This window comes from Macaca nemestrina, chromosome 5 (genome assembly GCF_043159975.1).
Source record: "Macaca nemestrina isolate mMacNem1 chromosome 5, mMacNem.hap1, whole genome shotgun sequence".
NCBI classification, from domain to species: domain Eukaryota; kingdom Metazoa; phylum Chordata; class Mammalia; order Primates; family Cercopithecidae; genus Macaca; species Macaca nemestrina.
The window spans coordinates 37122982-37195070 of record NC_092129.1 but is presented as its reverse complement, the minus strand read 5'-3'; the positions used below and the strand labels follow the sequence as shown (position 1 = coordinate 37195070).

Sequence of the window (72089 nt, the reverse complement as noted above, 5' to 3'; positions counted from 1 at the left end):
TGGTACCTATGAAGAGAGTATAAATTTGAAACATTGTTTTGGAGACATCACATTAATATTGACTTAGGCAAGATTCATCACTAGATGCTAAATTGAGGAGGGGTGGAGTTTTATGAGAATCAGGTAGTATTTATATGGTTTAAAATGTTTCCAAGAAATTGCTTATTACCTGCAAAAGAAAAAATAGTAGCTATATAGTGGAGACATCAAACAAGACCCTGACAAGATGATCAAAATTAATATCCCCAATGAAGGGCAGATGGCGGGGTATGCCTCTGGATAAGATACTGTGAGAAGCACAAAATATGCTGTACACGGTATTCTAGTCTGGAGTGCATAACCTGGATTTCATCACGAAGAAATTTCAGAAAAACCCAAGTTGAGAAACATACTATTTTTAAAAGGGTGGAGGGCGGTGGGGATTGAGGTTATATTCTTCAAAAATGTTAACGTTGTAAAAGCCTAAAGAACTTCTCCAGAATAAAGGAGACTAAAGGGCAAGACAGTTGGGAGGCTGAGGCGGGTGGACCATGGGGTCAGGAAATTGAGACCATCCTGGCTAACACGGTGAAACCCCATCTCTTCTAAAAATACAAAAAAAAAAAAAAAAAAAAAAAGCCAGGCATGGTGGCGGGTGCCTGTAGTCCCAGCTACTCAGGAGACTGAGGCAGGAGAATGGCGTGAACCCAGGAGGTGGAGCTTGCAGTGAGCCAAGATTGCACCACTGCACTCCAGCCTCGGCAACAGAGCAAGACTCTGTCTCAAATAAATAAATAAATAAATAAATAAATAAATAAATAAATAAAAATAAGTACAATGCAAGTACTCCAAAATCCAAAAAACAACAACAAAAAAACCAAAAACAAAAAACCCAAATCTGAAACACTAGTACTTACGTATTAAGCATCCCAAATCTGAAAATTCAAAACCTGAAATACTCCAATGAGCATTTCCTTTAAGTGCCACGCTGATGCTCAGAAAGTTTCAGATTTGAAATTCTGTATTTCAAATTTTTGGATTTTAGATGCTCAACGTGTAGTGGTATGTAACTGTATAATTTAGTCAATAAGTTATTAATTATCGAGAGAGGATTTTAAGAGGACTAGAGTAGGAACATATGCCACCCAGAAGTCATGAACTTGAAGCTGAAGCAGTAACTGGGATGACTGAGTTGCCACTTGGGTAAGAGATGAATATGTTTGGGGTTATACAAGGAATTATTACATAAACAGAAAGAGAAAACCATTTAGATGTAAGTAGAGGGAGCTAAAGTGTGTGAATTGTAGGGGATACGTATTAATTTGATTGCCTAATATTCAAATACTCTTCCTATTGGTGAGGAATATCAAGAGAGGCGAAATCAGGGCCCAAGTTATGCTATTGGCCCTCTCCATGCACAATGACTCCCCAGTGTCTACAAGATGCATGCATGCACATGGGTCCATGAAAGGGCCATATATGCCAAAGTGACTCCCAGATGCCAAAGGAGCCAAGAAATCAAAGAAGGAGGCAGACAAATTCAGTTTGTCAATATTTTATTGGGGGAACTTATAGACAGAAGCAACGTCTTAGGCAGCTGCAAGACAAATAGATTTCCATACTGCAACCTCCCAGATCCAGGGCTTCTATCTTGGGGGAAAAGTATATGTGTTCTGGAAGAAACCTACAGGTGATTGTGAGCATCATGTCTATGATTTCTTCAGCAGCATCTCGGATTTCTTTAGAGGAAACCTACCATGAATAGGCATTTCTAGACATCAACTAGACATTTTGGTGGCATTCCCAGACTGGGGGTTAGTCAGCAGATTAGCATTTAAAGTCAAGTCATTCTTGTCCCCACAGCCACTCAGAAACTGAAGATGTGACACAAACAGAGTGGGAGTAAGAGATTCTTCCCAGCAGCTGCAGTGATGCTGTTCCATGGGGATGGTGACAGGGTTCAGCTAAGATTGCAAATTTCTGCGGTGGCTTTCTAAGCAGATCATTCAGTGGTGGAATGTTCGCCTGATTCCTCTCTGAGCCTGGTTCTTATGTCTTCCTGTAAATTATGGGGTCTTCCTGAAACCTTTATAATAAATTAAGTTTCTGCCTAAAACAATCTGAAAATGGATTTGATGTTGTGGATGAGAAAAAATGAAAATTCCAGGATGATTTCTTACATTCTGGCCTATATAAGCTGGTAGAGGAAAAAGCATGGGTAGAGGGTGGAAGGGGAGGAGATTTCCAGTTGGCATGTCTTGATGTTGAGATGCCTTTGAACAATCCTATTGGGAATTGTCCAATAAACAGATGGATAGATCTGTGTAGAGCTCAAAAGACTAGAGAGATTTATTTGGGGGCCATCATCTTATATGTCACAATTAATCACCCAGGGAACTAAGAGTTAAAGAAATGGTTATTTATTATAAATCTACTGTGTGTCAGGTATCTATCAAATATCACTGTGAAGTAATGAAATTGCTTTTCTCATGTCACATGCAAGTCAAATAATTACTATCCTGCACTATGGCCTGAACAAAATTGTTCAAAATGCTGTGTTTTACTTTATGACTATGGAACTAGCTAGATATAATGCATTAGTCTGTTCTCGTGCTGCTAATAAAGACATATCCAAGACTGGTTAATTTATAAAGGAAAGAAGTTTAATGGACTCACAGTTCTACATGGCTGAGGAAGCCTCACAATCATGGTAGAAGCTGAAGGAAGAGCAAAGGGATGTGTTACATGGTAGCAGGCAAGATAGACCGTGTGCAGGGGAACTTCTCTTTATAAAACCATCAGATCTCATGAGACTTATTCACTGTCATGAGAACAGCACAGCAAAGTCCTGTCCCCGATGATTCAATTACTTCCCATCGGGTCCCTCCCATGACACATGGAGATTATGGAAGCTGCAATTCAAGATGAGATTTGGGTGGAGACACAGGCAAACCATATCATATAGTAATGGTCTGAAATTTCTATTATTAGATTCTTTCTAGACCAAAATCTAATTAATATTCTTAACAGAGTTCAAATGATATAATTTTTTTTCAACAACTTAAAAAAATGTCCACTTCTTGATCAGTATCGGAAGAAATATTAAGTCATGATAGTTTTCTTAATTTCTTTAAAAAAGTATTTTCAAATACTAATTTTTGAGGAAAGTTTATTCATAATTTAGAAATAATTTACTTAACCATATTATAAATTATGGTGATTGAAAATAAAATTTTTAAAGTTGTAGGTAAAAATATAAAGGGGATTGTGACATATTACTCATTATTTCTTGGCATTTCTTTATTGCTGAACTATTTTTAAGATAACGTCATTCTTGTTCATGGCCCTCTTATTTTCCCATACTCTGCTGCCCCTTAGCGGTCAATCTGAACAGTACTGGGTTGATCAAACGAGGGGACGCCAAGGCTAAACAGGTAAATGCCCAAAACGGAAATGTCTATTTTAAAATTATCCCCACACCAAATACTTTAACGCATGGCTACTCTCTACTCTCTCCCTTCCCTGCAGAACCCAGGAGGTGGAGGTTGCAGTGAGCTGAGATCATGCCACTGCATTCCAGTCTGAACAACAGAGCAAGACTCCGTCTCGAAAAAATAAATAATAAATAAATAAATAAAACCTGTATTCAAAGGTGCTTTTGGTCCTTTCCATCATTTCATGATCCTCCTAAAAGACACCGTATTCTAGGATTTTTTCCATGCTTGTGAAATTTCCAGATACTGCATCAGCATTAAGCAATTAACTGTGGAAATAAGTGAATAGTCATAGTTAAAGACACAATTGACAAAGAAATTTGGTTATTTATGTGGCCTGAAATAACTTAACTATAACTATGTTTGATAGCATATACTTGGATGTATTAGAATTTTAGACATTCCATTCAGCTTGGAACATGTATTAATAACATTCACTAAAATGTAACCTAAAGAGGATTAAACATTATTTTTTATTTTGACAATGCTTCTCATGTAACTTAACATGTCAAATAATCCTGTTTACCTCCCTTTGGGGATGCTTCAGGGGCCCTCTGTTGCATCCCAAAGTTAGAGGTCAGGAAAGATCATTTTGAAACTGAAATTTGATTTTATGAAGCATGTCAAACATGTTAAAACTTTAAAACACTTGCTATTATAAAATAGAATTCCAGGCCACCACAGGTCTTTCATTTAGTCAAAATGGTTACCTGAAATTTTTAAAAAGGCAAAAACATTTACTCATTGATAGAGGGAAGACTTAACTTTCCAAACAATCTGTCTCTTTTTTTTTCCTTCTTTTTCCTGTGGTTTATTCAAAAGGCAAACAAAAATCTTTCATCATTCTTTAATATTCTACGAAAATCTTGTTCAAGAGAGAAAGCCAAATTTCACCTTTGCATTAGTGTACTATTAGTGTCAACCCCAATTTTTAATAGCATCTTATAGACAAATCTATCCTATTTTAATCAGTTTGACCGTAAGGTGAGATTCTCATAAACCTTTAATAATCCTTTATAAATTTTTATTAAAGAGATCAGTGCTCTAAGAGAACCCTGTTGTGCTTTTATTGCAATGTTCAATTTATGGGAAAACTGAATAATACCCCTTTAAATTTAGCCAATATGTTCACACACAGAATTTCTTTTACAAGATTAATTTTTCACAAACTTTCCACAACTTGCTCAAACCTTCAGCTTTATCCTTTGTAACTTAAAACAATCCCTTAGCCCTTTAATCTAGGCAAACAATAAAACAAACAACAAAAAGAAAACACACACATTCCCATACTTTCTTATTATCTTTCGTCAAAAGCACATTTCACCTGCTTGTAAAATTTTTTTTTACAATTTTTGCATGTAAAACTGTTTTTTCAGTGTCTTAATTACATGTTGCAATGTTAACTCTTAGTGATTTTTATTTCTGGTGAAAAACCTGCTAAGTAAGTGGATTTTAATGATGTACTAGGTGTGAAGCCTAGGGCCCAAGACAGATAAGTCTGACTGTTTTTTAGCATAGCCAGGGGCTTGGCTAACTCCACATGTCTCCAGACCTTACCTGGAATCTAATGGCTCCAAAGCAGGTAAGTTGAACAACTTTCAAAAGTTAAAGAAGCAGTTTATTACCTTAAAGAATTTAGCAAACCTAATATCTGACCTGCCTAATTTAGACCAACTATCTTTATTTTACCAATAGTCTTTAAAACTCTTTATTTCCCAAAGCTTACTACAGTCACATAAAGTAAAAGACATTACAGTTTTTATTTTTCTGAAAAAAAATTTGATTTAAGTGCTTATTATTATTAAGCCAATTAACCCGAGCTGTTTTATTTATGAATGTCACACACACAACACATATAAATACACAGAAAAACAGAAGATGCAGTATTGGTAAGATTTTTCATTTGCCAGTTTTCAAGTTTCTTAATTGGATTACTGGCTTCAGAGTGGAGTCCTCGGAAAAGCAGGGCTAGGAAGACAGAGTTTCTAGGGTCTCATAAGCAGGCACATCCTGAAGGCAAAAGAGATCCCCCAAAATTAAGGGTCTTGTTTTTATACCAGATCCTGGATCCTTCCCCACACCCAAAAAAGAGGGAATCAACCCACGTCCCATGGGAGTCATCTCTCAGTGGGGGTGAGGTGAATGGGGACATAGCCATATCTTCTAGGTGGCCAAGAGCATGCTTCTCTGATCCAAATGTGCAAAGAGCCATGTATTGCCCCATAAGTGCCATTAACTATCCCCAAAAGTACATTTAGCATTTAGCTTTAATTCCTGGGGTTTCATGAGGAAAACAGAGATTTTTCCCAAAACAGTTGTGTGGCACTTCCTGTTTTCCCCAAGGAGTCCCAGGCTTTCTGAAGTTATCTTAGGTCCTTTCGTGTGTGCATCAAGCATGGCAAGGAGACAAATAAAGTAAAACAATTCAAATGACTGAAAAGAAATTAAAAAAAAAAAAGTTTTTCTAAAAAAACCAAGATCCAAGAATAGAAAAAAAACCATGAAGGCCTTTCAAATATACCTATAGCTTGAATATCTGCTTTTAATGAAACTGACTTGTAACCAAATATCTTATTTCCGGACTCTAGCCAGAACAAACAAAAAATATTTCTGACTTTTGAACTTACCAAAGGTAACCCCCCATGTGCTCAGAGAAAGGAAAATTCAAGATGGGAAGTCAGAAGTTGTTCATAAAGAGGAAGAGAATCAATAAATGGCAAAAGTCACAGAGATAATGAACCAGAAAGGACTCATTCCCTAAACCAGGAATTGAGCCCTGGCCACCACTGTGAAAAGATAAAGCCTGAGGCACCAAGCTACAGCATTGGGCAGTTTCCATTGCTTTTCCCAGAAGGAGCTGAAAGCAGTCACTTCTGAGCTTGCAAAAGTGATTAAGATAATTTTAACTGATTAAGATAATTTTTAGAACTAACTATGATATGAACCCCAAAATTCCTGTTTCCTGAATGGCAGAGACCAAGAGAAAGTACCACCATGTAGTTACAGGGTGAAGCTCCCAAGGACGTAAAACAACATGGGAGGGAAATCTCAATGAGTTTTTTTGTTTGTTTGTTTCAGTCACCTGCAGCAAAGTGCGTACCTGACCAGTTTGCTGGGCTGGCTTGAACAGTGAGCCTATGGGGGTCCTAGGCCCGCAGTCTATCCTAAGGACCTCTTTTTATGACAGAACAACACAGAAAGACAAATTCTTAGCACAAAGTACACCAGATTCACTACAGCTTAAGACTACCCTCATGAATCCTTTTTCTTATTAATTAAAACTTTGCAGAGGAGACAGTGATTTTTTTACCATTCCTACAACTGGTTTGCAAAGAAACAGAGAGGCCAGAAGTCTGACTGCTAAGAAATCCTTACCATTTTTGTTTGCTTGCCACGTTTCTGGGTTCCCTTTCCTTGAGCGGCCCTAGTGACCCTGCTGGCTTCACCACAGTCCTGGGGGTCAAACCGCAATACAAAGGAAAATCATCTTTTTTGGTTTCATGGACCCACAGGCAGAAGCCTCTCAATTTTGTATGACGCCACATGAGGGATTGCATGGGGGAACCGAATTAATGTTTTCCATTCTGGCCAGAGTAAAATACATGTGGCAAAACATGGACATTAGCCACTCTGCCTAGTACCAAATATCAAACTGGCAAGGTTCAAACTTGCCCCCAGTTGGGCCCTGTCTGTCATCTTTGATCCACTCAGAGTCAGGTGTAATGATTTTCTGACCATCAAACAAAACTTAATAAATTTAAAAGAATAGAAATCATACAAAGTTGTTTTCTGACCATAAAAATACACTAAATATTAATAACATAAAATTATCTTAAACACTTCAAATATTTGGAAAATTAAATAATACGTTTCTAAAAATCACCATGGGTCAAAGAGGGTGTCTTAAGGGTTATCTAAAAAATATTTTGAATTAAATGAAAGTAAAAAATACAAGATATCAAAATGTGTGTGATGCAGCTAAAGCAGTACTTAAGTGAAAATATATAGCAGTAAATGCTTATATAAGAAAAGAAGAAAAATCTCAAGTCAGTAACTTAAGCTTCCAGCTTAAGAAACAAGAGAAAAAAAGGAACAAATTAAACTTAAAGCAAGTAGAAGGAAGGAAATAAATATTAGGACAAAAATAAATAAAATTGAAAACCAAAAAATAATGGGAAAAAATCAATGGAACCAAAAGCTTAAAAAAATCAATAGTATTAATAAACCTGTTTCCAGGCCAAGAGAAAAAAAGAGAGAAGATGCAAATTTTAGTATCAGAAACAGAAGAAAGAATATTATTACTAATACTGAGACATCAAAGAGAGAATGGGGAATGCTACAAACAGCCCTATATATATAAATTCAACAACTTAGATGAAATAGGCAAACCTCTTAAAAGAAACAAACTACCAAAACTCACTCAAGAAGAGATAGATCAATTGAATGGTCCTACACCTAATGAATGTGCTGTATAGTTAAAAATCTTTAAAAACATACAAACTAAGGCCCTTGTGGTTTCACTGGTGAATCCTACTGATATTTAAGGACAAAATAATACCAATCCTACAAAATCTTTTTCAGAAAATAGAAGAGGAGGGGACACATTCCACTTACATGAGATCAGCATTGCCATGATGCTGAAACCAGGCAAAAACATTACAAGTGAAAAACAAGCAAAAACTATAGACAATAGCCCTCAAAAATACAAATACAAGCATTTTCAACAATATGTTAGCAAATAAAATCCAGCAATGTATAATAAGAATAATATATCACCACCAAGTGGGATTAATCCTAGGAATGCAAGGCTGGCTCAATATTTGAAAATCAATTACTATCTCTTTACTATATTAACAGACTAAAAAGTAAAAGTATGTAATCAATAGGTGGAGAAAAAGCATTTGACAAAACTTAGCATTAATTAATGATTAAAATTCTCAGCAAACTAGAAGTAGAAGAAAACATCCTTAATCTAGGAAAAGAAATCTTAAAAAATCTACAGCAAACATCATGCTGTTCATCCTGCTTAGTAGTGAGAAACTGAATGCTTTCCTCCTAAGATCAGAAACCCAGCACGGATGACCTCTCTTATTAGTACTATTCAGTGTCATAATGGAAGTTCTAATTAGTTTGACAGAGCAAGAAAAAGAAATAAAATGCATACAGAATAAGAAAAAAATAAAACTATATTCACAGATTATATTTGTTTTTGTGGGGAAAAGAGTGACTTTATTTTAAATGCTAATCTGCCATGCGACTTCTGACTAACCCCAAGTCCAGGAATGCTGCCAAAATGTCTTGCTGATATATTACTTTTTATTTAGAAATGCCTATTTATTGTAAGTTTTTCTCCAAAACCTCCCTTGATGCTGTTACAGAAATCTTAGGCCCTGATGCTCATAGCCACCTACATATTCCTTCCAGAGCACATATACTTTTCCCTCAAGATATACGCCCTGGATCTCGAGGGTTGCAGTGCAGAGATCTATTTGTCTTGTGGCCACCCAAGACCATGCTGCTGTCTGTAAGTTCCCTCTAATAAGTCACTCAATATCAATGAACTAGGTTTGTCTGCCTCCCTTTTTGGTTTCTTGCCTTCTTTGGCATTTGGGGGTCACTTTTTATATATACCCTTTCACAGAACAACTGTCTATGTAGAAATTCTAAAGAATACACAAAAAGCTCATAAAACTAATACATTCATTTAGTAAGGTCACAGAATACAAGGATGTTATACAAAAACCAATAATATTTCCATATTTCAGCAAAGAAGAAGTAAAAATTAAAATTTAAAAATACATTCACAATAGTACCCAAATGAATAAATTACATATGACTCACAAGATATGTGCAGAATCTGTATATTGTAAATTACAAAACACTGATGAAAAACAATATAAGAAAATCTAAATAGATATGGAGATATACTATGTTTATGAATTGAAAGTCTCAATATTAAGATGTTAGTTCTTCCCAATGTGTTCTGTAGAGTCAGAACAATCCCAATCAAATTCCAGCATGATTTGGTAGATATTGACTAACTGCTTCTAAAATCTCTATAGAAAAGCCAAGAAACTGAAATGATCAAAAATTCTGGAAAACAAAAAAGTCAGAGGACTCATATTATACAATTTCAAAACTTACTCTAGAGAGCTTCAGTAATCAAGACAGCATGATGTTGGAGAAAATATAAACATAGATTAATAGAACAGCATATGAAAAATAGAGACAGGTTCACAAAAATATAGTCAACTGAGTTTTTGGCAAAAATGCAAAGGCAATTCAATGGAGAAAAGATAGACTTTTCAACAAAGGTACTGAAATAATTGGACATTCACATGCAAAAAAACAAACGAAATAAACCTTAACAGATACCTGATACATTCCACAAAAATTAACTGAAAATGAATTGTAAACTTATATGTAAAATGTAAAACCATAAAACTTTGAGAATAAACTACAGGAAAAATCCGTATAACTTTGGGTTTGGTGATGAGCTTTTAAATTAATCACTAAAGGCATAATTTATAAAACAAAAATATGGCCACCTGAAATTTATCAAAATTAAAGATTTATTTCTCCATGAAAGACACCATTAAGAGAATGAGCAGGGTGTGGTGGCATGTGCCTATAGTCCTAGCTACTCGGGAGGCTGAGAAGAAAGGATTGCTTGAGCCCAGAAGTTTAAAAAGTTGTATGTCCAATGATCTGGCCTATGTATAGCCACTGCATTCTAGCCTGGGCAACATAGCCAGATCCCAGATCTTTTCTGAAAGAAAATTTTAGAAATTTTAAAAGAAGAGAATGAAAAGATAAGCTACAGAGCTACAGACTAGGAGAAAATGCATGCAAATGATAAATTTGATAAAGTACCAGAATACAAAAATAATTCCTAAAACTCAACAGTGGGAAGACAACCTAATAAAAAATAGGCAAAAGATTTGAATTAACATTTCACTAAAGAAGACATATGGATTTCAAATAAGCATGCATAAAATCACAATGAGATGTCACTACACACCCATGAGAATATGAGAATGAAAAATATTTTTTCAATTCAACAATATTAAAAGGTGACAAAGAAGTAGAGTAACAGAGATCTTCAATCATTGCTGATGGGAATGCAAAATGATATAGCCACCTTGGAAAACAATTTGGAAGAATTTTGTAAAATTAAATGTAGAACCAGAATTGACATCTTCTAGTAATTTGCCAAAATGATGAACACAAATGGAAAGAGGAGAGGCACCTGATACATGTTCTCTAGGCCTTTTAGAAAACATGGAGTTGTTCTTTTGGCCACATACATGCGAATCTACAAGAAAGGTGATATTGTAGTCATCAAGAGGATGAGTGCTGTTCAAAAATGAATGTCCCACAAGTGTCACCATGGAAAAACTGGAAGAGTCTACAGTGTTACCCAGCATACTGTTGGCATTGTTGTAAACAAACAAGTTAAGGGCACGATTCTTGCCAAGATAATTAATGTGCATATTGAGCATATTAAGTACGCTAAGTGCTGAGACAGCTTCTTGAAACAAGTGAAGGAAAATGATCAGAAAAAGAAGGATCTCAAGGAGAAAGTCACCTGAGTGCAATTAAAGCAGCAGCCTGCTCCATCCAGAGAAACACACTTTGTGAGAACCAATAGGAAGGAGCCTGTCTGCTAGAACTTATTTCCTATGAATTCATGCCATAATAGGTGTAAAAAAATTACCTCTAGATTGTAAAAACATTTCTCTTCATTGAGTAGAAGTGTGGTGGCCCCTCCCCCAGAGTAATATTTAAAGCAAAAATAAATGAATAAATATACACTTATACAGCCCAACAAACCTACTTCTAGATATTCACTCAAGTGATTGAAAATTTCTATTGTTACCAAAATCTGTATTTAAGTATTTATAGAAGTTTTATTCATAATTGCCAAAAAATTGGAAACAATGAAGAGGTGAATGGATAAATAAGCCATGTTATAGCCAAACAATGGAATATTATTCAGCCACAAAAAAACAAACTATAGATTTATACAACAATGTGTATGTATCTTAAATGCATTCTGCTAAGTGAAAGAAATCAGACCCAAAAGGTTATACATCGTATGATCGAATTTATAGGACATTCTAGAAAAGGCAAAACTCTGGTGATAGAAAACATAAGTGGTTGCCATGGAAGGGAGGAGGGGGATGGGTTGAATAAAGGTTGTCGTGAAAGGGAATTTTCAGTATGATAGAACTGTTCTCTATGGTATTGGCGTTATGGATATATTACTCTATGCATCTGTCAAAAATCTACAGAACTGTATACCACAAACAATGAGCTTTATACAATTTTTGAGAAAATCAATCAGTATATTTGTGGATCATAGAATAGAATGCAGATCTATGACAAATGAATTTAACTGCAAAGCAAACACAACCTAATTTCACTGAAGGGGATAGGTAAAGAGCCGACCATGGTGATTTTTAAGAAAACATTGTTTTGACTCAATACTTGTCTTAAGACTAAAGACGAGAAGAACTACACATAAACACCGCACTAAAGATTTTTTTCCCTCACAGAGTAGGAGTTAGCAATTTTGAAGCTATTAGGTTGGTGCAAAGGTAATTGCGGTATAATGGCAAAAAGCACAATTACCTTTGTAACAACCTAATTTTTTACATTGTACAAATAAGAACATAAATTGTAGATAATGGGAGCTAGGTTTCTCACTTCTAGAGAAAGAAGCTAAAAATTAGGATGAGGGAAGGTTAGAATGACCCCTATAATGTTGGATTACAGTTGGGAATGCCTAGATGAATTCATGTTTTTATGCATATAGATAAAATCTGATACAGTTATGGATATGTAAAACAATTGGAAAACAATTTGGCAGTTTTATATAAAATTAAATATATAGACATATTTTTTATAAGGCTTATACTGCATATAATTTATACTACATACATTTCTCTATGGACCAGTTCCCTGATTCCCTGCCCCAACTCACACAAACCCTACCTCTGCCCAGTCCAAGCACTTTTATTTTTACGAAATATATTTTGGGGCATGCAGCAAACATGAGGATGGCATGAAGCCTGGAGTAAATATCCTACATACATGAATTAGTATATATACATTTATTTCCTAGCTCTGTCCATTGAGGGGAGCATAGAAGCATTAACACCCTAGTAACAATGAGAAGGCTAGTGCCTTGATCTTGATTTCTCTTCTTTTCTTTTTTTGGTAGGGTGGGGGACAGGGTCTCACTCTGTTGCCCAGGCTGCAGTGCAGTGGCATGATCTTGACACACTGCAGCCTTGACCTCTTGGGCTCAGGCAATCCTCCCACCTCAGCCTCCTGAGTAGTTGGGACTACAGCTACTGTGCACATCACCACACCCAGCTAATTTTTGTAGAAATGGGTGTATTAGCCAAGGTTCTCTAGAGGAACAGAATTATACATATATATGAGTTATACACATATATACATACATATATATACAATTATATATATATGAGTTTATTAAATATTAACTCACATGATCACAAGGTCCCACAATAGGCTGTCTGCAGGCTAAGGAGCAAGGAAAGCCAGTCTGAGTTCCAAAGCTGAAGAACTTGGATGTTCGGGGGCAGGAAGCATCCAGCATGGGAGAAAGATGTAGGCTGGGAGGCTAGGCTAGTCTAGCCTTTTCACGTTTTTCTGCCTGCTTTATATTTGCTGGCAGCTGATTAGATGGTGCCCACCAGATTAAGGGTGGGTCTGTGTTTTCCAGCCCACTGACTCAAATGTTAATCTCTGTTGGTGACACCCTCACAGACATACCCAAGATCAATACTTTGCATCCTTCAATCGAATCAAGTTGATACTCAGTATTAACCATCACAAGGGGGTTTTGCCCCATTGCCTAGGTTGGTCTCGAACTCCTGGGCTCAAAAGATGTGCCTGCCTTCGCCTTCCAAAGTGCTGGGTTTACAGGTGTGAGCCATGCTACTGTGCCTGGTGGTCCTGGCCCTTGATTTCTAAACAACATTTTCCAATAAAAGGAAGAAGAGCTCAATAGCAAAATAACTGCTTCTAGAGCTGGAGCAGGGAAAATACAAGCTAGTTTAGTTGGTACTGCTATACCAATGCTAATTTCTTAGTTTTGACAAGTGGACCATGGTTATGTAAGATGTTAACGTTAGGGGAACATTAGGGGAACATTAGGGGAAGCTGGGTGAAGTATATATAGGAGTGCTCTACTATTTTTGCAGGTCTTCTATAAATCTAAAGTTATTTCAAAATAAAGAATTATTTAAAACATGGGGGAGAAGAGAAAATGTATTCTAGCTAATGGGAACTACGTGAGCGAAGCAAAGAAATAAGAAAACCCCTGGTTTGTGATTGGGGAGCTAGCTGCTGGGAGGGAGGGGTGAGCAGACAGATATAGAGAAGTTATTTAAGCCAACATATTTCAAGCATAAATTTTGATGTTTGGAAAGGCAGGATTGAGACCACGTGGTCCTTATATGTGTAGGGACCATATGATGCATCATCTGAACTGAAGTACGTTTCAGAATGAAAGGGCATGCTCAGAAGACAGGTGGCCAGGACAACAAGCATTAACTAGGACTGTCCTAGCAAACTAAATGTGTGGTCACCCTGTGCATATGCGAGGGGCTTGAACTTGATTTTGAGAGCAGTGTTTTCCCTTATGCATATTTAAAAGTTTTACAGACAAGTTCCACCGTCAAATACACTCATAAAATACCAGGTAAAAGAAATTTATACATGTTTCTTTTCTGAACCACTTCTCAGTGCCTTTAATTTACATATATGTTCTGTGAATCTTCAAGAATGTAATATAATATGTTTCCCAAACATTTCTTTGTAGACCAAGTCCCTGATTCCTTACTTCAACCCACATAATTCCCCGGCTCTCCCCAATTTAATCATTTTGGGTTTTTTTCTTAAGATTTACAGTTCAGGGAATGCTGCAATCATGGAAATGGCATGAAGTCTGGAGCAAAATTCTCAGATTGGAGCTTCAAATATTCAGTGGTGGCTTTGACAATAATAAAGTTGAGTAGACCAGGGGATAGAAGATCCAACAAGGAGGCTATTGCAGTGGATCAGGATGTCAACTGTGAGGGACAGAGAGAAGAGGGCACATACGAATAACACTTAGGAGGTAAAATTAGAAACGAAAATACCAGTCACCAGGAGGTAAAATTAGAAACAAATATACCAGTCACCATGCTATAATGCTCCATGTAAGATTTCCATGGGATACCTGTTTATTACCTCCATGTTCAAAAGCTAGGGCAAAATCGATCCTGTACTTGGCATATGACTAGGCACTTGTGTGATCTTAAACAGAAAACAAGTTAGACTGTAGAGAGACATGGAAGGTGCTTAAAAATAAGGTACAACTGAACTAACTCTTGTTTATTAAGTATTAATTTAAGCTTCCTTTTAATCTAGCACAGATTTTTTAAACTAGTTGTGGTTTTCCCATTGTATTATAAATAAAAAACAAACTTTCATAAGTCAGTTTGTACTTCTCACTTACCAATAAGTCCCTGTCTTGCTCTATTCACCTTTTTGCGTCTTTTACTTCTTTGGCTTTCCCAGAGAATCATACAGTGGTCATGTAAAAAATATTTTTAGTTTAGTAACTATTAAATGAACCAGCAATTATCTCCTTCTATTCCCTGGAATTGCTATCCCAAGACACTGGAGATACAGCAGTGGACAGTTCTCCATCCTAGGAGGTATTTATATTAATAAGGACACAACAAGAATGCAGATAACATTCTCCACTCAAGAACTTCTGGTTTCCTTCAAAATCTCTCCAAGAAGGCTCAAATCTCCAAATTACTATTTCTGAAAATCCAAATTACAAGCCTTCAGTTGCAGGTAACTTCTGCACATGGAAAGGATTTATTTGGGGAGATGTGACATTATCACTCATCAAATTAGGAGACTTTTAAAGCCCTACCAGGTTCAAGACACCTGGCTGAATTTAACTTGGTAGCAGCCAGATTCACAGATGAAATATTATAAGTGTCAGGAACTCTTTGTAATTCATTTATCCTAATACTTCTAAATTTTGCAAGGTTGTCTAGACATATTTATTTTTTTCCATTTAAATACCAAAGGATGAAATATTATTCTTAAGTTTTCAAAAGACCTGGAAGGAATCCATTCATAACATATTTTAAAGCAAGAAATTGCAATAAGCCCAGAATGAGGGCTCAGACAGCTAAGTTTTGGTCCCAGCATAGTCAGTAACTATCAGGGCAACTTGAAGAGGCCAGTTAATCTCAGGTTCTTCTGTAGTGCATTGTACCTTCCCCTCCCAGAGCCCAGAGGTCTATCAAAGATAATATGAATGGTATTTGGAAAGTGCACTAAACCTCACACAGATGTAAGATCCTTTCATGAGTTCCTTCAACGATTGAAATGTCTCTTCCTACGTTCACCAGCCACTTCCTAATTCTCAAGTACAATGCACTACTTTCAGTTCTTTATTTACTTGAACTTTCTGTGACAGATGACATGATGGACCATTCCCTCTTTTTTCCCTTCATTCTCTAGTTTGCCTTTTCCTGGTTTATTTCCTATCTTGTGGGTTACTCCTTTTCTGGGTTATTCTTTCTCTGTCCATCTCTCTTAAACAGATAACATTCCACACTTAGTGTTGGTGAGTTTCAACCAGAATTCTATACTAGGTTTTGCTTTTTTCCACCTAAGTGCATCTGGACTTTTGATATCACATATCCGGGTAATCATTTTAGAAAATAGTGTTTCCTTAATATAGGCGAAGGCTAAGCCAATCTATCTTCTAATTAATTTGGTGAGGGCTTTCTTTCATTTGTAGCAATTGATGCTTTTCATCTAACAATTATATTATATTTGCATATTTATCATTGGAACAGTCTCTGCTTGTTTTAAACCCTGTGAAAACTACGCCCTGCTTTTCAGGAATGCTTCGAATGACTTGTACGTACTAGGAAAACTTGTTTACTAAGTGAGGACCCAGAGATGACTCTTCACTTATTCCTTCATTGTTCCCGCTAGGATTGTGTATTCGCCTTTGCATTTTTCGATAGAGCTGTGAACGCGATCTACTGCAGTTAAAGGTTAGCAAACAAGATAGGCAGGAGCTAAAGGGGCGGGGTGAAGACCTGCGTGCAAGAAGGCTTCACCAGATAAAGAAGACAACTGTCCTCCATTCTGTCCTCTGCTTTTTTGCACGCAGGCTAAGAGGCGTTCACCATCTCTACGTCAGGCTTCAAAGAACAGCTCCCTTGCAATTTTGCTGATACTCCCATTCCTTAGCTTGGAACCGGAGGGGCGGTGAGGGCCGCTGTCACTCAGCCCCGCGGGCCAATAGAAAAGGGGTGAACCCCGCCTTCTTCCTTGAATTGTGCTGCGGGCATGCGCATTGGGCGTCCCCACGCCACCGCCCATCAGCTGAGAATTGCAGCTGAAGGCTCGGGGGTCGGTGGGTGACGGTGGTCGGAGGTGTAGGAGGGAGCCACCGAGGTCCAGGTAAGAGGACCCTGGGGAGGGGGGTTTCCTGGCCGTGCGACAGGGAGGCGCGGTGCCCCTGCGGCGCCGCTCCTCCTTGTTTGTGCGCGTGGTCAGGTGGCCGCCGCCCTGCGCTCTGCAGCAGGCACTCGGTAGGTGAGGAAGGGCCGGACTGCCCCGGCTCCCGGAGCGCCTGCGGCTCCCCATACCCCCAGGCCGGGTGCAGGGGCGCGGCGCGTTCCGCATTCCTGGAGTGCGCGGCTGTGGTTAGGTGGGCCTGGCCAGCCACGCACCCGCCGCGGTCCCATGGGCAGCGCTCCCGAGGCGCACGGCGTGGCCGGCGCCAGACCCGGCTGGGGCCCAGCTCAGGAATCCAGACACGACCAAATGACCTCTTCCTCTTTTCAACTCATGGATTGAAAAACACACTTTAAACTTCCCGAATATAGAGGAACTGAAAAATGTATGGCTGTAGCAGACAAACCGTGTATGTTTGTTTATTCAGTGGCTCGTAGTATTTGTTTTATTTGGCTTGATGACTTAACATACTTTCTTTGACATTCTTAGTATACACGTTTAATTAATTTACATAAAAACCTTTAAACATACATAAAATATTTCTAGTATTTCCTCCACCTTGTTTTTTAGTTACTTACTTTCTTTAAATTCAGACAAAGAAAAAAAAAGTTGCATTTCTGATCAAATGCTGTGTGTTTTTTTCCCACAAATTTCTCACATTTGCTTGACTCTTATCTATATACGTTAATTTTTGTTTACCTCAGATCGTTGTATTCTGACTATAATTATATATAGTATATAAAACTTGCCCAGAATCTGGAAGAAAAGAAAGTAATTATGAAATGCTGTGCTATTTAATAATGTTGGAAGTGAGCGTTTCTTCTGCAGGTTCTCTGAGCACACCTGGGCAGAGGCTGATAATGGTGTTAAACTGTGTTTGTGATGTGGCCAGGCCTTATAGGCCACTTTGAGAAGTTGGCCTCAGACTTGTGACTAGTTAAGAATTATGCTCTTAACTTCACAGTGTCTGCAGAGGTTAATATGATACCATATTAAGTCATTAACATCATCATTTTTCCTCGGATATGTTACTTATGTTGCTCTTGATAACAAAATCAATTCTCATTTTGATTATGACCCCAAACTTTAAGTGCTGATGATTGAAAAGTAAATTATAGAAAATATCCACAGTAAGTCTGAGTAAAGTTTGATGTGATTCCATTTAATTTGCAAGTTTCATGTGTGAAAGTGTGAAAAAAATAATCCTTGATATTGTGAACTAAAACCAAGTAGTACAAAAGTTCAGTGATGGAAGATCTAAGGCCAAAGAATGCAGTTAATGTAGTTTGTGCAGAGGATACTTATGTAGACAGTTCCTTGAGCATTTAGTATGCACCAGGCACTGTAGATTACACAGAATGACAAGGTCATCTATCCCCTGTTTATATTCCAGAAGTAGCTCCTGTTTGTATTCCAGAGGTATAGGGATCAATAATAAAGGTTTGTATTCCAGAGGTGTAGGGATCAATAATAAACAGTAACTAATTAGACTATTGAGTATTGTGAAGCAGTAAGTTAGATTGACAAAGAGTGGCCTGTGGTGAGTTCTCACTTTCAGATCAGAGTGGTCACAAAGGTTTCTCTAGCATGTGATGAGGCCTTGCTGGGGAGAAGGAGCCAGTCACATGGAGATCATGAGAAGAGCCTTCTAGAAATAGGAAATGGCACCCAGCAAAGGCCTAAGGCAGCAAGGAGCCTGTGACCTTCGGGATCTGAAAAAAGGCACTGGAATTTTATGTTTTAGAAATGGTAATATTTACCCTCACGCTGGGTGTGTGTTCTTAGGAAGTGGGTACATTCATTCATTCTACAAATATTTGTTAAGCACTTACGATGTAGCCAGGCACTGAGAATAGTGCAATCCACAAAACAGGCAAAAAAATGCTCACCCCCCACCCGTCAGAACTTATTTGGGGTAGAGGGTAGAGAGAAGTCCAGTTGTTTATGCTGATGTTAATGATTAAGAAAGTGAAATTGACCCCTTCTTTGCCCAGAGTAGATTTATAGAGCATGAGATATATGCTAAATGGAAATCTGAAGGATTCTACAGTGTATCTGATTTTAACTGGGAGTAGTGTTTGACACTTTAAGATTACATTTTAACGTTCCCTTTGTTCATTCTTTTGTGTTCTTTAGAAGCAGTCTTGAGAAGACGCTCATCTGAGTGTTGCACTTTGATTCTCCCTTCCTGTTTTTCTCTTTATGGTGTTTGTGTATCTTCATAGAAAGATGATTATTGCGATGTGGAGACTGGCACTGTGCAATAGCTCTTTCTGTGATGATGGACGTGGTCTGTGAATGAGCTGTCCAAGCTGCTGGCCACTAGGAACACAGAATTTTTGAACGTTTGAAAGGTGTCTAGTATGACCGAGGAACTGAATTTTTCATTTAACTTAATTTTAATTAATTTTAATTTTTTAAAAACAAGAGCTACAATGTAATTTAAGTGATATACAATATAAAACGGTGTAAATTGTCACATCAAAAAATGAAATGTGGAGTAAAAGTGTAGTTTCTTACTGCAGTTACCTTGTTAACAGCTTATAATAAGATATATTTTGCTTTTATTTTAATTGACAGATAATGATTATACACATTTGTGGGGTACATGTGATACCTCAGTAGATGTATACAATGTGTAATGATCAAATCAGGATAATTAGCATATCCATTACCTCAAGCATTTAACATTTCTTTGTGTTAAGAGGATTCACAATTCATTCTTCTAGCTATTTGAAAATATGCAATAAATTGTAATTAATTATAGTCACGTTTTAGGGGTATAGAACACTAGACTTCATTCCTCCTACCTAGCTGTATTTTAGTGTTAGTTAACCAACCTTTGGCTATCCCCCCTCCCGCCATCCTTCCCTGCTTCTAGTAACCACTATAATTTAAGTTTTAACAGCCCGTTTAGTTAGTGGCTACTCTATTAGTGCAGGTCTAGGTAATGAATTCTATAATTATTATTCTGAGCAATGAAATAGGAATTCTGAGTGGGTTTTCAAAAGTATTCAACAAGAGTACTTTAGTGCATAGCTGCTCTGGGCTAGGTAATGGAGACTGATGTGGAAAAGCAGACATCTGAATCAGCACCCATTTAGCCTATACGCAGAGATCATAAGCTTTTAATTAATTTGTAGTTACCTATCGTATCTGTCTCTGCATGTATTTGTATATGTATATTTTAAAGACAACCATTTGGTTCCTTTCCTTTGTGTGTCTCATTATCAAAAGAGCCACCTGTTGTTGCCTTTTGGATACCACGTATTAGAATAATAATAGAGAAAAGGAGTAAGCTATTCCTCTCTGTTACCTTGATCAACTCCTGTAGTTATCCCAGGCATGTTCCTTCATCTTAGGAGTGGAGGAATAGCAAAACTTCATACGGGGCTTGCAGAAAAGTGGTAAATCTGGTTTTTCTTTTTTCTTTCTTTTTTTGAGATGAGTCTCACTCTGTTGCCAGGCTGGAGTGCAGTGGTGTGATCTCGGCTCACTGCAACCTCCGCCTCCTGGATTCAAGCGATTCTCCTGCCTCAGCCTCCTGAGTAGCTGGCACTACAGGTGCATGCCACCACACCCAGTTAATTTTTGTATTTTTAGTAGAGACGAGATTTCACCATGTTGGCCAGGATGGTTTCGATCTCTTGACCTTGTGATCTGCCTGCCTCGGCCTTCCAAAGTTCTGGGATTACAGGCGTGAGCCACTGCACCCAGCCCAAATTTGGTTTTTCTAACTGAGTGAGTTCATCTGCCCTTAATTTTGTTGTACGAGGAAGCAGTATGGTTTAGTGTTTAAAAAATGTCAGCTCTATGGTTATTTTCAAATTTTAGCTCCTTTGCTTAAGCAGATTATTTATTCTCATTATGCCTCAATTTCTTCATGTAAAAAAATTACATTAGTAATTATACCCACATCATAGGCTTGTAAGAATTAACTGAGAAAATAAATTTAAAAGTCGTAAGCACAATGTTTAGGAAATATGAGTACTAGATGAGTGTTGGCCATTGTTAACTTTGTTTTATTTTACATATCTTTCTATCTTTCGCAAATTGCTTTTCATTCTTCACTCATGATACCTGGCTAGATACAGTGGCTCAAACCTGTAATCACAGCACTTTGGGAGGCTGAGACCAGAGGATCGCATGAGCCCAGGAGTTCAAGACCAGCCTGGGCATCAAAGTGAGACCCCCATCTCTATAAAAAAAATCAAAAAATTAGTGGGATGTGGTGGCAGGTGCCTGTGGTCCCAGCTACTCGGGATGCTGAGATGGGAGGATTGCCTGTGCCCGGAAGTCAGGGCTTTAGTGAGTCGTGATCACACCACTGCACTCCAGCCTGGGTGCTCTTGTCTCAAACAACAATGACAACAACAACAGCCAAACAAAGAAAAAGTAAAACAAAACTTATGATTCCAGTCAATCTAAGTGGCACCACTTTGGGTGAATGAAGCCAGTTGCCAATTGTCTCACCAGCAGGAACTTTCTTGCGTTTAGTAGCTTGAGGAAAGTGATGAAGAAAATTGATTGTGTTTGTGACTAAGTGGTTGATTTTCCAGAGAGGAAAAAAGGTGGCCTTGAAAGAAAACAGTGAGAAGACTTGGAGTTCACTGGTGTGAGTTTCAGGGGTAAGGAAGATGCTGTAGAATACTATCCTTGACTTGATAGAGCTGTTTATGGGAGAGAGAGTAGGCCTCAGGTGTGATTGCATGGTTTTGAGACAGGTGAGTTTCTGATGGTCTTATGCTGATGTTGGTCCTGTAGCTGCAAGAACAGATCATAACTTTCCTCTGTGTAGGGTGGAAAAGCAATTGTCTCTGGATGTGCATTATCTCATTTTGATCCTGGCAATGGGCCCAAATGCAAAGTGTCTTGCCCAAAGTAGAGGTTTCTTGTTGCTACTTCCATTGTGTGCTGCACAGGAAATGGCTGAGTTCTTGTAGCTTCACAGACATGTAGACACGAGAGAAAGCCAAGGGTATGAACTGGATACATGGATGTGTGACTCATTCAGGTATCATTAAAATGGAACCATGTGTATGGAGGAGCGTCCCCAGAGAGTACAGGAATAACAAACTGAACAATTTTTCACTCAATGTGTTTGTTTTGGCTTGTAAGCCAGTTTTTCCAGAGATCTACCTGATAGAGGGAAAGGAGAAAGGAAGATGTCATTGAACCAAGAGAAAATTGTCTTTATCCATACCTTGGAATATTGTTTGGCAATAACAAGGAATGAAGTACTGATATATGATACAGCACAGATGGACCTTGGAAGCATGTTAAGAGAAAGAAGCTAGTCTCGAAGAACACATTGTATGATTCCATTCCTATGAAATGTCCAGAATAGGCAAACCTATAAAGATACAAAGTAGATTAGGAGTTGCCTTTGGCCAGTGAGGTTGGGGAGAAGTGGAGAGTGATTGCTAATGATGACAAACTTTCCTTTTAGAGTAATAGAAATGTTCTAAAAGTAATGATTGTACAATGTTGCGAGTATATTAAAAACCATTGGATTGTGTTCTTCAAGTAGGTGTATTGTATTGCCATATCTCAATAAAATCACTTTATATGAATTTAAGGGGTGCACATGCGGTTTTGTTACGTGGATATATTGCATAGCGGTGAAGTCTGGGCTTTTAGTGTAACCATCACCTGAATAATGCACATTGTACCCATTAAGTAATTTCTCATCCCTCATGCTCCCATTCTTTTGAGTCTCCAGTGTCTTATTATTCCACACTCTGTCCATGTGTACACATTATTTAGCTTCCGCTTACAAGTGAGAACATGCAGCGTTTGACTTTTTTCTGAGTCATTTCATTTAAGATAATGGCCTCCAGTTCCATCTGTGTTGCTGCAAAAGACATCAGTCTTTTTTAAGGCTGAATAGTATTCCGTTGCATTTATATACACTACATTTTCTTTATCCTTTCAGGAATGTTAATAGACACCTGATGGGCACTTAGGTTGATTCCAAATCTTTACTATTGTGAATAATGCTACAATAGGCATACAAGTGCAGATACCTTTTTGGTATAATTTTTTTTTTTTCTTTTTGGGTAGTAATGAGGTTACTGGATCAACTATTAGTTCTATTTTTAGTTCTTTGATGACTTGCCATGCTGTTTTCTATAGAGGCTGTACTACTTTACACTCTCACCAACAGTGTGTTCCTTTTTCTCTGCATCCTTACCAACATCTCTACTTGTTTGACTTTTTTTTTCTTTTTTCTTTTTTTTCTGCTCAAGATGTGTTTGTGGATGACTTTTTAATAGCCATTCTGACTGTTGTGAGATGATGTCTCATTGTGGTTTTAATTTGCATTTATCTGATGCTTATTGATGTTAAGCATTTTTCATATGCTTCTTGGCCATTTGTATGTCTTCTTTTGAAAAATGTCTATTCATGGCTTTGGCCCCTTTTTAATGGGGTTATTTGTGGGTTTTTTTTTTTTTTAGTTGTTTGAGTTTCTTGTAAATTCTGGATATTAATCTCATTGGATGTATAGTTTGCAGATATTTTTCTCCCATTCTGCAGGTTGTCTGTTCATTCTGTTTATTATTTATTTTGCTGTGCGGAAGCTTTTTAGTTTAATTAAATCTCATTTGTCTATTTTTTGTTTTGTTGCCTGTGCTTTTGAGGTCTTAGTCATAAATTCTTTGCCTAAACCAATGTCCAGAAGAGTTTTCTCTAGATTTTCTTTTAGTATTTTAATCGTTTTAGGTATTACTTTTAAGTCTTTAATCCATCTTGAGTTGATTTTTTTTTTTTTATATGATGACAGATAAGGGTCCAGTTTCACTCTTCCGCATGTGGCGATCCAATTTTCCCAGCACCATGTATTGAAAAGGGTGTCCTTTCCTCAGTGTATGTTTATGTCAACTTTGCCAAAAAGATCAATTGACTGTAGATGTGTGACTTGACTTCTGACTTCTCTATTCCATTCCATTGTTCTATCTGTCTGTTTTTATATGAATATCGTGCTGTTTTAGTTACTATATCCTTTTAGTATAATTTGAGGTCAGGTAATGTGATGCCTCCAGCTTTGTTCTTTTTGCTAAAAATTGTTTTGGCTATTCAAAACCTGTATTTGTTTTTTAAGTGACTTGGAGATGCATTTAAAATTGCATGGTTTCAAGGATGTCCCGGATGGTGTTGGTGTCAGTGAATCCCCATGTCTGCTCTTGTTCTGCCTGGGCTCAAGTCCAAGGCTACCTGGAAGGAAGTTTATTCCTGTCTCCCTACTGTAGTGGTCCAGCTGTCTGACTCTAGGTTTGAATTTATCCTTTTATGAAATTGCTTTTGGATCTATCTCTAGGATTTGGTGCGACCCAAAGAGCGCAGAATGGATCAACTGTACCTGAGAGGGAAATTGGAGAATATCTAAAAGCAGCCAGGGCTCTCAGGGTGGCCAGACACATTCAAAGTGCACCAGAGTTCCAGGCATGGAACCAGTACTGTTCTAACGGTCTCAACAGTACAGCTGTTGTACTTCCTGCCAACACTATTTCTTAGAGCAAAGACACATTTCACTGTGGCTTCTCTCCCAGAAATCTTCTGTGGCCTTAGTTCTATGTGGTAGCAAGCATGGATAGCCTTGGCATCAGAACCCTGGGACTGAATCCCACCTCCACCTGTGGGTGGGTTGGGTTGCCATTACTTAATCATAATAAGCCTGCTGTTTGCTCATCATTAAAACAAGAATATGCCACTTAATTTAAGGAGGAGGTTGTGAAAATTAAATTAGTCTATGTGAAATACTTTTCATGTCGCAAATGTGTGAGAAATGTTAGGCCATTCCTCTCTTTCCCTTTCTGTTGTTTCCCCTTTGTCCCAGCTGTGAATCGTCTGATCCAGGGTTGACCAGGAACCTTCCCTTCCTTTAGTAAATACCATACTGCGTGTGGCCTTTCCATGTGCTCTGGGTCTCTCCACCCAAGCCTTCGTGTCGTTGCCTTTGTTGTTCTGCATACTGGTCATAACCAAGCATCCAGATCTTATGTTTCTATTTCATAAATTCTTTCTAGACAAGGGTGATGGTCATTCTTTTTGTAGCCCTTCTCATTTTAGCCTACCACGTGATCTTTTATGGATTTGTGGGATTTTTTGTTGGTTTGCATTATTAGCTTTATCCTTCCTCCTAAATGACAGACTTGATTTAAGCAGATACTGTGTCAGTGTGTTTTGTTTGTTTTGTTTTGTTTTGTTTGCACCCCCACATGCTTAGTTTAATGCTGGGCATGTAGCGGGCTCTTAGTAGAGAGCTGGCTTACAAATTGACCACCAACAACTTTGCGGTATTCCAGTGCATATTCATGGAAAAGATGGAGTGGCAGTAGTTGAAATTCTTTGCTGTGCACAGTTCAGTACACAGGGACATTCCTTTTCAACCTTCTTTCCAAACCCTGATTGGAGTGGTGTGGATTGAAGAGGCAGAGAATGTCATCTCACCTGCCTCCTGTGGCAGTATCTCAGTGTCTCTTCCATTCTGAGATGCTGGCTGCTGAAAGGGGAGAGTCATTCGTTCTCCTTCCTCTGTCAGGAAGGTTTGATAAACATTTTATATGACATTTGCTTCTCAGTAGTTGGCTCTGCTATTTCAAATTTAACCTTTTCCATTAAAATTAGAGCCCTATTACCCATACATTCCTGAGCAGGTCCTGTGTGTTTGTTAAATTAGATATTGAGGTTGGTGCAAATGTTATCGCCATTTTTACCGTTACTTTTAATGGCAAAAACCACGATTAAAAGTAATGGTAAAAACCGTGATTACTTTTGCACCAACCTAATACAGTGAAATTTCTGGGGATAGCCTGGAGTCTGTGTTCCATTTAATCAATATTTAAATGCCTGTTTGTGCTAAGAGTTGTTTTTAATATTGGAGAAAGATAAACAGCATATGGGCCCTGCCTTATAATTGTTTGGAGTTTAGTTAAGGAAAAAATATGTAAACAACTAAAATTATATACAGGAAAGGGATTTAGTAATTTTTTTCTTTAAGAGATCAAAGACGTTTTCAAAGGGAATATGCAATTTGAACCTTATTTTAATTGTTTAATGTGTTTAACATGACTCTGTCCTTTGAAGTCCAGTTTTTTTTAATAGACATGAGAGTTTTGCTATTTGATGTGTCACTTTGCCAGATTTCAACTCTATTAGATTAATCAAGTTTGTCCTTGTAACCTTACAGTTTGTTAATTTGGAAAATGTAAGCCAGTAACTTTAAAAATGTAATTGTGTGCCTTTTATATTATTTAGGTGACTGCTTAGAAAACTGCACAGCCTACCAACATCTGATGAAATTAGCGAATAAGCGCATCAGCCATGTCTTACACTCCAGGAGTTGGTGGTGACCCCGCCCAACTGGCCCAGAGGATCTCTTCCAACATCCAGAAGATCACACAATGTTGTGAGTTGAGTTTTAAATGGACTTCACTGTTTGTATCCACTCTTAACTGAACTTGGTGGAGGTTCATAAAAGGACAACTCTGACAGAGGGAGGAACATTCCTCTAACAACAGGTTTTAAAGGGCTCACACTGTTTAGAATGAATACAAGAGAATTATATTTGAGATAACACTTACTGCATTTTTCCATAGGAAGTCAGGGCCAGGCATATAATACATTATTTCATTAAATGAAATAAAGATTTAAAAGGATAATGGATTCTTATATCTACTTTAAAGCTATCTAGTTCTAGATGAGATGATGAAACCTGATGACTCAGTCTCGTAGGTTTGGAACCAGATAGCACTACCAAGGGCTTAAGGAACATAAAGCTTATTAAAAGTAAAATCTAACTGGATATGGGTTAGGTTAATCTTACGACGGGCAAGTATGTGGTACCTTATTAAGGAGCAAGAAGAACTAAAGAGGGGGAGTTTTAGTCTATTGAGGAAGAAATTATAGAAAATCAGACCTGCATTCCCCACAAATTATTCTTTGCTATACTTGTCAGAGATAGAATACCAGTAGACTGATGCAGTGTGACACTTCATTCAGAACGATTCATCGTCAGGATATGTATTAAAAAAAATCATTATAGCAGATTTGAGCAGGTAAGTTTTTTTTTTTCGTTAACTTTGTTTTTTGTTTCTAAATTATGGCTAATCAGATACCTTGGGTAATTCAAGTCATCTTGCTCTCAGTGTTTGGCCCTCGGGGCATTACCTGAACTCTTTCATCCTTCAGAGTATGTTAATACAGTTTTATTCTTCAGCCTACTTCCTTACAAGGCTATTCTTTTTTACAGAATGTTAACACATGTCAGAAATAATGTTTTCAAATGACCATACTGTGTTTCTTTACCTAATCATTAACTCCCCAACAGCTGTTCCTCTACCTGAATGATTTAAATGAGATGCCAGTGTGTTTTAGGAGCAAAGAGAATAAAACTAGACTCTAAAAAGGTGCTGCTGTGTACAATGGTAGAAAATAACCCTTATTCTGATTTGGGTGATTTCTGGGTTTTTTACCTATTCCTGGAAGAACAAGGAAGTGCACAGTGCCAGGCACCATGTTGTCCACAGCAGGGAATATAGGAATGGTACATTGAGAACTGCTGCAGTTTGTCACAGGCCACCAGCATTGGCTCTGCTTTGCTCCTCTGGCATCAGATCTGTGCTGATGGTGGCCACAGAAGAGCCTCTTTTCTTATCTTTTCTTTTCTTTTCTTTCTTTTTTTAATGGCTCCCTTGCTGCTGGTTAGAAATAGCACTGATCTGCCCCAAGTGTATATGGCTACCTGTGCAAAAATTAAGGAAGTTTATAATTCTAATTACATATGTGGAAAATTAGGACCTTTATGCAAGAAAGGAGGCCAAGAGGCCTTCCTCCAAAGAATAGAATAAGCATCCTGTGTTGGGAAAGCTAAACAGTGTCAGGAATTGAGGATGAGGAATGACTGTCCTGTACCGAGATTGTAGAAGTAGCAAGCAGTAGGTAGTATGAAAGATACATGGATTGAAGATTGTGTGTGAACATGAACTGGAAGGAGAAAAGCGTTGACTTAAATCAGGCCATGTTACCTAAGAAAGAGATCAGTTGATTCAGTGGATGAGAAGTGACAAATTGGGCCAGAATTGAATATTTATGGCACAGTTGGTAGCTAAGTGTGTGAGTACATTTGGGGCAGTTGGAGCATGTGAAGGGCTGGCGATGATACTCCACAGTCTATGTGAAGAGCTGTTAAGAAGACTGGGACTGTTCATACAGGTGAAGGTACAGTTACCATCTCCAGATATTTGAATCACTGTCATGTGTGAAACAGAAGCCATATGTTCTGCGTGAACGTAGGAGCCTCCACAAATGTACAGAAGCTACAGGTAGTCAGATTTCAACTCGAGAAGGAGGAAGTGCTTTTGAATAATCCAAGTTGTTAAGGGAGAATTGCCTCCCTCAGGAAGAATGAGATTCCTTATCAGTGACCAGAAAAAGGATGGTCAGATATTTCTCAGATTTGTTAATAAGAATTTTAAACATAGGAATAATGGTTCAGACTAAGAGGGTTTTAATTTTGATACTCTGTTGGGATTCATTCCACAAATAAGTTTGGGGGCACATAGTACTTGCTAGATACTGTTCCAAACTGTAGGAATGTAGCAGTAAACAATCTATAAGTTCCTGTTCTCATTGTAGTTTACACGTGTAATAAGGATAAATAATGAGCAACTTAATTTTCTGTAAAGAAAGTACAGTGAAAGTGAGGTGAGAGCAAGTGACCGGGGAAGCTGCCTTGACTTTAGATGGTCTTTGAGGATGAAGAGAGACTGGTAGTGAGAAGATTCAGAGAAAGGGCGTTTCAGACCGAAGGAATAACTAGTATTAAAAATTCAAAAGCAGACCTGGGCTTGAAATACTCAGAAAATAAGGAAAAGGGAAAAAGCCAGCATGGCTGAAGCACAGCATCTGGGGTAAGAGTGCCAGGAGATGAAACCAGAGGAGTCTGGTAGGTCAGCTGGGGCCTTGCAGGTCATTCAGGGAGTTTAGATTTCATTTTAAGAGGCAGTGGAAATCACTGGAGGCATTTAAGCAGGGGAGAAACATAATCAGATCTACATTGTGAAAAAATTACTTTGGCTGCTGCTTAAAAAATAGACATTGGGAGAATAGCAGGGAGGTATGCTGGTCATCACAGAGGTCTGGGGAGAGAGATGCTGGCTCGCACCAGGGTGATGGCAGTGGGGATGGAGAGAAGCAATGAGTGTATTTTGGAGGTAGAGCCAGCGGGACTTGCTGATGCATGTGGGTAGGGATGGTAGAGAAAGGAAGGAGTTAAAGATGACTTCATAGTTTTTGCATTGAGCAACCAACTAGTTGGTGGCAAGTGTGTACTGAGATGGGAGGGACTACAGTTCAGGACAAGTAGGGGAGAGTTTTGTTTTGACTAAGTATATTTTGAGATATCATTTAGATATCTAAGTGGAGATATCAAACATCTACTTTAGATACAGGAATTTGGAAGTCAGAGTGTCGTCAGAGTATAAATGGTATTTAAAACCGTGGGTGTAAAGTAATCACGTAAGAGTGAGCAAAGAGAAGAGGCCTGGAACATTAAAAAATGTTGAAATCAGGAAAGTAGCATAAAGAATCTAAGGAGTGACCTGTGAGGTAAGATAAAAATCAAGATGTGGTAGATTTCTAGAAATTAAACAAAGAATGTTTCAAGAATGAATGAGGCATTATCTGTCTCTAACGCCGCTGGGAGACTAAGATAAAAGCAGATAATTGGATTTGGTAAACTGGTGACTTTGAAAATAATGTTCTCATAGCCATATTGCAAGTGTAGATGGAGGAAGGGAAGGAGAAGCACCCACTCCTTCCATTTTAAAGAGACTTTCCAGATTTCCTCCTCACCTCTGCTTATGTAATTGATCATGTGGCTATACCTAGCTGCCAGAGAGGCTGAAAACATCTTAGCAGGGTTTCAGTGTGCTCACTAAAATTGGGGATTATTCTATTTGAGGAAGAAGGGTGAGAGAATCAATATTTAGTAGGCAACTAGCAGACTCTGCCGTGAAAGTAGGAAGAGGATCAAAGAAAGGGTTCCGTTTTACACTGCAACAGAGAAATTCTCGTAAGAGTATAATTGCAAAGGAAATGTTTTGAAAGTGAGAGGGCATGGGAATGGACCACTAGAAAGTGGTTCACATTTCATCCACTGTATAGAGGCGAGGCTACATGTGGAACAGATGGAAACGTGGTGGGCAAACGTAGATTTCCTGTTTGAGTGGTCTGTTCTTAAATGAAATGGGAAACAAGGTCATCAGATAGAGAATGGGAGGGAAAGAAGGGGGTTTAGCATATGTGTTGAGTATACATTTAGGATTTGGGGTAACGAATTTAGTGAAACCAGTCATCACTGTACTTTCTCTAATTTTGAGATTCAATGTCTAAATGAAGGGGAATTTAGATTAGATAAAATATTGTTAAAAATCTAACTACTGGCAAGAATGTGTACTGATAAGGGCTATGCAGAAATCACGTGGAAGTGAAAGGCAGAAGTGTGAAATTTCAGTTCAGTTTTTTCCCCATTTGGTAATGCTAATAATACTGGGTGCGACTGAATAAAATGATACTTTGCACCGCATTTAGGTTCTCTTCACACTACATTTGCAACTTTTGAAATTGTGTCAGTACAATTATCTGATTTTACAGAAGAAACCTAAAGAGGAGATGCTGTAAGGTAACCTGTAATTAGAATATGAGCAGCATCTGTTAAACTAAAGCTAAAGTCTTCTTGAGTGTTGTGGTGGGAAAGTTTATTTTCACATTAGTTTTGATGAAATAAATAAACACTTATAAAATATTAAGTTATATGTTTAGTTTATACCAAAAAAAAAAGAACATGGCAGTCAAGAATATTTTAAACCATTTTTTGTTAAAGATCATCTGTAGTCTTTTGAATTTGTTTCACTAGTAAAGCAGTTAAACTATATTATAAAGATAGAATTTATATTAAGCATAAAATGTTTGAATATTATAAATGTTTACATGTAAAATAGATTAGAAATGTAATTGTATTAAAATAATAAAACTGTTAAATAGTTATAACAAACTATGACTTTATTACAGGTTCTGTAGACAGTTTAAAATGATTCAGAAAATATTTTTGTCCTGTGAGAGAAAGTGTTGACTCCATAACAGCCAGCAAGGCCCTCGTACCACCCACGCTCCGTCTTTTGCCCATGGCATAGACAGTCTTCTCTGTTGCTGGCCTAGCATGCCATCCAGTCTTTTTCAACCCGACGCTCCAGGCAACCATTCCAAGTAGACTGGAGTTGGCAGGCAAACAAAACTGTTTGTTATCACAGGTCTAGAAGATCATCATGCCTCTTAGAAATGCTTAGATTTAGTTTTCAAACTCTGGATTGAGATGTTCAAAAGTGACATTTTTATTAGCAACATCTATGCCCATTTACCTTCTATCATTTCTCCATATTTTCTGTCAGACATATTCCTAGCTGTGATGTATAGTATAAGGATAAGCAAGCCTTTGTGGGTTTACCTGTATGATAGGCTCGGTCGTCATATAGGTATAAGGTACCTATCATATAGGTAAACCCAGAGTAGGCATTTTCATGGGGGCCATTCATCCTTCCCCAAACACAAACAATGTAGAAAAATATCTTAAGAACACACAGAGAAACTCAGGTTTTTAAAAGCAGCAGAATCAATATATCAAAATACATCACATAAGTAAACACGGGCTTGTATTTTCAGACTTTTAAAAAATGGAAGTATAATGTATACATTGAGTACTAGACAAATTATTTTTGTATAGCCCAATGAATTCTCTATCATACTACCACAAATGTCAAGAAATAGGACATTATTTAGCCCCCTAAAACCCTTCTTGTGCTTACACCCCTCCATGCCCTTCAGAGATAACCAGTGTCCTGACTGTTAGCATCGTTGACTAATTTTCCTTTTCTTAGTCTAATAGAATGAATAATCAAGTAGAATTATTTTTTTGTTGAGCTTCTTTCATTATGTTTGTGGAATTCATCCATGTAGCTGCAGGTCATTTGTTTTCATTACTGTATAGTATTCCACATTTAAACATACCACACTTTATTTATTCTTTCTACTGTTTGTAGTGTTTCCGTTTTTTAATTTTGTTTTTATTTTTTGCTAGGATGAACAGTGCTTCCCTGAACATTGTTATATGTTCTTTTGGTGCATGTATGTGAAGGAATTGGGTTACTGGCTGATAGGATATGTGTATGTTCAGCTTTTGTGGATAACAGCTAAGCAGTGTCCTGAAGTGGTTGTACCAGATATGAGTACAGCCAGCGTATCAGAGATTTTGCTGCTCAAAGTCCTTGCCAACATTTGATGTTTACAGCTTTTTATTCATTTTAGTCATAGGTTTCTCATGATTTGCTTTTGCAATTCTCTGATTAGAATCAGAGTTTTTAGAATGTAGCTGAGTTAAAGAAATCGGTGAGATGATAGGAAACGTTTCTAATCAGGCAAGCTGTATGTGATTGCATGTACATTTCCTGAAATCGTTCAAATAGCAGTGTAAGCAGTGTAAGACCTTGAGTAATCTCTGGAGCCTTCCAGGACATGGTTTTCTCATGTGTATTTTCTGTGGGCTAGATTATGGTCTCTTCAAACTTTAACAGGCAATAATTCTAACCAAAATTTTTTAGGAGTCCCGAAACTCTTCTAACAGGTACAAGATTATTCTATGTATTGTTAAGAGGCCAATTGCCGTATCTGAATCCATCTGCATTCATGCTCATAAAACCCCATAATAGAAGAAGCCATCACACTCAAGACTAGCTAGAGTTCCACCAAGGCTTATGTATTATTTTTAAGTGTTAGGAGATGGTAAAGTTGGGGCACAGAGGTTTGAATCCTGTCAGAATTAATTTTGTATTGAAGGAAACTGGTGAATAGAAATGAGAATAGCTGACTGTGAAACACAGTCCTTGAGATAAAAATTTCCCTAACCCCTAAATAACATAGTAAGCCTTTCCACTTGTGCTAATGTGAATTCTTGCATGTATTTCTTTTTAAAATAATAACCTGAAAGAGGAAGATGTAGTGTGACTAAAGTTGGAAAGTGAATAAAACGGATATATTGGAAACATAAAATCTACTCATCAGAGTTTATGAGTATAGAAGGTTCTGCTAAAATATGCATCATGTATCACATGGGCTTGTGTATGTGTGTTTTTTCCAGAAAATTTGGAAAGACAGAACCTTCTGGGGCACATAAAGTATGAACGTAAGCTTATAAGTGCTAAGAGAAGGTGACTGAAAAATATTTTTGTTGAATCTTCACTTGTTTCATTTTTAATCATATCTCTCCTACAGATCACAGACTTCAGTTTAAAATCGAAACAGATGCTGTTGGTTTCTCTGTGTTGTAATTAGCTTCCCATGCTGCGAGTGTACGTTTCAAACTTGTTTATTAAGAATTGGTGCATGGCTCCTGTCCCCATAAGGTTCTTATGACTTTGAGATGAAATTAAAAGTCTATATAAAAGTGTGAGCCCTTTTGTTACTTTTGAGAATGATCACAGTTCTTTTAATTAGTTAGGGTCTGGTGAAGGGGACACTTGTTTTTGCATTTTAACACATGACTGCACAAAAGGGAAACTAATATTATCAGCCTTTTTTTTTTTTTTTTTTTTTTTGTGCCAGAGCAAATATTTTTTTTAAAAAGGAGCTCTAGTTCTGAGAAATTAATAAATTTATTGGAACCATATATTTACTCAGGAATTAAGAATGTTTCCTTTTTTTCGGGGTAGTCTGTTGGTGGGATGGAAAGGCAGCTTATTAGAGGAAAAAGAGTTGAAAAATTGTCTCTTCCCCCTTCCTAAAATGCTGTTTGAGGTATTTATGTCTAAGATCGCACATCTGAAAATATGTGGTGGGTGATTTTTTTCCCCGCCTTAGAGGAGAAAAACTTCAGTAGTTTTTATTTCATTGTGATTTTCTTCATGCCTAAGATGCTGACATAAAGCAGAGATAGATGTGAAGGTTAATATCTTATCCAAGGAAATTTTAACAGTGTGACAACTTTTCTTCTCTTCAGTGACTTTTCCTATATGACTGAACATGGTGTTTATGGCCAGATATGAGTGAATTCTTTGTTTTATGAACTAAATCTTTAAGACGTGGCTCCAGGATGCTTCAGGGAGCTTTATCCCTCACTCTCCTGTCTGTGAACCATACACATGCTTCTGCCCTTGGTTCCAACCCCAAACCATAGTAGTGGATGTCTTCCTTCCCCGTATTCAATGTAAGTGTAAATCTTAGTGGTTCTACTGGTCAAATCTGTGTCTCTCCATCTCTGCCATTATCACATATGCCCAAGCTGCTGCTATTTCTTTGAATGACTGCAGTCTCCAAATTGTTCTCCTCACTTCCATTCCCGCCTATTTCAGTCTTCTCCAAATAGTTGCCAAGGTAAACTTGTAAAACTATAAATCAAATCATGTCATCCTATAGCTTGAAAGGCAACAGTTACTTCTGTGGCTTTTATAATCAGATATAAATCCCCACCGTGCCCCACAATATCCCCAAGATCTGATCCCTGCCCCCACTTGTCAACTACCACTCTGTCCCATGGTGCTGCTCTGCTGCTCCACATTCCACCAGGTAGATCTTCTTTCTGCTTAGTGAACAGTCAGCTCATCCTCACCTCAGGGCCTTTGCACTTGCTCCTCTTCTGCTTCAGACATCTTCCCAGATCTGCATGTAACTGGTTCCTTTCTGGCATTCAGGTCTCGGGGCCCAAAGCTCACTTCCTTAGCAGTGTCTTCCTTGCCTTATCGTTTTGCTTCCTCCAGTCATTCTTTTTCTCATTAACCTGTTTTGTTTTTATAATGCCTTTTACCAGTAAATTAAAGTACTGTTAGTGTTTACTTATTTTTTGACTTTCCTGCTAAAATCTTGGCCCCCAGAGATAAAAAGCTTAATATATCTTGGCTACAAAAGTATTTACACATAATTTTATTCTTTCATTTTTTTAATGAAATTGAGATCACACTATACAGGTTTTTTGGTGCTTACTTTTTTTTCTCTTCTTATTGGTTGCTTACTTTTTTTATGTGGTTATGCCATGCGTCATTTAATTAATTCTCCATTAACAGACATTTTGTCCTAGGTGTATATGTTTAAAAACCTGAGAACTTAACCATTTGTGTTGCCTCCACAAATGACTCCTCTGAGTTCTCTGTAGATAAAGTGTCATGGTGACCATGTGATAAAAATCCCCATACGTCTGTTTTGATACTACATTTATTTAAGAATTTCTGTAATAATTATTAGTTTTTTTCCAGCATAATCTATGCTCAGTAATTGTGTGACAGGGTAGCTTCTCTTTGATTACACATATTCGTTACTTGTGTAGCGGCTACTCAACTGCCCTGTGAGGCTATCCCTCTGTACATTTTGGTTGATTTGGTGCTGAAGTAGGAATCGAACAGTATGAGTTAGGCTTGGCATTTAGTTTTGGTTTCCTGTAGTGATTTTGGCAATCGTCACCCTCATCTCTTTGATCCCTTTTTGTTGTTTTGACCAATTACTGAACAGTGTTTTTATTAAACAGTGTATTAGTCCATTCTCACGTTGCTAATAAAGACATACCTGAGACTGGGTAGCTTATAAAGAAAAAGAGGTTTAATGGAGTCACATTTCCACGTGGCTGGGGAGGCCTCACAATCGTGGCGTAAGACGAAGGAAGAGCATAGGGACTTCTTACATGGCTGCGGGCAAGAGAGGACTTGTGCAGGGGAACTGCCCTTTATAAATCCATCAGATCTCATGAGACTTATTCACTATCTTGAGAACAGCACAGGAAAGACCTGCCCTCATCATCCAATTACCTCCCACTGGGTCCCTCTCACAACATGTGGGAATTGTGGGAGCTACAATTCAAGATGTGGTTTGGGTGGGGACATAGCCAAACCATGTCAAACAGTGATTGCCCTTTATACTTAATCCAAACTGGGTGTTTTTTTTAAGAAGCAATTATTAATTTGTTTGCCTATTAGTTGTTTAGGAGAAACTAAAAGTCATACAAGGTATTATTCTGCAAGTCTTGGTACATTTATTTTTCCTACTCTTCTTTCTCATTATAGTATCATTATCATGATCATTATTTGAAGTTATGTATTAATGATATTGAGTATGGCCACCCACTTCTTTAAGATAGTTTGCCTTTTATTCCATACAAAGTCAAAGTAAATGCCCACAGACATCACCAAGATCCTGTCCTAGTCTACTGCTTGGGAGCCTTCAACAAATATCCAGCCAAGGCCGCTTATTTGTGAATACCCAGTTCACTGCCTTGCTGCTGGGCATGGGAGGAGAGTGGGGCAGGGTGGCCCAAGTACATCCAGTGATTTTAGTTGTATGGTATTTCCTATATACCCTGCTTTGTTCAGTAATCTCTTTCTGGAAGATATGTAAGCTAGTATTTTTAAACTATTTTTCATTGTTTACTCTGTGCCTTGTATTAGGTATCTTTTATTCCTTTCTTTGTGCGTTGTTTTTGATCTTCCAGTCACCCTGGTCAGGTGAGAAAATTTAGGTTTGGAGTGGTTGTCACTTGCTCAAGTTTGTACAGCTGTTAAGTGGCAAGGCTGGTATTTGAGCCCAGGAGAGTCTGGTTCATATAACACGGTGCATTTGGATCATGCTGTATATTTTACCAGGGTGTTACTTGTGCATTTATGTTCATTCCTGCATGAGTATTTATTAAACACCTGTGACGTGCTAGGGACTGTCTGGATGCTAAAGGTATGTCATTGAATAAAATAAAAATATCTGCCTTTATGGAGTGAATCTTTAGTGAGAGCAGACAGACATAAGATAAATAAATAAGTAAATTATGTAGTATGTCAGAAGGAGATGTTAAGTGTTACGAAAAGAAACAATGACAAAAAACATACCGGCAAGGATCCAGTGTGCTGGAGAGGGGTTTGCATTTGACAGATAGGGTGCATGGGGAGTCGGGATGGACTGTACTGAGGAGTTCCTTGTTGAGCACACGTTTGAAGGAAGGAAGGGAATGTGTCCCACAGTATCTAGGGAAAGAGTATTTTCGATGGGGAAATAGCATATCCTTGGGCTGTCAGATGTAAGCACCCCTGGCCTTCAGAGGAATGGAGAGGAGGAAGGAGAGAGAGTTGGGACCAGGTCAGGTAGGGCCTTGCAGGCTGGTGTAAGGACTTTTACTCTGGGTGGAGCCAGGGTTGCGGGGAGGGGAGTGCAGTGCTGGTGCAGAGGCAGTGCAATGTTGGACTCAACCAGAGTTTTAGATTTTGTCAAGTGGTTAAGAAGGGAGAGAGGGGCTTAAGATACATGCAAGAGACTGGGTATGATGACTGACTCCAGAGTTTAAGTTGGGTAAGGAGTGAGTGAAGACATTGGAGGTGAGGAAGCATGGCAAAGTGGCAGGATCAATGGATGGCAGGTTGGAGTTGGGGCCAGGAGAGTGAGCTGGACATGCAGGTGATTTGTAAGTAGATTGCCTGAAACCAAGATTATGAAAGAGTGACAGTTCCTAGTAATGAGAAGGTGTTTGATGGGATCTTGGAGTGTGTGGCTCAGGGAGGGTGGAGGACAGAATCATTTCAATAGGAGACATGTGCAAAGAATGGAGGCCAGCCAGGATGGTGGAAGGATCGTCAACCTGTGGATTGAAATCACAAAAAAATTAAGACAGGAGTCATATTGGAAAGAATGGCAGCGAGCCAGGAACTACAACCAGTGAAGAGTGAGGGGTGGCCCGAGGAACCAGGAATGACTAACCGTGCAGTGGGTGGTGATCATGGGGACTGACGTGTTCTGTGTGTCTGTCTGTTGTTGTGCTTCTTTTCATGGGGCCTTTATTTTTGAATTTGTCCTTCTTTTGTGAGTTCCTCCAGTCTCTAGTTTGTCAGTGCATGCATGTTATCTGGCCGTCTCTGAGGAGTTCTTTTGTGATCTTCCTTTACACTGTGATTGCTTCATTGAGTTGTTTTTTTTTTTTTTTTTTTTTTTAATCCTGTGGGTATTTTGGGGTATAATTTTTACCATATTCACTTTGTGGCAACATGTTTTCCTGCTGCGAGTTCTCTTAGGGAGTTTTACTGTTCTTTTCCACATTTTAAAATAGTCTTTTGTGTGGTTACTCTCCCCATTTTTTTTTTTTTTTGTTTGTTTTTCAATGGAATGAGTTTGATTTTCCTGGCAGGAGATTACAGTGGAGGGAGAGGGAAGTGCCAGTTTCTCTGCTCAAGGGCTCCATTCTCTCTGCTGTGCTGTGCTGTGCTGCCCTGGCGGGACTGTTTCTTTCCTCCTCTGCCTCTCAGCACGTAGCCTGGTGTAGGAGGGCTTCCTGCTCCATCCCTGATGTCATCCCAATCACTTCATCAGCCCCAAGATGCACAGACACCTCTTTCCAAGGTGTTCCCCTGGTTTTTGAGAAGGGTCGGCAGCCCACGGCCGCATGAATCTGTTCTGTGTCTCCTTTTCCCACCTCCAGCACAGTCCCGGGTGCTTCTCAGCCCTGCTTCTGCCCATTCCCAGCTCCGGGTGGGATCGACTCTTCTGATGATTTGCTGGTGACAGTGTGGAGCTCTGCAACCCCGGTTATTCTCCGCCGCACCCATACGGCTTCCTGCTCAGGACCTGCTATTTTCTGTTGCTTTTGGCCATATTTACACGTTTTCGAGAATTTGACCGTATTTACACATTTTGTGTTAATTTCTCTGAAATGTAATTTTTGTGGCTTTTCTCCCTGCTCCCCCATTCTATAATATGCCTTGAGGAGGGAAGAAGGAGGAATATTCAGAAACATGCTTCTACTGTGTTTCTATAAGAAGCAGAAATCGATTTTCAGTGTTTTAGATACAGCTGTCAGCATGTGTTGGCAGTTAGAACTGATCAGAAATGACTGAAGTAAAAGGTTTGGGAATCATGCTTGTAAACTGAGGGGAACTCGCGACAAGAGTTCAGCTGCTTTTGCAGCAGTCGGAGAATTATTGGGCCCTCGAGTGGGTGACAGGAAGGAAGCTCATCATGATGGGCAAAAGATGTGTCAGCGGGGTTGGGGAACTGCAAGGCGCAGGGCCTCACCACTGCGCAGTCCTTACCTGTTTGCTTCTTACACAAATCACATTTTCATGGAACCGTTGTTGCTTCTGATTCCAGACTACCTCAGAGCAGGTAAACTGAGCAGGTCCATGTGAAAAATGTTAGGGTGAATAAATTTGCTAAAAGACCCAGCCTGTAATGTTCCAGCCATCTAGAAGTCCACATTGTTGTTTACATACAATTTTAGATGACTTGTTTTTGTACTTTATTTTTAAGAACTGTGCCCTCAGATTTAACCCTTTATTAATCTACAGTAGCTTTAAAATGCCCCAAATTTCCACTGATTTGACCTTTATGCCTTTCTACCTTTAAAGTATCTGGGAAGAAAACCAATGACAAAGTGAAAATTAAATGTGTTGTAAATTTGAGATTGCTTTGTGGAAGCGGGCTATGCCTTCGGATATTCTGTGCTGGGAAGGGGAGCACAGGAAGCCAGTGTAGTTGGGCCCTGCGGGTGGACACTCTCCATTGAGCTTCCAGCCTCGAGACTCATCCTTTAGAAGATCCTTCTCCATCTCCCTTCCCACCCCTTCTTGTCTCTGCAGTTTGGATCAGTGCTTTTGCTCACAAAGAAGACACGTGTTCTCTTCAGGTCATAAGACAGACCATGAGATATGCTAATGCTAGAGGGGAGAAGCCAAAATTGTTTTAGTAGCCATCCTTCAGATTCTCCAGGAAATTTTTCCACTTGTGATATGCTTTTTAGAGTTTTAATACACTTTTCTTGTTTTTTTCTTGATACAAGAAATAGATAGATGTGGATATTTCTAATGATACATTTTTCTCTGCACATTGTACCGTATAACGAACCCGGATCCTAACTCTAATTGTCCAAGACTTATTAGTAATAACATCTTGTACTTTTATTCTTAGATCTTTATCTATGCTATTTCTAAAATGTTTATATATATATATATATATATATGTGTGTGTGTATATATATATATTTTTTTTTTAAGAAAGAATCTCCCTCTGTCACCTAGGCTGGAGTGCAGCAGCACAATCTTGGCTCACTGCAACCTCCTCTGGGTTCAAGCTATTCTTGTACTTCAGCCTCTCGAGCAGCTTGGACTACAGGGATGTGCCACCATGCTTGGCTAATTTTTGTATCTTTAGAAGAGATGGGTTTTCGCCATGTTGGCCAGGCTGGTCTCAAACTCCTGGCCTCAAGTGATCTGCTTACCTTGGCTTCCCAAAGAGCTGGGATTATAGGCATCAGCCACTGTGCCTGGCCTATATCATCTTGTTTAATACTCCAAACCACCCTCTAACAAAGATGGAGGGCTTGATAGATGAGGAAAGATTGGAGTCTAAAACAGAGTTTGTTTCTTTTAATATTTAGGGTTTTTTTTCTAGTCCTGTTTTAAATATGTCACTTACATGCAACTAGTAGATACACGTCACTGTCACATAGTAGCTGACTCCTCCCTCCCAATTATGGGCTATAACTATCTTGTGTCAATTGATATTTATCATCTCTACAGTTCTTATAATTATATCATAGATTATTAAGTATTAGCACTCAAGTATGGTTCACATTAGATAGTTAAGAAATGTAAATAAGAAGCTGGACACTTAAAAAAGGTGACAGGACTCCCCCATAAGACAGCTTCAAAATACATGGAGCAGAAGCTGACAAAACTGCAAGGAAAAATAGACAAAGCTGCAATTATAGCTTTCAATACCCCGTCTGAATAATTGATAGAACAAGTAGATACCAAATCAGGATACAGAAGATTGAAAATACTAATCACCTTGATAGTGACAGCCATTTATACAACAGTCTATTCAACAACAGCAGAACACACATTTTTCTCAAGTGCACCCAGAACATTTATTAAGAGAGACTATATTCCTGGCGTTAAGCAAGAGTTTCAGCAAACTTTAAAGATTCAAGTCATACGAGATCTATTCCTTGACTACAGTGAAATTAAATTAGAACTCAGTAACAGAAAGATCCCTGGAAAATCCCCAAATGTTTGAAAACTAAACACATTTCAGATAAGCTGTGGATCAAAGAGAAGGCCAAACAGAGGAATTGGAAAATATTCTGAACTGAATGTAAATGAAAGCATCATATATCAAAATTTGTTGGATAGTATTAACTCAATACTTAAGGGAGCACTAAACACCTGCATTAGAAAAGAAGACAGGTCTCAAATCATGACCTCAGTTTTCACACTAAGAAATTTAGTAAAAACAACTGAAATTACAAAGTCAGCAGGAAAAAGGAAATTCAAATCATAGTGGAAATCGAAGGGGGAAAAAAATCAATGAAACCAAAAGCTATTTCTTTGAGATCAGTAGAACTGATAAACCTCTAACCAGACTGAATATGAAAAAAATAGAAGAAACAAATTACTGATATCAGGAATGAGAGAGATGATCTATTACAAATTCTACATATTTTTATATGTAAAAATCTATACATATTTACATCTATTCCGTACATTACAGAATCTGTCATTTATTTAAAGGATTTTTTTTCCTTTGAAATGGTTTTTATTTTTTTTTTTTTACTTTAAGTTCTGGGACAGATGTGCAGAATGTGCAGGTTTGTTACATAGGTATACATGTGCCTTGGTGGTTTGCTGCATCTACTAACCCGTCATCTAGGTTTTAAGCCCCACATGCATTCAGCATTTGTCCTAAGGCTCTCCTTCCCCTGCTGTCCATCCCCCTACAGGCTCCGATGTGTGATGTTCCCCTTCCTGTGTCCATGTATTCTCATTGTTCAACTCCCACTTATGAATGAGAACATGCAGTGTTTGCTTTTCTGTTCCTGTGTTAGTTTGCTGAGAGTGATGGTTTCCAGCTTCATCCATATCCCTGCAAAGGACGTGAACTCGGTTGTTTTTTTTTTTTTTTTTTTTTTTTTTTTTTGTGGCTGCAGTTAAGGGAATATTATAAACAACTTTATGACAATAAAGTTGACATCTTAGATGAAATGGATAAATTCCTTGATAGACACAAATTATCAAAGTTCACTCAAAATAAGTCAGTAACCTGCCTGGCTCTATATCAAGCAAATTGAAATTACAACTTAAAACTTTCTCACAAAGAACCAGACTCAAATATCTTCACTAGTGTATTCTATCAAATATTTAGCTAATTGTACACAAACTGTTTCAAAAAATTGAAGACTTCATTTTATCAGGTCAGTATAATCCTTATATTGAAACCAGATAAAGACAGTAAAAGAAGAGAACACTAGGCTGGGTGCAGTGGCTCATGCTTGTAATCCCAGCACTTTGAGAGGCCAAGGCTGGTGAATCACCTGATGTCGGGAGTTCAAGACCAGTCTGGCCAATATGGTGAAACTGTCTCTACTAAAAACACAAAAAATTAGCCGGCAGTGGTGGTGGGCACCAGCTACTTGGGAGACTGAGGCAGGAGAATCGCTTGAATCCGGAGTGGGAGGTTGCAGTGAGCTGAGGTCACGCCACTGCACTCCAGGCTGGGCGTGACAGAGTGAGACTGTGTCTCAAAAAAACAAAACAAAAAACAGAAAAAAAAAAAAAAAAAACTACATATCAATTTCATCTCATGACATAAATGCAAAAAATTTAAACAATTTAATCAAATCCACCAATATTTTAAAAGGATATAACAAGTGGAGTATATCCCAGGAATTCAGGGTTGGTTTAATATTCAAAGAGCAATCATTGTTGTTCATTATATTAACAAACTTAAAAAGAAAACCTATATAATCATCTCATTAGATGCAGAAAAAGTATTTGAGAAATTCTACTTCTATTCCTAACAAAAATTATCAGTAAACTAGGAGTAGAAGTGAACTCTTTAACCTGACAAAAGAGCATCTATGAAAACTTACAGTGTCACACTTAATGGTGAAAGACGAATGCTTTCCTTTATAAGATCAGGAACAAGACAGGGATGTCTGCCCTCACCACTTCTATTCAGAATTGTACTGGAGGATCCAGCTAGTGCAGATGGATAATATAAACAAATAAAAGGTCTTCACATTGGGAAAAGAATTAAAACCATTTGTGTTCACAGACATAAATGTCTAGAATATCTGATGGAATCTACAATTTAAAAAAAATTACTAGAACAAAAAGTCAATTTAGTAAGGTTGCAAAATATATGATCAATGTACAAAAATAAATTGTATTTCTCTATACTGACAATGAGCAATCAAAATACAAATTTGAAATTTAAAAAGCTGGCATTTACAATAACATCAAACATTATGAAATACTTGGGGGCAAAATAAGTGAAATACTTGAACACTGAACAATACAAAATATTGCTGAAATTAAAGAAAACCTATACGATTGGGAAGATATACCTTGATCATGCATCAGAAGACAGTATTGTGATTTGAACGGACACTTCAACAAAGAAGATATTCAGATGGCAAATAGCACATATTTGCCATCTCAACTAAGGATGTTTGGATACTCAACATCCTTAGTTATTAGGAAAATACAAATTAAACACACAGATACCACTATTAACCTATTTGGCAAAATTTAAAAGACTGAGCGTACCAAGTACTGGAGAGGATGTTGAGGAACAGAAGCTTTCATACACTGCTGGTGGAAGTGTAAAATGGAACCGCTTTGTCAAATAGTTTGGCTGTTTTAAGAAAGCTAAATGTAACACCTATTGTACCATCCAGCCATTCTACTCCTGTTTATTCACACATAAAAATTAAATATATGCCGATATAAAGACTTGTAGACAGATACTACTAGGAGCTTTATTTGTAATGGACAAAAACGGGAAACAACACAAAGGTCCATCAATAGGTGAATAAACAAATTGTGTTGTATCATCCAGTGGAATACTCAGCAATAAAAGGAATGCACTATTGATATACAGAGCATGGATGAATCGTAAAATAAGTAGGCTAACTTAAGCCAGACGCCACACTTTTTCAAAAAAGAGTAAATACTTTGTGATTTCATTTATATAAAACTTCAGAAAATGCAAAATAACGTAAAGCAACAGAAAGCATGTTAGTGATTGCTTGGTGATGAAGGGAGGAAGCAACAGATATATGCAGGAGGGAGGAAATTGCAAACTACAACAAGGAAACTTTTTGAGGGTGAAGAATCTAATAACTGTCTTAAGTGTGATGATGGTTTTACAGATGTACACATATGTGCAAACTTGTAAAACTGTAGTTTATATATTTGCAGTTTGTCAGTTGTACCTCAATAAAGTGGCATTTTATTAAAACAATGTTAATAAGAATATTCTTATTAATTCATTTCTGACCTTCAAGAGAACAACAGACTCTGTTGAACTCTTGCTATATCCGGTACACGGTGCCTACCTGTATTGTTCTTGGTTAAAGTTTATGACAACTGAGAAATAGGTGCTTTCTCACTGTTGAAGCAATTGTAGCTTGGGGACATTAGGTAAATTGTCCAGGGTCAGCAGCCAGGAAGAAGTGAGATAAGGTTTCCAAATCAGGCTTTCTGGCTCCAACTGTGCCTGCTGGTCAGCCTTCAATTGTACTTCTTCCTCAGTGTGATGTGGCTAAGTCTGTGTTGGAATCTCAAAGTCACTTGTCCAGGGATTTTACTAACCATTATTTTTTTCTATGTTTGGCTGTTACAAGTTGGTTATTTTATGTTGAAAACAGATGTTTTCTGCTAAAATTGAAGACAGCTATTCTTAGTTATTTGGAGACAGTTCTTTGAAGGTACTCTGTGTGTGTGTTAGGTTGATCTGCCATGCCGCCACAGCCTGGCCAGTCTCATTTGTCAGACAGCATCCATTCGCTGGTGAACTCTGACAGGTGGTAACATTATGTATTAATAGCCTCTGATACCAAATTCAGCCTACAATTTTATGACAAACTATTCTTTACTGTAAAGCTTTTTTTCTTAAATAGTCCACTAGATGGCAGCAGATCCATGTGGAATAGAATGGGTCTTCACTGCTGTAGATGAAGAGCCAGAAATGGGACACTGTTTTGTTTTTGATGACCCAGTAGTGCCTCATTTTCGGATGTGTAGGAAATGGTATTCTTTTTCTGTTATGAAAAAATGTAACATACTCTTTGAAGTCACGCTTGTGGAAGTGAGTAGTGGTACAGATAGTTCAAAATTGTAGATAATGCAAAAATAATTTTTTCTTTGTATTCTCATAGAGACACATGTTGATTTAATCCTATCTGTATGCATTAGATGAACTTTTCTTCAAGAAACTGTTTATGCTTAAATAATTCTTTTTATGGTTGGAAAAACTGCAGCTTGTTTCATGAGTTTTTTTCTTTAATTGGACCTAGGCCGATCAAAATAGAAGATGACTGTCCTACAAATTCATAGCACCTAAGGCTAGATAATGAAGTGAAATCCTACAGACTGGACTTGGGAGAAAATAGGAGGATTATTTATTTTTCCAGATCACCATACTGCTTGTCATCTGACTAGAAACCTCTTATCTCCCTTTCTCTAAGCTTATTTTTCTCAAGCATTTTTGAATATGGTCAATTGGGGCGTGGCAGAAGATCCTGTGAACCCACATATCCTACTATCCATGCCTTCTAGAAGAGGAAGAACTTAGGAGATAGCCAAAAACCAGAGAGTCATAAAATAATAGAGTGCTAACAATATTTTTGCAGCAAATATGCTATAAAAATGCTTATCCAAAGCAATGAAAACGTATTTTGTTTCTAAATTAGTATAAGAGCAACAGATGAAAATGAAGTACTCAAGCCAACACCTATGATGGGTGAATAACATATTCTGAGAATTAAAGAAATTCAACTCAGTGTACATGCATGCATGTTCAATGGAAATTTTGTAACATTGTTAAATATTTTACTAGATAGACTTAACAATATAGTGACTACAGCAGATCCTCCATTTCCGTGGGTTCTGCATGGATTCAACCAACCATGGAACAAAAATATTCAGAAAAATTTAAAAAATAAAAAATACAAATAAAACCCAGCACACTATAACAATTTACATATCATTTATTTTATATTAGGTATTGTAAGTAATGTAGAGATGATATTCAGGAGGATGCGCATAGGTTATATGCAAATACTCTGCCATTTTGTATTAGAAACTTGAGCATCTGTGGATTTTGTTATCTGTGGGAGGTGGATGGAGGGAGGCATGGAACCAATCCTCTAGGGATAGTGAAGGATGACAGTACATTCAAATAACATGCCAAGTTGAGTTTTTAAATACAAGGTTTTAGTAATTTTTAATAATTGAGGACAAGGACCGGCCAACTTTCCCTGTAAAGGGCGGACACTTTTAGACTTTCTTGCATTTTCTTTTTTTTTTTTTGTTAACCCTTTCAAACTGTAGCAACAGTTCTTAGCTTGGAAGTCTATACGAAACTAGGTTTCAGGCTCTACGGGCCATAATTTGTTGACCCTGGTGTAGGAGGGTAATGCTAGTTGTATATAAAATGAAGTCTCTGGAATCTTGGCAGTTCATAAAACCCGGAGAAAGAGCAGGCATTTCTTTCTTGATCACTTTCAGCTGGAAGAAGGACCCTTGTGATCCACTGCCGGACCTAAACTTACTTTGAGTGCTGCTGGAAACCTCTAAACATCTCAGTTCAACTCCTTCAGTTTACTTTTTCAATCTAGACACACTTCTTTTTTCTTTGTTTGCTTTGTCAACCGTCACACACCTGGATTATGAAATAATGTGTTTTAACGTCTTTTACTTTCAGTTCTTTTAACACACTGAAAAAAGTTTTTTGAAAACCAAGAAATCTACATTCTAACCCTAGCTCTTCTAATAAATAGCTATAGTTGTTGGAACAAGTTAGTTATTCTGTCTGGTTCTCAGCTTCTTTGTTTATAAAATAGGATTGAACTAATACCATATAATATTTCTTCCAAATTTGATTTAGTAGTTTCAGATTTATGTTTCTGTAATCCCTTTATCACCTGATCAGATGATGCCTTTAATTGATCCTCAAGTGTAGACCTGCTCAATTTAAAGGAACACAACAAATTAATGTTGATGTTCAACAGCCCTCCCATTGTGCCTGGTACATAGTAGATGCCCAGTAAATGTGTGTCGAATGAATCAATGAGTGAATAATAAATGGGCATAACTACCTTTCTTAACTCTCCATTTATTTATGCTTTATGTTTTAGAAATACATATTATTATATGTTTTGGTCTTTCCAGTATTCTTTTTATGGTTCACTCATAAAACTATTCATTGAGGGTCAACAATATGATAAATTCTGGAAATACCAAAATGAATAAAACTTAGTCTTTGCCTTTAAGAAGTTTGCCTTCTAGTTAGGGTGACTAATAGGTATTCTGATCATTTCAGTGTATGTCTGAGTATGACATTAGAGGTTTGAATCTCCAAACTGAAATGTCCTGTTTCTTACCCTTCAAACCATTACAAATGCCACCTTCATTACAGCTTTTTGGATTGTTCTCCAATAGAACACATATATTATAATATAGGTCATTGTTTGAAACATTGTTATAGCATTTGTTGCTGCTGCTCCCTCTGAGTTTATATGGTGTTTGTACTTTCTTTTTGTCCTTTTCTAGATTGTATGCTGCATAAGTGTAGGGGGACTTGTCTTCCATTTCTATTCATGAGAAGCAACTCGCTCTCATTAGTTAAATGCATTCTATTAGGCAATAACATAATGGTTGTTTTCTAAGAGGCTTCATTTTATGAGACATTGTATTATCTTAAAAAATTGTTTCAGAGTGACAAGGAGGTTGTTAGCGAGATCATTTGATTTTTAAGAAATTTCAGTATCTATAAAACCTAAATCTACAAAGCCAAAAGCACAGAGTAAATGTAGCTTTTGATTGTAACTAGATTGTTAGTAATAGTGACTAATACTTTCATTATTAATCACTTGAATTATAATGAAGGTAAGCAATGTTCAAAGAATCTTAAAACAGTTTTGTTGCTTTGACCATCAGTTTTTTTCCCCCTCCAAAGACTGGCTCTGTGATGCTGCTTCTCAGTGGTCATAATATTATAACCGAAAAGATCCCAGTGTAATAGTAGCTTTGGGTATTAGGTGACCCAAAATAAATTTCACTGTAATTTATCCCTTTTGTTTTCTACAGTGAACACACTTCCTTTTTTTGTACCTAAGCTTAAAAACAAAAGCTCCTGCCTGACATACTGCTGCTATCCCTCATACAACGAGAACTCCTTTCCCATTTCCACAGAAAGGATAAAACAGGTCTATTCAGTTCCTGTAGCCAATGCCAAATCTAGGGGGTGATTTCCTGTGCGCTCCTCTCTTTCAGCAAAACTGAGCAGCAGTATCCCTTAGCCTGTGGAACAGTGTCTCTGTGTAACCACAAACAGTACGTTCTATATATAACAGTGGAGGAAATAGATAGGGAAGGAGACAGACAGTTAATATATCTAAATATATACATTGCAGAACAAGAGAAAGAATATTGGCAGGTCCTCAGTTGCCACTCTACAGCTGATCACAGGCTGCAGTTTGTATTACTATTTTCCTGTTACAATAACCATTCCACGTTCCTCTTGCTTTCTTTCAGTATCTCAGCTGTTTGGGATAACCCAGATTTTCATCCCTTGGTCCTTGTTGCTCCTGCTCACAGGCTATGCAGTACTCACTTTTATGATTGTAGATGGCATTATTATCAGGTCCCCTCCAGTTCATCTCCCTTTTACTTGGGTATGAGCATACCCCAACTTCTGCTTAATAATTACCTCAATCAACATACTACCTTGTCCCTAAATGACCAGTTGTAGTCTTGAAAACGTGATTGTTTTCCTCACTTGGATATTGTCTCTAAATCATCTTGAGAGATGGAAAAAATTGTACAAATGGATAATTAGATGTAATTGTGAAATACTGCACTTTGTCCCCTTACTTCCCAAATCCAAGTTTCTTTCTGGCTGTAGGTGAAACAGCACCCTGGAGTGCTGGTTCTTTGAGACCATAAAGATCCTATAGGACAGCACTTCAGTTTCCCAAGATGCTTGTCTCCCAGGTGGTGCCAGGATTGAGTCTCAGTAGGCCATAAACATTCTAGAAGTCCAGCAGCTTCTAGATAACAGAATGCATGGCAGAGCAGTGAATCCCATTGTCCTTGATTTTTTTTTCTCTGTAATTTCTTGATCAGAAGCATCAGTGTGTGGAACACCTTGATTGTGACTAATAGGTGGACTAGGAGTCTGGTAGAAGCATGGGGTGGGGTGAGTGGGGACGGGCGGCAAGGGGCGCAGTGGGTGCTTAGAGGATGCATAACAGAACCCAGAGTAGTACCATTGAAGTGAATATAAAATTCTGCCTCCTCCAAGACGGAAGGAGCACAGTTATCTTGTCACCAGCTAGCTGGGTCAACCCTCAACAACGTCACATCACTAGTTTGCTTTTTATTTTTAAATTAGCGCATTATTCAAAGTGTTTGTAAAGGTAATTAGCCATAGGAAATAAAATCGGTAAAATCATCTCTGTAGAGCATATGGATATGCATCTGGGAAGTCCAAAGGATGAATGAAAACATTAATACAAAAAATCAAAAATAATTTACTAGGGTATAACATGAGATTGCTATTGTTGCAAATTGGTATATGGCAATGCCCATGGTCACGTCCACCTGAGTAAGGGGAAATCCGTATTGGTGAACCTCCCTCTGGCTTTTGTTCTGACAACCATTTATTGCTAGTTTATTATTTCACTGAACAAGTGCTTCAGGAGTTGGGGTGAGGGATAGGCTGACTGACATACGTAGAACAAAATGTAGAAAGGCTGTGCCAACAAGAGAACACCCAATTCATGGTGAACAGCTTGGCTCGCTTGGTTACCTTGTACCGTTGTGTACTCTATCCAGGGCTCAGTAGCAAGGCCAGAATGAGTCCTCGAAAGGATGGTTTTGCTCCAATATTCTAAGGGACCCCTATGTTTTTCCTATTGGGATTTGCTACTAGTTTCCTTCAGTGCCCTGAAATTACACAGGCTTGATGTACCATTGGATTAGCTGAGTCATTAAAGCCAAGTTGTAGATCTGCTTATACCACCACTTGAACTCTCTGGATGGCCTTTTCTTTTTGGGAGTTGAAGCTGAAGCTGGTAACCTTTGGGTCATTCAGTAAAGGGTGGAAGCAGCATTAAAAAGTCTGTTTCTCATTTGTACTTGAGTCTACAAAGAAAAGCACTTTGCAGAAGTATGTCAGTTATCTACAGATTAATTCACGAAGATTTTTCACTGAGGAAACACTGCCCTGTATTTTCATGGCTTTATTTTCTACCTGCTGGCTTACTTATGCTTTGCAGACATCTAAGAGTACATGTTGCTTCCTGCTTTTCTGGTCCTAAAAGCAGATGTAACAAGTCTATTGGACTAATGTAGTGTCCTGTAGGAGGAGATGATCCATATCCTTGACAACAAAATTGTAGTACAGAGATTGAGAGTGTACATAACCATGAGATAAACCTGCGAAGGCTTGCTGATGTCCCATCCCATTGATAGCAAATCCTTCCTCATGTTCTCTGTCTTTTAGGATAGAGCAAAAAGTGTTTGCCGTATCAGCAGGTATATACAAGTAGCTAGAGATTGTGATGCTCTGTTGTAGTACATCCATCACATTTTGAGGAACATTGCAGTTGGAGTCACCACCTGAATAGCTTTTGCTAGTTGTCATGAGCATTAGCCTTCTGCATCCTCCAGATAGACCAGTTAAATGGGAATGAGAGGCATGTCCACTCCCTGCTCTTTCTGTCCTTTGTGGTGGCATTTCTGAGTAATTCCCAGGGAACAGATAATGCCCTTGGTTTTATTGTTTCATTAGAGTTCCAGTGATTTCTTTCTTCCATAAGAACCCTTACTTAGGGAGTATGAGTGAGAACTGGGGGTTGCTGAGTATATCTGTTATCTGTTCAGAAACCGGAAATTACCACATGGTGGAACTAGGCACCCACTGGGCCTGTCAGAATCTATTTCTACTCAATTCTTTCATTGGCTGAGTAATTTTATATAGCATTCATGTAGTGTACTTGTTTGTACTTTGCAAGATTGATATGCATTTCAGTCCTTTTTGTGCTATTCGGTTTATTCATGAATATTAAAGTTCCTATTCTTGGCCCATTTTTCTTTTTTTTTTTTTTTTGTTATGCTTTAAGTTCTGGGATACATGTGCAGAATGTGCAGGTTTGTTACATAGGTATACACGTGTCTTGGCCCATTTTTCTACTGGATTGTCTGGCATTTTCTAAATTATTTCTAGTTATTGACTATTGCTCCTTCTTTCTTATATATTATATAGTCTATACCTTTTGTTTTTAAGGCTTTTGATTGCAATTATATCCTCAACTGCTTTTCATAATTTTTACCAATCAGAAATGTGGAAGTTTAATTATCAGTGAAGTTGAAATTTTGTTATATATACATTTGGCTTTTGTAAATTGCAAGATTATAACCTTTGTCCATTTTTTATTGGGCTGTTTTTCTGTTACTAAAAATAACTACCACTGTAGTTTAACCTTTTTCCTCTTCATATCCTGCAGTTACTGTCTCCCATGTGTATACAAACACACACTTACATAAGTACTTGTGATATATGTACACATCTTTTATATAACATTTAACAAAGTTCTTTTATGTAGTCAAATTTGTCAATATTTTCCTCTGTGGGTTTTAGTTTTGTATCATCCTTAGCTAATATTTTATATCTCTTACTCCAAGATCATATATAAGATCATATGATAAAAACATTTATATTTCTTATAGCAGTTTAATATTTTCAATTTTACTATTTAAATTAATAGTTTATTAAAAATATATTTTGCTATGCTGGGAGGTAGGGTTCTTTCTCCCCCGCCCAAATGGTTAGTCAGTTTTCCTGGTGTCATTTATTAAATAATTTATTTTTTCTCACTTGCTATGATTTTTTCCTAAAGAACAATAACCCTTTAGAGTTGAGATAAACACCTGCCAGTAGTCTATCGATGCCCATACTACAGTTTGTATTATCAATACACTTAAGAAAATAAAGCCCCTATAAGGCAGTTCAAGAAAATCTGTTGAGGTTGAGAGAGAATATATAGCTAATCACAAGCAGCCGTAAGTTAAACACAGCAAACAAAATTTGTTCATCTTATGAAAGGAAAAATCAACTCCCAAAAAGCAAAAATAAATTCCTATTAAATTAACCAAATGCTAACAGTTACTATATGCTTTGATTCCTCTCTAGTCTTTCTGTTTTTCAGCTTTGACTTAAAAGCAGTGTTTATTACTTCATTCCCAGTGACCAAAACTTATCCTGCATTTTGTAATACTTTATCGTTCCCTTGAGCGTGTAAATAATGAATATTTTTAAAGCATTTAAGCTATATAAGTAAACCACTCATTTAAATAAAAAGAGTGGGAGGGGGTTAGATTGTTAAGAGTTCTTTGGATTTTCAGATTATTTCCACTTGACGTTTTATTTATGTACCATGACATTTTATTTATGTCCCCACACACATAAAACTATATAGATCTTCCCCTTTTGTGTAGAGCCTTTAAAAAAAAAATTGCAATAGTCGTAGACTTCCGGATTGTGAGTTTAACATGACTTTTAAGCCCTGCACTTCTTATTGAAAAATTGTTAAGTATTCTAAACCTCACAAAGTATATATAAAAGTGTAGTACAATGAACCTTTCATCCGGATTCACCAGTTGTGGGCAGTTTTCAACTTCTGTTTAATGTGTTTTTTACTTTCTGTATTCAAATTTCTCCAATTGTCCCTACGATTTTTTTTATAGTACTTGCTTTTTCCTGATTCGGAATCCAGTCAAAACTCATACAGTGACTTTTGGGTATTTTAATTCTTTAATTTAGAAAGCATCCCTGTCTTGGTCAACTTTTTTCTTCCCTTTTTTGACATTGACTTCTTCAAATGCTCAGGCATATTATCTCGTAGATTGTCCCACAATCTAAACTGGTCTAATTTCTTTTTGTAATTAGATTCATGTTAAATATTTTGGCAAGAAAAATCCATAGATCATATTGTGACTTTCTCACTGCAGCATGTCACAAGGTTCATAATGTCAGTTTTTTCCATTCTCACTGCTAAATTTGGTCATTTGTTTTCAGACAACAGATTTATATATGATAAAGTTATGTCTTTTATAATTAATGTCATCTGTGTGGTGGTAATTTAAGTTGTGTGAATGTCCTGTGATTTTAGCATTTTTTGATGATCTTGCTAAAATCAGTTATTACATGGATAATTGAAAAATGATTTTTTCTAATTCTATTATTCCTTTCTCATTTATTAACTATAACTTATTTACATTATATTCTAATGAAATGTGTAATCATTACTTATTTTCCTCACAATTTTTATGCTAGTAGCATTGAAGTCTGTGTGCCATTGTATTTAATATCCTAATGGGATAAGGAAGAAGATGGTATTTTGGGGTCATAAGTGCATTTTCACAAGTTAACGTTCCCACACAATTTCCTCTTGAAAATTAATTCATTTTTGTTACTAATTAGATTTAAGTAAACCGTTTATTCTTTTTCCCAGTTAATATTTTCTATTTTCATCTTTGTTTTTCTGTCTGTTTTCAACTGCCCAATTGCTTGTACATATTTTTAACTCATTGTTTCTGTTGCCTTAACTTTTGTGACAATTAATACATGAATTTTCTATTATAATAGCTGTAGAAATACAAAGAACTCTGAATCAACTTGGAACACCTCAAGATTCACCCGAATTGAGGCAACAGCTGTAAGTATCTAGTTAAACAAATAAAAGAGAAAGGAAAAACTCTATTGCTATTATTCTGTTGCTTTTACAGTATGTAGTGTTATGTTTATTGGAGGAAAAAAATGGAAAAACAATGGAGTTTTTCTCCTACCTTATCCATACATTTGTTCCGAGCTTTTGTGTAGATTTTTCCCTGTCTGGAGTAGGAAGGTGTTTTTATTTTAAAAATCTGGCAGGCCGAGGCAGGCGGATCATTAAGTTCAGGAGTTTGAGAACAGCCTGGCCAATATGGTGCAACCCCATCTCTACTAAAAATACAAAAATTAGCCAGGCATGGTGGCAGGCTTCTGTAGTCCCAGCTACTCAGGAGGCTGAGGCAGGAGAATCTCTTGAACCCAGGAGGTGGAGTTTGCAGTGAGCCAAGATCACACCACTGCACTCCAGCGTGGGCAACTGAGCAAGACTCTGTCTCAAAAAAAAAAAAAAGAAAAAAAGAAAATTCTTTGATAGGCTTACCCTATCAAAGCAGAATTTCTTTAGTTGCATTTCTTATAGTTTTTAGGTAGGTTGTTTTTGACAGCTGTTGAAAAATTATACTCTAGTATCTCAATTTATGTGATTTACTTTCCATAGCTAACAATCCCTGCAGTCACCAGAGTTTTATTTGGTTTAGATCCAATACATATCCAGCTACGTGAGCTGTTTCCCCACAAGTTTATACCTACATCCTTGAATTTCAGAGAGCATTAGCTTCCCTTTAAAAAAAAAGTTATAGTGAATTATGTAGTACATATTCCAGTAAATTAATACGCTGTTAGAAGACCAGCGGTCATAGCAATAATATCTTGTCTGTGGTATGTTATGGATTTTACAGAGTGTTTTTATATATTTTCTCATTTAAACCTTACAGAATTGGAGTAAGAGAAATAGACCAAAAGAACTGTTTCCATTTTGTTCATGTCTCTTACGGGTTTAATGAGTTGCCCAATGTCACTTAAAACTTAAGTCTTAAATTTTATTTCAGTACTGTTACAGCTGTAAATTTCAAGTCACATATATCTAGTAAGCAATACTTCTAAACAACATTAAGTGTAGAGGGAAAATTGCAAAGAGAATGATATTAAAAGATAGGTAATAGGAATTCATATTTTTAGGAAGTACAATTTGAAGAACTTACAATTATCTCTAATTTATATTTTATTTTTCCACAGTGGGTAAGTGTCAGAATGGTAAAAATGCTCCAAGCCACAATTCATCAAACTAAATTAAAATGGAATAGAAGTACATAATTCATAATAGTTCTAATATTTTGAGTTAATAGTGAAGATTCTGAATATATATCCATAGTCACTCAGAATTTTTTTTTTTTTTTTTTTTTTGAGGCAGGATCTCATGCTGTCACCCAGGCTGGAGTACAGTGACTTGATCACAGTTCACTGCAGTCTGGACCTCCCAGGCTCAATCGATTCTCCCACCTCAGCCTCCTGTGTAGCTGGGAATACAGGCATGTCCACCATGCCTGGCTAATTTTTGTATTTTTTGTGGAGATGGTGTTTTGCCATGTTGCCTGGACTGGTCTTCAATTCTGGACTCAGACAGTCCCCCCACCTCAACCTCCCAGAGTGCTGTGATTACAGACATGAGCCACCATGTCCGGCCTAAGGTCTTCTTTTTAAAACTTTGACTATATTATGATTTCCAAAGATTTACAAAAATGCATTAAAGATAGGGTATTTGGTAAATAGAGATAGAAATAGATTTTAATTACCCTTTGTCAGCCAAATACAGATCCCTATTCTTAAGCATATTCTTATACAGTATCTCGTTATTTTAAAGGACCCTAAGTGTGACCAGACCACATTTAAAATGAGATGAAATATATGAGAGGTACTGATGTTGTAATTTGTAAAACATCACAATATGAGCTTTTTCTTTAGTGTCATGTTTTCAAATTGGAAATCTTTTCCATTTATAAGCTAGCTAGATAAAATATGGATATGTAGTCAGCACTCTGTATCCATAGATTGTATGTCTCCAGATTCAACCAACTGCAGGTCAAAAATATTCAAGAAAAAATAACAATACAATGATAGAAAAACAAAAACTGAACTATAAAATATGGCAACTATTACATAGCATTTACATTATTGTATTGGGTATTACAAATAATCTAGAGATGATTTAAAGATATGGGAAGATATGCATAGATTATATGCAAATGCTATACCTTTTTATATCAGGGACTTGAGCATCAACGGATTTAGGTATCCACAGGGGTCCTGGAAGCAATCCCCTGCAGATACTGAGGGATAACTATAATTTACTTCTTTTATTTATTGTGTTCCTTCCCTTTACAAGGAAATGCTATTTTTCCAGCGCAAACTTAAATAATAGTAAATTTGTACCAATATTGTCTCTTTCCTTTTTATTTTTATTTTTATTTTTTGAGACAAGAGTTTTCCTCTGTTGCTCAGGCTGAAGTGCAGTGGTGCAATCTCAGCTCACTGCAACCTCCACCTCTCATGTTCAAGTGATTCTCCTGCCTCAGCCTCCCAAGTAGCTGGGATTATAGGCATGCACCACTGCACCTGGCTAATTTTTTTAATTTTTGGTAGAGATGGGGTTTCGCCATGTTGGCCAAGTTGGTCTCAAATTGCTGGCCTCAAGTGATCCTCCTGCCTCAGCCTCTCAAAGTATTGGGATGACAAGTGTGAGCCAGTGTGCCTGCCGCCACCTTTTTTTTTCTTTTTTTAAGTATCTATAGCATATAGAGAATAGCATCTATTCACATAGAGAAATAAGAGAGGCCAGTTATAACTAGATCTGGGAACTGGGCAAAGTCTAAGGCAACAAATGTTTTCTTGCTCACCTGACCTTCCAGGTGTGAGATGCAGATTAAGGGCTGCCACATCCCCAGTATCTCAAACAAAGGATCAGACATCCAACAGTCTCTCCTTCAAGTTCCCTCTGATTTGAGTCATCTGTGTTTCTAAATGGTCATTGATACTGGTTTCTCTAAGCTCACCTACCCTGTGTCAGTGAAGAACCTGACATGTAATATTTGCTCAATATTTATCAAAGAATAGGATATGAAATTTTTTTGATAGAGAAAGTTGAGAGCCAGTTTATGAAAAGGCAATTTTTGTACAACTCTTTGTCAGTGTTGATTCAAATGACAGAGTTGTAGCTTAAAGAAGTGTATTAGTCCTTTGGTTGTAATGCGTGCTTTCTCACTTTAGGCAACAGAAGCAGCAGTATACTAACCAGCTTGCCAAAGAAACAGATAAGTACATTAAAGAGTTTGGATCTCTGCCCACCACCCCCAGTGAACAGGTATCAAGCTTTAAGACACATTGTTGATGCATTGAATGTGAAAAAAACCAAATACGTTGTAGGATCTTTGAACTGTTACGCTAGAAAGGAAATTATGCTAGAAAGGAAATCAAAAATAATTCTGTTTGAGATTAGTTCACAGAACACAAAACTATATTTAATTGCTCAGGTAGTATCCTGTGGTTCAATAAAGCAAAAATTATTTCCATGCATTTGCCCTGACCCATAATTAAGTAAGTTCTCAGAAAATGCTTCCTGAGTAATTATTTCCTGGCCTTCCGGGGCTGAGTGCGTGGAACATGCAGGCTCATTCAAGATGTGAGGTGTCCTGGGGGCATATATTTATTTCCCCGCTTATTTAATGGAAGTTATTACTTAGCTAAAAGTATAAGGCTTTATTTGCCTGAAAAGGAATTACTTTAAAATAGCCTCAAAATAATGAGCTAGTTTTTAGCAGCATGAAAACTTGAGGTGAGAAATCCAGCATAATGGGTCTTTTGCCTCCAGTTAAATATGCTCGGTATTTGACATACTGTCAGAATGTTGTTGAGAGTTAATCCGTAAGGCCCTGTAATTGGGGAGCAAGTGAAAACTTCAGGATTAAATAAAGAACCAACTACTGCAAACTGTTTTACTTCACAGCTAGATTCTAGTTGGCTTTTTCTTCTCTTTCCTCTAGCGTCAAAGGAAAATACAGAAGGATCGCTTAGTGGCAGAGTTCACAGCATCACTGACAAACTTCCAGAAGGTTCAGAGGCAAGCGGCTGAGCGAGAGAAAGAGTTTGTTGCTCGAGTAAGAGCCAGTTCCAGAGTGTCTGTGAGTATTTTAAAAGACATTCTAGAAACGACCCTTACTTCCTAAGGGTCCTATTAAAGTCTATAGTAGCATAATTTTTTAAGTCATAAAGATCTGTGACTAACTTGGAAATCAGCACTTGAATATTCATTTTTATGCTTTTCTGCTCCATTTTTGGAGAAGATGATAATTATGTATTACTGTGGTTTTTTTTCTGTGTCATTGTACAGAAGATTACAGACTATATAAAAATATAGAGACGTATTTTGTCAAAAAAGATGAGGGATCAAACCCTGAGTAGTATTCTCACATCGTCTTGGTACGGAGGCTTTCTGCTTGTGGACACACTAGTATAGAAAGCACTTTCCTCCTGGATTACACCAAGATGACGGAGATGAATGGCGCAACTATGTTGTCTGAATATTGAAAATGAACATGAGCCTGGAGAAAATAAATGAAAGGAAGCTTTACAATAGAATTTTGAATTAATTTAATTTTAAATTCCCTTACAAACTATCACGAGTTTTCTTATTCATTAACATATGGATTCCAAGACTACATTAAGCTTTAACTAAATAATACTTATTTGACCCTTGAGAATGTTTAGTGTTTGTCTACTTAGAATATAAAATTACTTATAATTATGTTATTACTTGAAGCAGTTGACCTGAAAAATTAGAACAAGAACTTCTTTCTCTCTCTCTCTACACACACCCCACACACACACACACACACACACACACACACACACACACACACAGAGAGACATGTACATAAATCGTTTAGATTATTAGGGAAAATATGAGTGTTTATTTTTTCTCATTTTTGCTTTCTTTGCCACTTCTCATTCCATCCTGTTACTAAATCATTCAGGGCGGTTTTCCTGAGGACAGCTCAAAAGAAAGGAATCTTGTATCCTGGGAAAGGTAAGAAATACAAAACATTTTTCAGATCAAAAGGTAATTTTTCAAAGTTTATACATTAAGGCCCCTGGAACAGAATTAAAGCTTTCAATATAAGTTGTTTATATGTTGAAAACAGAGTAAATTTGAAAAAAAATTTAATTATAAAGTATTTATCATAAAATATATAAAATTTTCCAAATAAATGTTTATGGACTTAATTAATAATATAGACTTTCCCTTATATGAGGTTTAAATCAACTAAGAAGAAATACCCAGTTGACAAATATAGCTTCCAATAATTAAGTAATAACTCTAAACTCACGTTAGATAAAATGATATAAGTGAAATGAAAAATGAATAAAATTTTATTCATATATCTGTTATATTCTTAGAATTTTTTAAGTGAGTAGTTCTGCGACTTTGAAGAGTAAAATGTCCTATTTAATGAATATATCTTAAATAGGAAATGAATCTCATTGTTTTGAATACCAATCTTTGTTTTTTTCCACATTCATTTTTTTCTGTTAGCCAAACTCAACCTCAAGTGCAGGTGCAGGATGAAGAAATTACAGAGGATGACCTCCGCCTTATTCATGAGAGAGAATCTTCTATCAGGCAACTTGAAGTAAGGCTTACATTGTAGACTTGGGCTGCTACTCTGTTCTTAGTGAGTTTGTTCTCAAAATGCTTAGGTAATGCTGGCAGAGCGTATGAGAAAGAAATTTTATTTTTTTCTTTTTGAGACAGTCTCCCTCTGTCGCCCAGGCTGGAGTGCAATGGCATGATCTCGGCTCATTGCAATCTCCATCTCCCAGATTCAAGTGATTCTCATGCCTCAGCTTCCTGAGTAGCTGGGATTACAGGCATGTGCCACCCCAACCGGCCAATTTTTTGTACTTTTAGCAGAGACAGGGTTTCACCATGTTGTCCAGGCTGGTCTCAAACTCCTGGTCTCAAGTAATCTGCCTGCCTTGGCCTCCTAAAGTACCAGGATTATAGGTGTGAGCCACCATGTCTGGCCCAGAGAAAGAAAATTAATGTATCAGTTTGGTAGCATTTGTAATGTATAAATTAGAATAATTCCTTTTTAAAAAAAATAATATTGTCCTTACTGTTTGTGCTAGGATGAGGGAACATACTCCCTCCTACTGCAGCTTTTAAAAAATTATGATTCTATTAAGCCATCTATGGACTACCTTAGTATTGAGAAAATACCAGTGTAGAGATAAATGTCTGTCCGAGAGTCTGGATGTCTTCCCAGGATACATGATACACATCATACGTGCATGAGTAAGACCTTTTATAAAGCCTTCAAAGAATTTTATTTCTCTTCACTATGTTTAGACATCAAAGAGATCTAAAAGATTTATTAAGTCATAGCTCTTATGGAGCCTATTTAGTTCCTAGAAAGAAGGCTAATAATAGCTAATAATGGCTACAATTTATTGAAGACCTTACATGTGCCAGGCACTGTGGGATGAATTCTTTATGTTAATTATCTCATTTAATCCTTATAAAAACTTTATGAAGTAGTTAATTGTGTCATTGAAGAAAAGTAAATTTATATTTTCTTTATTCACTAAATTTATAATTATTCAGTAGTGACATTTCACTAACCTGTTGCATGTTCAAATTATTAATGTGAGACTTTAAATTTACATCTAGTGTTTTCTTATTTTAAATTGTCAAATTGATATGTAAATTTTTACTAGAAATACGTGCCAAGAATATGTTATACCCTTGTAAGTAGATACTGCTTGTGGTAACAAAACTATCAGATTGTATAAAATGAACTCAGCAATCCATGGCACTTCTCTATTATAGATCCTTTATTTCCATCCTGCCTCACTCACTTGGTATTTTTAATGCCACAAACTTATTTTAGAGAGCTGGTGGCTGTTGCTCAAATTCTTCTTAATTATTGTCAAGTATTTTCCTGATATTTCCAAAGTTTATGTATTATATTTATGTATTATAGATGCATGCTCAACCATGTGCGAGTAGTGGTTTGGATTTTTAAAATTTTTCCTCTTTTGTGGAATGGGGACTGAATTTCTGATTCTAATAATATATGCCTTCTTCTCTTAGGCTGATATTATGGATATTAATGAAATATTTAAAGATTTGGGAATGATGATTCATGAACAAGGAGATGTAATAGGTAAGACCTGCTGACTTAGATTTTGGAGGTGAGAGCAGGGTACATGCAGTTTACCTGCTGTAACTTTCTCACACAAGGGTAACCACTTTCCATCCCTTTTTTGGTTTCCCTGGAACCAAAAGCATGTCTATAAAACACAGTAAGCATCACCCTTGGCATTATCTAAAACAGATCTCATTTTTGACTCCTGCTGGTTGAAATAACCAGCTTGATTTATTTCAGAAGCCCAAATTTAATCAGGGCTTACTGCTGCCAAGACCATGGAAGGCACCATGAAACATTATTCCAGCTTATTTCCAGGGCCTCCAATTTTAGTCTTACTCCAATTTAATTGTCATCGTGCTAAGCACTTTTGGGGAAACTTGTGGTATATGTAACTGTGCATGACATCTTGTCTTTTAGGTATTAGGGAATAGGTAGCCATTTGCCTAGTCATTCATTTTAATAGCTTTTTGGTAGATGAATTTAGTAGTATTACATAGAATTTAGGAATTCTTTTTAGAAGTGATTTTTTTTAAGTTGCTAAGAATCCCTTAAATATTGAATGTAGTAGCATTTCAGTTAGGGGGTAGTTGTTAGCATTCATCAGGATCCTGACCATCTTGAAATCTGGAGCTATCTATTGGTATGTCTAAAGATGCTTTTAGTTTATTTTCTGAATTTGGTCCAACTGAAATATTTGCATCTTTACTTCAGTGTAACTGTTTTTTGTCCATTCTTACCCTCCTCTGTATCCCCATTAGATCACAGGGTAAAATTTCAAAAACTAATTTATTCATCATCCAAAACACGTTGAGTGGCTACTATGTCCAGACATAAATCTAGGCATTGGGGATTCAGCTGAAATTAGATAACAGATGAAATACCCTATCTCAATTGGTCTTATAATGGGAGGAAAGATGATTTTTTAAAAAGGTGAGAAAAGCAAGTAAATAGTGATAAGTGATGGAGAAAATAAGGCCAGGGTAGATGGGACTGCTAGGGGTGGAAATTGTTGCTGCTTGACGCAGGGTAGTCAGATATGGCCTTACTGATAGGTGACATTTTAGTGAAGCCTTGGTATATGTAAGGGAGTAAGTAAGAGAAAGTGTTCCAGGCAGAGAGAACAGCAAGTACAAAGGCCTTGAGGCAGAAGTGTAGCTGACATTTTTAATGAGCAAGAAGGAGATGGAGATCATGTCCAAGGGCAGGGGATGACATCATTTAGGACCCTGAGCCGATGTAAAGACTTCAGGTTTTACAAATAAATGAGAAGCCAAGGAGGATTTGAGCAGGAGTGCTATAACCCTGCTTAGGTTTCAGAAGACTCACTTGGCTGCTGGAAAAAGACCAAAAGCAAGGAGATCACCTAAAAAGCTATTGCAGTCATCCAGATGCACAATCTTGTTGGCTTGGATCAGGATGGAACTAGAGGGATGGTGAGAAATTAATGGATTTCAGATATTTTTTAAGTGGAGAGCCAAAAAGATTTACTGACTGCCTGGGTATGAGTGTGAAAGAAAGAGTTAATTTAAGGGTGATGCTAAGGTTTTAGCTTGGCCCACTATGATGGTGGAGTTACTGTTTTCTGAGATGAGGAAATCTGTAAATGGAACAGGCTTAGATGGGTATAAGTCAGTCATTTTTGAATATGTTAAGTTTGAAGTGCCCCTTTACACCCAGTGAAGGTTTTCTAGACATTATTAAAGTGAATATGGAGTTCAGGGGAGAAGCCTGGGCAGGGAGTCTAAATTTAGGAGTGATCTGTGTACACATAGTATTTAACACCACAAGATTGGGTTAGATAATCCAGGAATTAAGTCTGGATAGAGAATAGAAGGGGTCTGAGAACTTAGCTCTGGATCCTCTAAATGTTTAGAACAGTGTCTTCAAACTACGTGTATGCATTTATGTATTGTTTATGTTTGCTTTTGCACAGTGAAGGCATAGTTGAATACTTGTAACAGAGATCATACAACCCACAAAGCTTATTCATTCTCTGGCTCTTTGTAGACAAAGCTTCTTAACCTCTGATTTAGAGCCTAGACAATTGAAGGAGAACGAATAAAAAAGACTAAAGAATAGCCAGTGATGTGGAGGAAATCCAAATGAATGTATCATCCTAGAAGGGAAGGGAAAAGAAGTGCTTCAAGAACAATGGCTGGTCAGCTGTTTCAAATGCTACTGTGTCAGGTCAAGTAAAATGAGGATTAAGATTTGACTACTGGATTTAACAATGTGTAGGGATAGGTGACCTCAGTAAGAGCTGCGTTGGTGAAATAGTGTAGGTGAAAGCATGATAAAAGTAGGCCCAAGAGAGAATAGGAGGAGAACAGTGGTGGATACCAAGTATAGATGACTCTTTCGAGGAGTAAAGAGGGAAAGTGAAACAGAGAATGCAGGCATAGCTGCAAAAATGGATGTGAAATAAACGAGAGGTTTTTGGTTTGCTTGTTTGTAAGGTAGGATTGATGGAGGTGATCTACCAGGGAAGAAATATTGATGATAAGTAAGAGAGGGAGGGAGTTTGCTGGACTGAGGTTTTTGAGTTAAATGATGGGAAATGTGATAAAGTGCACAAGTGGAAAAGTTGGCTCTTGCTCGGGGTATGATATTCTTCTTGGCGACAAGAAAGTTGTCAGGGCACACAGATATTGCATGTAGATAGGGTCGTGAAAACGTGTGGAAATGTCTTCTGATGGTTCCTGTTGCCTCAAAGAACTAGAAATCAAAGTCATGGGCTAAGAATGATAATGCCGGAGGAGGCTTGAGAAGTTTGAGGAGAGAAGAGAAAGTATGACATAGTCTTTCAGGAATCAGGGAAATGAAGTAGACCTGCTGGGCAGTCATGACTTTAAAGTGAAACATGGTTAATCCCTTTTACATCCATTATCAGCTGCATGGGTACTGGTTGGGGTTTTGTCATATGACTAAAGTGGAGGGGCAAGGAGCTGGGGATGAGTGTAAGCTGAGGCTAAGTGATTGTCCAAGGACTGTAAGGCTAGGGTAAGGAGGGAAGTGAGGACATGCCATATGTGAGGGACAGTGAAAAAGTGGTAGGATCAATGAAAGTTGAAAATTGTTGGTGCCAGGGAATTAGAAGGAGTGAGCTCTAGAGATAGAAGGTGGTGATCAGAGAGTGAGACCCTTCAAATTGAGATTGTGGAACAGCTGCAGTTATTGGAATGTCAGGGTTTGGGATGTGACCATGGAAATGGGTGGGTGAGGAAAGGTGTTCGTCTTTGGAGAAAGTATGGTCAGTGAACTGAGGCCAGGGTGTTAGAAGGGTCAGCAGTTGGATCTTGAAGTCACCAGTATGTATAAGAGAGAAGTATTTGAGAGAGCATCAGTGAGTCAGAGGCTAAAATATTCAAGGAATGAGAAGAAAAGGCCATGCAATTTATAGATGTCTGCAACAAGGAGGGTTGGCTGAGTTTGATAGCATGAGCTTTAAAGCTGAGAGTTGGTAGGGAGGAAGAGACGAGGGTCTCATGCTTCAAAATGACACCCGTTCCACCTCCAGGCCCCTGGAGGGTAGGAAGAAAAGCTGCCACCAATTGAGAAGCCTGCATGGGCCCTTGGTGAGGGCTAGATTTTAGCACAGAAGTATGTTGATGACCACAGAGTAAATGGTTTTCAGCACTCTGTATTTACCCTAAATAAATATTGTCACATGCTTGCTACTGAGTCGGCCATTATAGAACACAAACTAGGTAGAGCGTAGGTATTATGCTCCAGTAACTTAAAGTACACTCCATTTACAAAGACGTAGAGGGAAAAGAAATTGAGAAACATTAATGACTAACATAATGAGTGAGGGATCAAGTTGTAGCATTTGGGTTTTTCTGTTTGTTTCCCTCTGAGGAGATAATATTCTTTGAAATATCAAGGTACCAGTTTTTATCATGATGAACAAAATCTTCAGCAGTAGAAAGAAGAGAGTTGATCTCTTGTGCATTGGTCTTGACATAGAACAAGCTGTGAAGTTTGACACTGAGATATCCCTTGTGCTGACACTGATTTGATAATGTCAGGGTGACAATACTCTTCAGGGGTTGCCAGGTAGAGCCAGAGTTGCTCTGTAATGAAGATGATCAAAGTTCTGTTCTACAAATGCTTGTGTACTGTTTGGATCACCTGAAAAATAGTATAGGTGTATACTGTAATTTTTATAGCCATCTTAAAAAAAATTCAACTTTACGATATACTACGATTGACCTTTGAATAATGAGCATATTTAATCTTACCTTGAATGAAATCTAGTGATTTGTTACTACAGCATCAATACATGTTTAACACATTGGTGTGTGTGTATTTTATTTTACAGATAGCATAGAAGCCAACGTGGAAAATGCAGAGGTGCACGTTCAGCAAGCAAATCAGCAGCTGTCAAGGGCAGCAGATTATCAGGTAATTTAATTGTGATCGATTTTCTTATAACTTAGCCTTTTCATGTGTGTGTGTGTGTGTTTGTGTTGGGGAAGCAGGGAAAGATTAGGTTTAAAGTGGCTGAAGATGTTAAAAATTAAAATCCCATGGAAGAGAAGTCTGTTTAAATAATACCAATCAGTTTAGAACTGGTTTTAGCCTTTGTTTTTCTCAAGGTTGAACCAGAATTGTTGGCCCACAGGGAGAGAAAGTTTAGTGTTTGGGCCGCAGAGACAATTCCAGGCTTTTCTGATGGCCGGGGATCTCTGATGTCGTTGTGACATTTCTACTCAGAAACCTCTTTGTAATAGGCCCCTCCTTCCATTTCTTGCTGCTCCCTTTTACTTTTTCTTTCTGTCAGTGACACTCTGGACTAAAGAGGTAAATTTCCTTGTCCTAGAGAGATTGCTTCAGGTCTTGTGGAAATCATATTAGCTTTGAGTGTCACCGTTCATCATATAGTCTGTCCACATGCAGCAGACCCTTCACCAGGAATGAATTTATTTCTTGAGTCAGGTTAATATGGGGAGCCCACATGCATGTGTCAAATATAAATTACGTGTCAAGTACTATACAAATATTAGAACTATCAACTATTAATACATCATACAATATGCAGACCTTTGATGTTCAGCATGGATAAGGCCAGGCTCTTTGGAAACCCCTAAATACCACATAGCATTTGATTTCCTTTTTAAAACTCCATTCCATTGTTGCTGTCATTCATAATTATCGTTTTCTTTACCTTATTAACTTTTTTTTTTTGACACAGAGTCTGGCTCTGATGCCCAGACTGGAGTACAGTGGTGTCATCTCGCCTCACTGCCACCGCTGCCATCTGGGCTGCAGACATCCTCCTGCCTCAGCCTCCCGAATAGCGTGTACCCCCACGCCTGGCTAATTTTTGTATTTTTTGTAGAGACAGAGTTTTGCTGTGTTGCCCAGGCTGGTCTGGAACTCCTGGGCTCACGCGATCCACCCATCTCAGTCTCCCAAAGTGCTGACATTACAGATGGGAGCCACCATGCCCAGCCGCTGTTAACTTCTTATAAACTATCTAAGATATTGTCACCTTCACAGACATTCTCAATTGCTTTTTGCTTCTCTCACTAACCTTAGAAGTTGCCTTTCATTTCACAGTCCATCTTTTACTGGACAAATAACTGCATATTCAGTGATGTAAATAATAATGAAGCTGTATGGAGTTTGCTGAGTTATAACCAATGGTATTCACTGACAGTCACTCCTGTTTATTGTCTTTGTGCATATCATTCGGATATGCAGCTCAGTGGAATTAATATCACTATATCACTGTGTCATGGACTTTAGGTATCCCTCATGAATAATTGAAAACACACACACACAGACACACACACACACACACACACACACACACACACACACACAGGGATCTGCAAATGCCGGAAGTCTTATGGAGCTGTTAGCATATAACTGCCGAAACTTAACAGGATCCATCAGTGACTAGGTTCACGTGGTATTTTATTTTGCTTTTGGATTTGGGGGGAATGTGCATATATTGCCAAGTTTTACTCTTTCTCTTCCTTGTGGAAGGCCAAGCCTACAGGAAAAAGCGCATGTCCCAAGCTACACCCCAGGACTGGAAGCTGCCCCCAGGCTTAATTCCCCAAGCTCCCAAAGGGGGCTGAGATGGCTAAGCAGCACAAGTGCTGAGAAAAGAGGCAGCTTTCCAATAGTTCTGTTTGGAAGCCTTGATACGAAGGTGATACATTCACTTATCCCCACATTGCCCCAGAGTCTCATTACCCCACACTAGGGAAGAACCCCAGGCATCAAATACACCATTGTGGGATACCCGTGATGACTCACAGGTACATTACACGTGTGTTTGTGGTAACCAAGTGGAGTCTGGGAAAAATATTTATGCATGATATTGAAATTTTAGAGAAATTGTGTTTGATACATGAGGAGTATTCACTGGAAAAATAGATGAATATGTGGAATATTCAAACTATGGTGTTCAGGGTAATTTCAGACTCAGAAATGTATCTTTTTATCAATATTTTGGTACTTCTACTTGACACAAAGTAAATTTACAAATTTTTCTACTTCGTAAGAAAAAGGATTCCTGCATGTTGATGTGAGACACAAACGCCATTAAAGAAATACAGGAAATCTACATCTGGACCAGGAATGAAGAATGAAACAAAATTCTTAACCATTCGGTTTTCAGTGACAGCATTATGATTTTATTTGCTCTGTGGTTTTTACTTGTTTGTTGAGATTTTGAATTTAGTTTCCCATTAGTATTAAAGAATGAGAATGATTTTGGAAATTCATTCCAAAATCATTGTATTTTGGAAACAAGAAATGTGTGTGAGGGGCCGGGCACGGTGTCTCAGGCTTGTAATCCCAGCACTGTGGGAGGCTGAGGTGGGTGGATCACGAGGTCAGGAGATGGAGACCATCCTGGCCAACATGGTGAAACTCCGTCTCTACTAAAAATAAAAAAAAAATTGCCTGGGTGTGGTGGCAGGTGCCTGTAATCCCAGCTACTCAGGAGGCTGAGGCAGGATAATCAATTGAACCTGGGAGGTGGAGATTCCAGTGAGCCGAGATTGTGCCACTGCACTCCAGCCTAGGCGACAGAGTAAGACTCCGTCTCAAAAAAAAAGAAAAAGAAAGAAAGAAATACACGTGAAGAAAAGTTGCCAATTTATACTGACTGATATCTTCCGAGAACTCATTTTTAAGAAAAACTGTAATAAAAGGTAAAGAATGTTGAAGCTCTTAAGCTGTTCTGTTTTCATACATAGGTAACCTCAGTCTCTTGTTTAAGTCAGTAACTTATTTCGTGGTGTCTTCTTTCTTAAGCTCAGCCACACCCTTAGAAAAATTACCAATGAAAGTTGAAAAATTGCTCCCTTAATTGTAGCATTAGTTCAGTCATTTTTTTTGAAAGAATATTGCCATATATATTAAAGAGATTTTTGAGAAACAAAAAACACAGTCAAAAATTTGAGGGCAATATACTACTACTGATTTTACTCTAGAAATGAACCAAATTATGTTTAGTTGCTATGGAGATACTCCACTAAATCTGTAAACATGTTTTTTTGTTTTTGTGTCTGCAGCGCAAATCCAGAAAAACCCTGTGCATTATCATTCTTATCCTTGTCATTGGAGCTGTGATCATTGGTCTCATCATATGGGGACTGAACCGCTGAAGTTATGAAGGAGCACACTGTTGCACTACATTGTCTAAATTATGTAGGAAGGTTCCTGTAATCATGTTTTTTTAAATTATTATTTTAAAGCTATTGTATAAAGGATGGTTCCCATACTTTGTTATTTTTATTGGGGGGTTGGAGTGGTTCCTTTGGATTAAATCTGATATTTTCTAATACTGAAAGATTTTCTAAATATCACTGCTGACCTAACTTCCATGGTCTTCAATTTAATAGTTGTTAAGTTTTTGCCCACATTGCGTATGCCTTTCATTTGTAATTTATTTACCCTGCTTGACTTAGCTTTGGGAATTCGTAAATTTAAAGGTGTGTGTATTCTGTCTGCATCTCCCTGTCACTGTGACACACCTAGATTTGTGTTACTTCAATTAAAATTCTCAAATTTAATTTTGATTTGCTTCAGCAGGGAAAATATTCTCAATAATGTAAAATAATTAAGGTCTATTCATGGGGTGTATTTTTCTGGTTCACAACAGCACAAAGTGTCTTTCATTTTTCTGTTGGTTTTCTTTTAAGATCCTTTTTACTCTGAAGTCGGTGAATACTTTTCTAGTTTATTTGATACTCCTTCTGTGTATATATTAAGCTTTTGCTGTAGATTGCCTAGTAAAATTACTAAGGACAGGTTGTTTTTACATATGGCCTATTTAAGTCTGATGTTTACTGGGGAAAGTATAGTTACTATAAATGTTTAACATCATTTGGAAGAAGAGTATGAAAAACCAATACCAATTCCTATCGTGTTTGGATTCTAAAGATCCCAGTTTGTTATTCCACTAACCTAGTTATCTTAACCATATCATTTGGTTTTGTGGGCCATTATTTACCTTCCCTTATGTCTTATAGAATAATGGCTACTATTTTTAGGTCAAAATTACTTTTGGAAAGTAACTTTCCCACAATTAACTGTTTTTGCGCGCCCGACACTTAAAATTTAGTGTTTACCTTTTGTGCCATCCTTCATTAGAAAAGCAATTGGATGTTTGCCAGTTATCTCACTTCCCTTTTGAAATCAATGTTGTTTTAATGCACTAATCTGAATTCTGTAAAGAGGATTATCTTAGTTTATACTTTGTATTTTATAATGTTCTTGTATAGCAGTTCAGTACTGAAGGCAATGCTTAACTTAGCAAGCTCTGAGACTTCAAATGGGAACAAATAGTAAGTAGCTAAGTAAACCATATCTTTGCAACCAAAATAAAGATGAGTTAAAAGGTATCTGGTTAGGCCTATTTCATGAGAATTATGCTCTGGTGGGACCACAGGTCACCTGATATTTAGTGCTGCGCTGCCTGAAACCTCAGCATGGAGACATCACCACATGCACTGTGGCCATTCAGCATCTTTCTGGAGCACCAGTTCACTCCAGGTTTTTATTTTAGGGTGTCACCGATTTTACCTACTTTGTCAGACTGATAGAAGTTTCTTTGCATGTCAGAAAACTCCATTTTTTTCCACAAAAGGGATTACAGAAAACTCTTTTGTGAGTAAGTGATTGGAACCCAGAGACTCCTGTTGCCAGAATCAGAATGCCCTAGAACAGAATGGACAATGCAGGGAGGAGAATTCACACAAACAGCACCTGTTCTGAGGCCCGGCCAGCCCACCAGGCCTGCTCGAATGTGGTCTTCAAGTGCACAGAGGCACATGAGGTTTCTGGTGATAAACCAGCATCTTACTGCTGTTTTGAAGTCCCGGCCCCATGGCTTTCACCATCAGTTCAGTTTTTTCGCTGTACTTGATAAAATGTTTATTTTCATACAGGTCAAGTACATTTACTTCTATTCATTTCACAGTGAGTACCCAGTAACAACAAAAGCACTTAAAATTGGGGGGGGCATGATTTTAGTACCTTTATTTGAAGTGTAATCATTTTAAATTATTATTATTTTAACTGGGGCAGTGATCAGTGGTTTAAACAGGAACTTTAGTGGTTTCAATTCTTTTAAGAAACATTAATTTTGAGGGAAAAACTTCCCACAAAATATTGGGAACGTAAGAGTAGTATTGATTAGAAAAAAATTAAATAAGAAACATAGTGTGGTAGCCAAATTAAAAAAAAAAAATTTGAATTTTTCTGTAGGTCAGTTTTAGAATTGCTGTGAAAAGTGAAGGTTGCCCTGTGGAGAATAAAAGTAGAGTTGTTTTCATAACTGATGGCATGGTGAGTCCATTTGAGTCAAACTGAAGAATTTCCTTATCAAGTGACTATACATTTGTTTTTGTGTGCTCAAAAGAAATTCTCAAACACAGATTGATATTAACCAGCCAGGTAAATTGAATGACAATGTGGCATTAAGTATTTGGCTGTTGTATTTGTCATTAAATACTATGGTCTTGCAATATGATTGATGGTAAAAGAGTGATGTCATATTGATATAGAGTAGCTTGTTTTTTTAGTAGACGTGGGACCATCTCTTTTAGAAGTACAGCTCAGTCCAGGACAGCTGTGGATGCAGTGTCTGGAGTTGGACCCTCTGAGCACGCTGGCTGCCACAGTAGCATCTGCATCGGTGACCAAGGACACTGCACTTTGAAGAGGTCGCCACAGGGTCGTTTAGTGTCTTCACTGCTTTTGTTAAAAATTGTAAAATTTTGTAAACAGAAAAGTTGTGTTTTTGAATATCAATTTTTTAGACACACCTACAATGATAAATAAGTGCCTTTAAAGGCCCCTCTTTCCTTGAAATACATCTGTGGTTTAGCAAGGAAAGTACAAAACAGTTTATGTAGTTGGTGTAATTTTTGTGTCTTCATGTAGAAAAATGAATGTCATAATAAAATATAAAACTTATGTAAAGAAAATAAAGTCATTGTCCACCTTAATAGCTAAGGTTCACAAGGTAACTTATTCAGCATTTATTTTTTTTGAAGGTCAAAATTGAATTTATTTCTTTCACATGGCTGGTTTGCTGCAATATAAAGTTTCAGAATGGGCTGAAGTAAATTGATTGAGGGATTTGAGTGGAATGACATTTTCAAGTTCATTTAAATATGATAAAAATTCGTTGGTAAATAACATCTGTCTTTCCTGGAAAAAAAAAAAAGTTGTGTATTTTCATGATTCAGTTAAAACGAAAAATAAACCTGTGAATCCCAGGCCTTTTTAGTCCTCCATAACATTTGAACAGTTTGACTCATCAGCAAAGAAATCAAATTTTAAGCCAATGGGAGCCTGAAAGTGTTACAATATACTGCTTCTTTGACAAAAGTATCTGTTTAACAGCTACCCTAACATAATTTATAAATCAATTAAGATAAAAACCATTTTTTCTGAGTATTTAGGAATTTGTGTCATCAAAATACTGTGACATGAGAGATAGGACAAGAAATTACTTAGTTGCCAGATATGCACTATTATCTTTCCTCATTTCAGCTGGATTTTCCAAAGTCAGTAGATTGGATGAAGCAGCATCTCATTCACTGAGATCACAAGATAG

At 37.5% G+C, this 72089-nt stretch overlaps 1 protein-coding gene across 1 annotated transcript; it reads left to right on the top strand.

The window, feature by feature from the left end:
• The first annotated feature begins 16873 nt into the window (after nt 1-16873).
• Nucleotides 16874-71748, top strand: LOC105465620 (syntaxin 7). Its single transcript, XM_011714149.3, has 10 exons — nt 16874-16991; nt 26307-26457; nt 53772-53841; nt 57060-57153; nt 57833-57970; nt 58823-58875; nt 59383-59479; nt 60943-61015; nt 65322-65404; nt 68536-71748. The coding sequence occupies exons 2-10, from the start codon at nt 26373-26375 to the stop codon at nt 68626-68628; spliced, it is 786 nt and encodes a 261-aa protein (XP_011712451.1). The 5' UTR covers nt 16874-16991; nt 26307-26372; the 3' UTR covers nt 68629-71748.
• Nucleotides 71749-72089: the final 341 nt, after the last annotated feature.

Bases quoted from the DNA above. Each gene is read 5' to 3' on its own strand.
- LOC105465620 (XM_011714149.3), top strand. From the start codon at position 26,373: ATGTCTTACACTCCAGGAGTTGGTGGTGACCCCGCCCAACTGGCCCAG. The intron at 26,458-53,771 runs GTGAGTTGAGTT...CTATTATAATAG, and splicing joins CCAGAAGATCACACAATGTT to CTGTAGAAATACAAAGAACT. The intron at 53,842-57,059 runs GTAAGTATCTAG...TTCTCACTTTAG, and splicing joins CCCGAATTGAGGCAACAGCT to GCAACAGAAGCAGCAGTATA.